Source organism: Gorilla gorilla, chromosome 1, assembly GCF_029281585.2.
Source record: "Gorilla gorilla gorilla isolate KB3781 chromosome 1, NHGRI_mGorGor1-v2.1_pri, whole genome shotgun sequence".
NCBI lineage: Eukaryota > Metazoa > Chordata > Mammalia > Primates > Hominidae > Gorilla > Gorilla gorilla.
This window is the reverse complement of record NC_073224.2, coordinates 90,982,585-91,050,957: the sequence shown is the minus strand read 5'-3', so window position 1 is coordinate 91,050,957 and position 68,373 is coordinate 90,982,585. Positions and strand designations below refer to the sequence as shown.

Below are 68,373 nucleotides of genomic sequence, written 5' to 3'. Positions count from 1 at the left end.
ACCTTGAGAATTTCTTCTTCTTTAGGAGACCTCAGTCTTTGCTTGTGAGGCCTTCAGTTGATTGGATGAGGCCTATACATGTTATGGAATGTAATATGTGTTACTCAAAGTCTGCTGATTGTGTTTATCACGTCTAAAAAATAACAGCACAGCAACATCTGGGCTGGTGTTTGACCAAATAACTAGGTCCCATAGCCTAGCCAAGTTGACACAAAGTTGACCCTCACAGATAACCAAATATTGACAATGGTTACCTTTTGGAATCTGAAGTAAGGGAAGGTGCATGAGGACAGCATAGGGAAGAGAGGCACAGATTTTTGCTTTTCATTTTATACCTTCACAGATATTTGTATTTGTACCAAATGCGTATATTGCTTTCTTTTTTAAAATTGTTATTTTTAATAAGAAAGACAGAACTTTGTGGATTGAACATGTGAGCCTGAAAAGAAAAAAGGCCCCCTTTTTTTTTTCTTTTTTTTGTAACAGAGTCTCACTCTGTTGCTCAGGCTGGAGTGCAGTGGTGCAATCTCAGCTCACTGCAACCTCCGCCTCCTGGGTTCAAGCGATTCTCCTGTCTCAGCCTCCCAAGTAGCTGGGATTACAGGTGCACGCCACCATACCCAGCTGATTTTTATATTTTTAGTAGAGATAGGGTTTCGCCATATTGGCCAGGCTAGTCTCGAACTCCTGACCTCAGGTGATCTACCCGCCTTGGCTTCTCAAAGTGCTGAGATTATAGGCATGAGCCACCACACCCAGCCAAAAAAAGGCTTTTTGAAAAAGAGGATGAGGCAATGGGTAGCTAGGAGCACATCGACCCCGCCTCTTGGTCCTCAGACAAGAGGAGAAGAGAAACAGCAGCGTCTGCTCAAAAGGGTTGTGAATTACCATGGATTATCAGATATATTTGTGTAATTACATTGACATTTCCCTCATAAGAAAGTTAGGTTTTTAGTTCAAGTGGTAGGAGTATTCTATGATAAAATGGAGAATCTAGCAAAGGCTCAGCAAAGAACAGGGGCTGCAGAGGACACATTGAAAATTAAACACAGAGCAAAGGTGAGCCAGGATGGAGGAAGGCCTCGGCAGACTGGAGACATGCGATAAGAAAGACAATGGTCCCAGGAGAAGAGGGACAAGGGGGGTCAAAAGGCATGCCAGAGAGACCCTCCCAGATCTACCTGCTCTCTTTCTCTCCTATTTTTAAGATTTCTCACCTTGTCGAGGGGGAAACAAAGCCTTTTATTGTTTTTTGTTGTTTTGTTTTTACATGGAAGTATACTGAGAAGCTTGAGGAGTGGCAGGAGGGTCCAGGAATAAAAAAATGTAATAATACTTGCTGTGCATTTACCAGGTCTGTGTCTTCATGTTCAACCACAGGGAGCCTCCCGTTGGCCCCGTTAGAGGGCCCATTCTTATTTATTTATTTTTGAGACAGGTTCTCATTCTGTCTACCAGGCTGGAGTGCAGTGGCATGGTCTCAGCTCACTGCAGCCTCGACCTCCCTGGGCTCAGGTGATCCTCCCACCTCAGCCTCCTGAGTAGGTGGAACTATAGGCACCTACCACCATACCCGGCTAATTGTTGTATTTTTTTATAGAGACGGGGTTTCACCATATTGCCCAGGCTGGTCTCAAACTCCTGGGCTCAAGCAATCTGTCCACCTCGGCCTCCCAAAGTTCTAGGATTACAGGTGTGAGCTACCACACTCAGCCCAGGGGACCCATTCTAAAGTTTCCTCAGTGTGTAATCTACTCTACCTGTCTCCCTTCCCCTGAACAGTGGATACAAAACACATCTCCCTAAAAAGCAGGCAGGGCCAATTTTTGTCACTAGGTGGCATGCGCATATAAGCAGTGAGTTGAGTTGCAGAAAAGATGAAGGAAAACTAGAAAAAGCAAACCCATTCAACAACAAAGAAGGAACTTCAAGAATGAGGTAAACATATTTAAATTGCCTTTTTGAAATCGTTATCACCAACTTGCTTTTTTTCGTGCCCCACAACTTCAGGCTGAGTACTTGGTAGTGATAGAAAGAACTATCCCTGAACCAGGTGGCAGCAAAAAGCAAAACATGGACTATGAGAAGCCAACAAGCGAAAGGAACTAAGGGCTTAATCACCCTTTCGGGCAGCCCACTTCTATCTTGAATGGCCTCTCTAAATCATTGTGCATATTCTTTAGTATTTTTATATTATTCAAAAGTTATTCCCCCTGACCCCACAGTTTTTTTTTCTTTTTGAGACAGAGTTTTGCTCTGTCACCCAGGCTGGAGTGCCAGGATCACCTTAAATTATCCAGTGGGATCACCTTAAATTATCCAGTGGGATCACCTTAAATTATCCAGTGAACATGAAGCACAGCCAAGACTAGAGGAAAATGAAATGTGTTCATCCACAAGTCTAGTGCTTAATCAGCAAGATTTTACTTGATAAAGTTAAAGCTTTCAGACAAATGAAAATAATCTTAAGAAAAATAATCTAACTCCAATCTAGAGTCATTATAAATTAATGATTACAGGGGAAAAGAGAAAAACAAATTGTCAAATGATTTCTTAGTGTATATAGAAACAATATGAATCTAAATTTTTTGAACACTTCACTATTCAACTGCTTTTAGTAATGTTCCCTTATAATTTACAAAGGATGTTTACATATATTATTCTTATTTCATTTTTGTAACAATTTTATGAGTATGCAGGCCATTGCAGGAATTATTGTCCTCTTTTGTTAGATAAGGAAACTGACGCTTACAGTAGCTACCAGTTGTAAGATTTCTGAGCAGATTTCTACTCAACTCACCTTTGTGTCCACAATGCCCGTAGCACAGGGTCTTGCACAGAGGTCGTGCTTTAAATGTGCTTGGTGAATGGGTGAACGAATGTATGCAATTATAGCATGATACAGGTTCTTGCACTTTCTGGTCTTCCAGAAAGTATATCTGAGAAAAGAAGTCACACTCTTGGCTAATGTCTTTCTGGAAAATTGGTTGTTCTTGATTATTTTCACCGAGTTATTCATTGCTATAATATAGTCAAAATCTTAGATAAGTCCACCACATCTAATTTAAAGTGGCCTTTAGTGTTCCAAACTTGACTTCACTCAAATTTCCTTATTCTTCAAGTTCCAGAGAGAACTTTATTTATTTTTTTCCAATGGGTTGCTGCCTGATGCAACCCATTAGTGAGTGGTAAAATTAATGGATTATGACCACATTTTTTGAAGAATGAAATAAAATACCAAAGTGCATATAAGAGGTAAGTATTGTTTCATGGGACTTCTATATCTGGGATGCAATAATAAAAATGTGTTTCTTACTGTGGGGTTGTGGTCAAAAAAGTTTGAAGACCACTGCAGTAAAGTATTGCCCCATTTTGATTAAAAATGTAAAATTTTCTCTAGAATGGAACAATCTGTCACCAGATCAAGCTTTCAGACTTTTTCTACTTTCTTGATATGTATGACCTCTGTTTAAGATCCAATTCACTGTTCAGCAAATGGCTGAAATAGCTATAAACCCCAAAATCATTTTTGTATTAACAAAAATTATATTGGCTGGGCGCGGTGGCTCACGCCTGTAATCTCAGCACATTGGGAGGCCAAGGCGGGCGGATCACGAGGTCAGGAGATCAAGACCATCCTGGCTAACACGGTGAAACCCCGTCTCTACTAAAAATACAAAAAATTAGCCAGGTTTTGTGGCAGGCGCCTGTAGTCCCAGCTACTCAGGAGGCTGAGGCAGGAGAATGGCGTGAACCTGGGAAGCGGAGGTTGCAGTGAGCCGAGATCGCGCCACTGCACTCCAGCCTGGGTGACAGAGCGAGACTCCGTCTCAAAAAAAAAAAAAAAGAAGAAGAAAAGAAAAAAAATTATATTGAAGGATTCCTGAGCAGCCAGATGAATTCTGGAGCCAAATATAAGTTTCTGGGTTTTAAAATGTGCTTAGCCTCCATCTGCAGAAGGCCATTTGAAACTTGAAATATCATCTCTTAGTAGGCTTAAGTAGACTTAGGTTTATCCTCTTCCTCACTCATCTGGTGATGGTGGAATAATTTTTAAATTTCTTCGAATATTCAAAAAGTCTTGTTAAAATATACTATTTAGACAATGAGAGTAATGTGGGAAAGCTTTGTAAAAAAGTGGAATAGAGACAGCGATAATCATCTAAATGATACTCTGAAGACCCCAACTTGTCTTATGTAAAGACATTTTGAAGATCTTTTGCATGTAGGGTAACAGGTCCAGATGGGATTCAAGTTAAGCAGTTTTATACTGTAGCCCCAATGGAGACAGCCCTACTGGGTGCTGCAGTAGAAAGAGCATGGACCCTGAAAACTAAGGATCTGGGTTCTTCCTGGTTCTGTTACTTACTCGTGTAGGATCTTGGATAAATCATGATTTGTCACCTGTAAAATGGAAATAATAAAAAGATACCCTATCTCCCTCATGGGATTCCTGTGTTTAAAAAAACAAATGCCTTTAATATGCCAGGCATAGTATCAATTGCTTTACAGAATCCATCAAGAACACTATGAGGTAAAAACCTATTTATCTGATATGACTAGAACCAGTAATTTGTAGGTTAATCTAAAAATTTAATTACAGTTATGAAAAAATACATATATACATACTTTAGACATGTTTAACTTAAAACACACAAATATATACTTGTTCACTTTTTATGTAGGGCCAAGGCCTTTTCCTTGAGTATGAGTCTACTGATTGCAATACCGTTTTTTTTTTTCTGCATAAACCAAACCCATCACCTCTGATTTCCAGTTTTGGTTTCTTTAAAGTGGAGCATGAATTAAAACACTAAGAAATAATTCTGAATCTTTCTAAATTTTTTGTTACTTTTTTAGTCTTTGTTAATTCACCAACAGCAATTATTTTTAGCAACTTTTTTTATTGTTATTCCAAGTCATTCAGTTTAATTTTCACAGAAGTAATCCTTCTTTTGTATTCACATTTCATAATTTAACATATTTAGTCCATGCATTTAATTACAATAACAAGTAAGATAAATTATGTTACACAATTGACTGGCAGGAGTTGTGCACAAGCATGGTTGAGAGCATTCAGCGTGATGTGGATGCTGGTCATCAAGCTTTTCACAGGGAACTGGGAGGATCCATCTGAAGACTCAGGTAAGTGGAAATCAGATAAGGGAGCTTTGACTGAGTTATTAACTCCATTTTCCAGACGAGGCTATTGAAGCTTAGAAAGTTAATTGTCCCTTTTTAAATGAATGACTCATATATGAAAGGCTCTAACAGAAATACAGGAAAGAGAAATCTAACTCAACCATGTAAAAGGTGATGCTAAGTAGGAAAAGTAAGAGAAGAAAAATCAGGCAAATAAGACAAAGAACATTCTAGGCTAAGAAAACAAAGGTAGTAAAGTCCAAAAAGAACAGGAAAGGCTGAGCACTGTAGCTCATGCCTGTAATCCTAGCACTTTGGGAGGCTAAGGTGGGAGGATCACTTGAGCCCAGGAGTTCAAGACCAACCTGGGCAACATAGTGAGACCTCATCTCTAGCTTAATAAAAATAAAAAGAACAAGAAAAATGCAGAATTTGTTTAAGAAATCTGCTTAGCTAGAGGACAAGATATAGTGGGGTAGGTGGGCGTGGTGGCTTACACCTGTAATCCCAGAACTTTGGGAGGCTGAGGCAGGCAGATCATGAGGTCAGGAGATCGAGACCATCCTGGCCATCATGATGAAACCCCGTCTCTACTAAAAATACAAAAATCAGCTGCGCGTGGTGGTGGGCGCCTGTAGTCTCAGCTACTCGGGAGGCTGAGGCAGGAGAATCAGTTGAACCAAGGAGGCGGAAGTTGCAGTGAGCCGAAATCACACCACTGTACTCCAGCCTGGGCGACAGAGCAAGACTCTGTCTCAAAAAAAAAAAAAAAAAAAAAAAAAAGATATGGTGGGATATAGAGATAAGAAAAGGCTGGAGATCCAGGTTGGGATGGTTTTGTGTGCTAACTAGTTTAAATTTACTTAAAAGCTACTGGGAGCCATTGAACAACTTTCCTTTGAGGAGCAACACAATCAGATTTATTATTTTTTTATTTTTGAGATGGAGTTTCGCTCTTGTTGCCCAGGCTGGAGTGCAATGGCATGATTTCGGCTCACTGCAACCTCTCCTGCCCGGGTTCAGGTGATTCTTCTGCCTCAGCCTCTCTAGTAGCTGGGATTACAGGCATGTGCCACCACGCCGAGTTTTTTGTATTTTTGGTAGAGATGGGGTTTCACTATGTTGGCCAGGCTTGTCTTGAACCCCTGACCTCCGGTGATCCACCCACCTCAGCCTCCCAAAGTGCTGGGATTACAGGCGTGAGCCACTGTGCCCGGCTTCACATTTATATTATATTTTACGAAGATCATTGCCAGGCCAGGCGCAGTGGCTCACGCCTGTAATCTCAGCAATTTGGAAGGCCGAGGCAGGTGGATCACCTGTGGTCAGGAGTTTGAGACCAGCCTGGCCAACATGGTGAAACCCTGTATGTACTAAAGACACAAAAATTAGCCAGGCGTGGTGGTGCATGCCTGTAATCCCAGCTACTCGGGAGGCTGAGGCAGGAGAATCACTTGAATCTGGGAGGTGGAGGTTGCAGTGAGTCGAGATAATGCCACTGCACTCCAGCCTGGGCAACAGTGTAGGACTCCATCTCAAAAAAAAAAAAAAAAATCATCCCACAGCAAGATGGAGGGTGAACTGGAGTCAGGGAAACTAGAATAAAGGAAACTACCTGGTAGGCTATTGCAGAAAAATTAAGGGGACAGTGATAAGGATCTGAGTCAGTGTTGGTGACATCCCCACATGGTATTCTCTTCACAATAGGTCTCCTCCCTTTAGTCAACAAGTGTGAAGTGTTAAGGGGGCAATGTCACTGCAGAGAGTGTCCCTGCCAGCCCCACTATTAGGTAAAAATTAAATTGTTTCTGGTAAGAATTTTACCTGCCCATCTTTTCACACATTATGGGGCTTATGAGTGGGCTTAAACCCATAAGAGAAGTATGATAATGGGTACCCATCTCTATGTAGCTTAAATATGCTTTTTTGTGCAAACCCATCAAAACACTATATAAAGTAAAATTAAAGAGAAATCTCTAAAGTTGGAAACAAAATCAAACAAATGTAAATTATATTCTGTTGGCAATAACCTTAAAGAAATAATTCCAGATAACTTGAAATCTCAGTATTTGGACTGTGAACTCATAGTGTGATATACCTTACACAATCCTCCCTGTCCTTTACTCCACAAAAAACAAAACTTGAACTATTTTCATTAACTATATTGTTGGTAATGTTTATGTTAATATCTGAGACTTCTGAGTGTATATTCTTAGCTTGTACTAATGAATAATTATGTAATATTCTAATTATATCAGCCTGCTGCTGCAAATTGGAATTCTTAATATGGTTTGATAAACGAGACACAGACCAAAGAAATTAAGTAAAAATTCTGTAGCCCTGAGTATCAGTATAACTTCATGCTGTATTTTATATTAAAACAACAACAAATAATACCAATGTTAGTCCACAGAAAGGCCTAGAAACCTAAAAACCCAGTCTCACCATTCCTAGTGCTCTGATCGCAATCTCCAAATGCCATTTTCCAGTAAAGAGGAAACAAGCCTCTTTGGAGAAATTGTTGTTTTCAAGTCATGCAGGAAATACACAAGATGAGCCTTAGAACATCTTGTTATATCACTTAGCAAGGATGCTACCAATGACAACGAGGGTCATGCAAATAGACTCAGGAGCCAAATGAAAGAGGCTCTCGCTGGCCAAAAATGGGACAATTTGAGCATTCATGAGAGAAATAGCTTCAGTAGACTGAAATACATCAAATATGTTTAAATGCATGAATTGCTAATGACATACACATTAATTATTCACTATTGGAGGATGTTAATAAACAGCTCATTATTTTGAAGACCAAGGAGTTAGGCATTTATTCTTAACTTTCCCCCAAAAAGTAGATGAGAGGAAGTTCCTATTTAGAGGTATTTTAGATCATAAATGAAGGAATACTAGAATTAGAATACCATCACTTTTAATATCTCATTAATTAATAGATCAAAAGCTGCTCGCATTACAGAGACAACCAATAGTATGAAAAAACCAGCATGCTATCACCAAAATCCAAACTAAGAAAAACTCTACAAGGTAAACAACACAACTTCTTCAACAAATATATTGTAAGAGGGCAGAGAGATGCTGATGAACCAATAGGTGAGTGAACCCCAAACCTGCAGCTTCAGCATCACCTGGGAATTTGTTAGAGATGCAAATTCCCAGACTCCACAGCAGACTTACAGATCAGCAACTCTGGGGTGGGGCCCAGCAGTTTGTGTTTTAACAAGGCTGCCTAGTGATTCTGATACACTCTAGTTTGAGGACCACAACAATTGAAGAAATTTAGGATGCGTATCAGCTAACTGCAATATTCAGTACCTTACTTGGTTCCTGATTCCAAAAAACTGCAAAAATTTTTGACATCTATAGACAGCACATTATATTAAGGAATTGTCCATTTTCTTAGGTGTAAAAATGGTATTCAGATTATACATATTTTTTAAAGTCCTGAAATATTTACAGATAAATGATAAGATTTGCTTCAAAATAATACAGAAAGGGCAAAAGCAGGTGGGGTTACAGATGACACAAATTAGCTAGGAGCTGATAATTGTCGAAGGTGGAGGATGGGTTACCTAGGTGTTCTTTATTCATTCTCTCTTTCTCTCTCTCTCTCTATATATAAAATAGTGTATACACATAATAGTATATTTTTGAGATTTTTTCATTCTAAAATTTTTTAAAAACTCAAACTAGAATAAATTAAAAGACTGACTTAAGCAGAATTAATCTAAAAAAAGAGAAAGTATATAGTACTTTTACTTAAAGGGCAGTACTGAAATACATAAAATAAGTATAAATAGTCTGAAAAAAACCTACTACATCCTAGTTTGTGGCAAAATGCTTTTGTTTTAGAAGAGGGATCTAGAAGCTCTATCAATTGTCTGATGTAATTTTAAGTAACTGGCCCCACTGGAGAGAATGATTTACCTGGGAAGAGAGAGGCCCAGTCTGGTCAAGGGCATATGAATACCTACACACATTTGCTTTCCAATTTCCAAACTAGCTTAGCTTTTAGAATGTAACCTGTTAATAAACTCAGGTTTACTGTCATTTTTAAAAGTTTACTACTTTAGCATATTATGATTGCAACCTGAGTAGACTAATGCAGATATTAGTAATGGCTGTTTTTCTTCCCTAGACAGGAGACAATCCATCTTACATAGGGAAAATAACCAAATTATGTGTTATGAGAGATGTTCAGAGGCCTGTCTTGAAATGTCATCTCCAATGATCCGGTGATGCTGTGGACCTAGAGTGTCATCCAAATAACTAGTCTTGAAATTTCTTCAGGACAAGAAATTTTAAAAAACTAATTGTGAGGCTGCAGTAGCCCTTAATAACTCCTTGAATTTAATTCTTGTGATAGTTTTATTTCCTCTGTAATATATCTTTGTTATTGTGCTTTTAAGAATAGAGTGAATATACATAAGCAGAACATGTTCGGAAAAAAATTTAAAAAAATTTTAATGAATAGGGTGAATAGATGTAAACTCTCCTTTTTAACTTCTCCCTCTTATTTATTCCTTACCATGGAAACATAATTTGTATATGAAAACCTGGTCCATAAGAAGTCTGATTAGAAAGCACCAACTTCAAGGCCTCAGGGTATGAGTGATAGAGTGTGCTATACATTCTCACTTTAAAAAGGTGATGGCAGAATTTTGAGGATGGTTTCATGTTTTATTTTAGCCATTTCATATTTGTCATTATTGTTATCATGAGCATCATTTTCTTCATTATCATTTGAATTATTATTTTGCTTAGAGTGGTCAATGATATGGAGAAAAGACCATTAAAAGTCATTACCATCCATTATCAGACATCCTTCTGATAAAACTAGTCTCAAAATAGGGACTTCTGTTCCCTTTCATCTGCTTTTATTGAGCTCCTGCTGTGTTTCCACCCACGTTGACTACTTTGTAATAAGGAGAACAAAAAAAAGACAAAGTCCAACTTTAGAGAGCTCACACACTCTAGTTGAGGAGATGGGATGAGAAGAGAATCACCACATACCCATGAGGAGGCTGTAATATAGAGCTTGACAGCCTGGACTATTAGGCTTTACACTGGTTGAATTCAAATCCTGACTGCCACTCAATAGCTCTGTAATGCAGAGCAAGTTACTAACCTCCCCTGCCCCAGTTTCCTCATCTGTTAAATGAAGGTAAGAACAGTAATTACCTTGTAGGGTTGTCTTGGGATAATCCTTAAATTAGATAATCCATAAAACACTCAAATTTATCCATATATTCATCCATATATTTTATTTCTCTGTTGACCATTGTTTCTTGTATGCCATACCTTCACCTTGGGCAGATCCTCTTTTTTGTCCTTGGAATATAACCTTTAATAATTCAATTCTCTTAGTTTTGTATGTCTAAACATGTCTTTATTTTGCCTCCAATATTGTACATAAAATTCTAAGTTGATACTTATTTTCCTCAGCACTTTGAAGATACTTTTCTACTGTCTTCTGGACTTTATGGTGCTGATAAGAAAGAAGTTTGCTGTTGGTTTAACAATGATTACCTTGAAAATTATGTGTTTTTTCTCATCACTGGTAGAATACTCACATTTAAGTAGACATTTGATGAATGTGCATATTTATTGATAAGACTCCACACAGGACTCCTAATTCCACAGATTATGGGGGGAGGATCATGGTACAAACATCCTTCTCCCTTATGAAGGGGCGTGGCAGAAAATGAAGGCTATTGTGACTAAAAGGAAGCTCTGCAAGATTAACAACATATAACTATAACCTTGTCTCCAAGGGAGATCTAAGAGTGCCCCCACAAGAATCTGAGAGACTGTCATAGGATATGAAGAGAACAGCTGAGGACCCTCATTTTTATTTATTTATTTATATTTAATTTTTTTTCAGACATCAGTGTTACTTGCCAAGACCCTCATTTTTAAACTCCAACGAGTTATTACGTTCCTTTCCACTCTTGCTTTCCAATTCCTACACCAGGACAACTCTGTATTTTGAGTATATGAGTCAAGTATGGCAAAAAGTACAGTACCTTAAAAACTTTTATTTTAGTCCTTCCTGGCCCATGCTAAAACTTATATCTAAAAATATGGCAAAACAAAATGAAACAGATCTCTCCTTGTACATAAAACAGCTAAAAATTTGGCCTCTTTATTGATCTTATGTCATATATTTGGCTTGAAAAAAAACCAACAACAAAACAAACAGTTACAAGGGTTAAACAAACTACATTTTTCTTCTAAATCTCTAAATGCTCATAGACAGCCAACTTGCAGGGCATACACAGCGCCTTGAGAGTCGGTCCCACAGAAAATACTTATGTAAATGAAACAAGAAGAATGCTATTTGTTTTTCATTACATAAACATTACCTGAACTTAACTAATCAATCCACTTATTTGATAAAAATCGTCTAGGACCAAAAGCACTATCAAGTTTGCTGGCTGCCATTTTCACTCTAATCATACCCAAAAGGCCTAGAAATAATTCAAAACTAGAAAGAGGCCCAAGTAGTAAGGCTACCTATGGCTCTTGCTGCAAAACAGTTGCCAGTCTGATGTGTGTGTGTCTAGAAAGAATGATAGAAAATAAAGAGTTCTTGAGTTCAAGAGAACTTCCCAGAAGGAGGTGGTGGGCCAAGAAATCCACCTGCCTGCTTGGTGGCGGCTCGTGAAGGGGCAAGGCCGAGAATCTTCTGAATGTTCTGTGAAGAAAGCACAGTAAGGATTGGGTTTTAATATCAAATATACAGAAGATGTGTTTTATGTAGCTCTCAGGCAAAGGGAACTCATACTCATATAGAGTAAAGGAACCATTATGACCTGCAATAGGATGATTATCACTTTTTTTTTTTTTTTTTTGAGACGGAGTCTCGCTCTGTCACCCAGGCTGGATTGCAGTGGAGCAATCTTGGCTCACTGCAAGCTCTGCCTCCCAGGTTCACGCCATTCTCCTGCCTCAGCCTCCCGAGTAGCTGGGACTACAGGTGCCCACCACCACACCCGGCTAATTTTCTGTATATTTAGTAGAGACGGGGTTTCATCGTGTTAGCCAGGATGGCCTCGATCTCCTGACCTCATGATCTGCCCACCTCGGCCTCCCAAAGTGCTGGGATTATAGGAGTGAGTCACCGCACCCGGCAATCACTATGTTATTTTTAAAAAGGCCTACAATGTAATGAAAATCATAGAACAGTAAAAGCCTTCCTTACCTGATGAGACCTTGGTCTACTAATGAAAGTGGTTGATTTTTTTTTGAGTAGAGAATCATAAAAGGAGATAATTTTTTTAACAAGAAGCATATGAAGAATATTCATTAGCTATTTCTTATGGGCATCTTGAGTACGGGTCTGCTGGCTGGATTTGTCATTACTGCACTGTCTATAATTTTCAGTTTTGGCTAGGTGTGGTGGCTCACGCCTGTAATCCCAGCACTTTGGGAGGCTGAGGTGGGTAGATCACTTGAGGCTAGGAGTTCAAGACGAGCTTGGACAACATGGTAAAACCCCATCTCTACTTTTTAGTAGAAAAATACAAAAATTAGCTGGGCGTTGTGGCATACACCTGTAGTCCTAGCTACTCGGGAGGGTGAGGCATGAGAGTCCCTTGAACCTAGGAGGCAGAGGCTGCGTGAGCCAAGACTGCACCACTGCATTCCAGCCTGGGCAACAGAGTGAGATTCTCTCTAAAAAAAAAAAAAAAAAAAAAAAATCAGTTTCAATTTCTTTACAGTGTTGAAAGTACTCAGAAACCTGCAAAGCACTCTGAGTTCAGAATTTTCCTAAATTTTCAGCACCCTGTCATCTTTTTCCATTGTTTCACCTACATCTAATGCAATTTTTTAAGAAACTCACTTTTATACTTTTATTCAGTTTTTAAAAACGTACTTTGTTCTCATAATTCTTTTTTTTTTTTTTTTTTTGAGATGGAGTCTCACTCTGTCATCCAAGCTAGAGTGCAGTGGCACGATGTCGGCTCACAGTAACCTCTGCCTCCTGGGTCAAGCGATTCTCCCTGCCTCAGCCTCCTAAGTAGCTGAGATTACAGGTGCCTGCTATCACACCCAGCTAATTTTTGTATTTTTTTTTTAGTAGAGAAGGGGTTTCACCATGTTGGCCAGGCTGGTCTTGAACTCCTGACCTTAGGTGATCCGCCTGCCTCAGCCTCCCAAAGTGCTGAGATTACAGGCATAAGCCACTGCGCCCAGCCAATGTAGCATTTTATAAGAGGAAAAAAACCTTAGAGATCCTGATTATTCTTGCCCAATTTCTTCATTTTATATTTGAAGAAACTAAAACTCAGAAAGGTATGATGGATGGCTTATCCAGAATTACAAAGCTAAATTAAGAGCACAGTTAGAATTTAAACCGGTTGTGTTTTGACCCTTAATCTAATGGATTCTCTTACACAGTAGTTTCTGTGTTAAAGTTCTGCTCTTCAGAACAAACTCCATTCTGTGGTAGGCAGGTTTGCATGCATTAAACTATTCATCCAGTAGTTACTGAGTACCTACTAGATATAAGATACTGTGAGAATATCCATAACCAGGCTTCTCTACAAGCATACACACCCTCAATCCTTCATCTTGAATAATGATGACTACTATGGATAAGAATGTGTATTGAGGTAACACTGTTAGAATACAACAGAATGTTTAAATATGGAGGACATAACTTTAAGGACTCATCTAAATTATATTTACCATAAAATATTTCAGTACATACATTCCACAATACTATAGCTCATTCTTTAAGAAGACATCTGAAATGAGTGAAGAAAAAATCAATCGTTAGTACATTAGGATACTTCTCCTTAGTAAAGATGGAGAATGATCGGACTTTGTATTTCTTTTTCTGAGACGTGGTCTTGCTCTGTCACTGAGGCTGGAGTGCAGTGGTGTGATCACAGCTCACTGCAACCTCCACTTCCCGGGCTCAAGCATTCTTCCCACCTCAGCCTCCCAAGGAGCAGGGACTACAGGCATGCCACCATGCCCAGCTAATTTTTGTATTTTTAATAGAGTTGGGGTTTTGCCATGTTGGCCACGCTGGTCTCAAACTCTTGGGCTCCAGTGATCCGCTCACCTCAGCCTCCCAAAGTGCTGGGATTATAGGGGTGAGCCACTATGCCCGGCCTACTTTGCAATACTTTTTTTTTTTTTTTTTGAGACAGAGTCTTGCTCTGTCGCCAGGCTGGAGTGCGGTGGTGCGATCTTGGCTCACTGCAACCTCCACCTCCCAGGTTCAAGCGATCCTCCTGCCTCAACCTCCCGAGTAGCAGGGAATACAGGGGCGCATCATCATGCCCAGCTAATTTTTTTGTATTTTTAGTAGAGACGGGGTTTCACCATGTTGGCCAGGATGGTCTCGATCTCTTGACTTCGTGATCCGCCTGTCTCGGCCTCCCAAAGTGCTGGAATTACAGGCATGAGCCACCGTACCCGGCCTGCATTACTTTTATAATAAAAATAGCTCCTTAAAGCTCACCTCTAAAAAACCCATTACACAAAGCAGTAAAAAGACCAAATGATGTTACTAGTTTGCAATTTCTTTATTTAATTAATATTTCCTGAGCACCTACAATGTATTTAGCACTAAGCTAGGCATTAAGGGAAATTGCTTTAAAGATAAAATTTGAAACAGTAAGACATACAGAATTAGCTGCTGATAAACATATTTGTCTAGTTAACAAATACAGTAATATAGCCTAGACAAAATACACAAGGGATTCTTGCTCAGTTATTCTGAAGGGTCAAATAGATGAGTCCTTATCATTTTAGAGATTAAAAACCAATGTAAAAATGTTGGATGCCCTTTATAGGTTTACTGTGATTTAAAGAAGATGATTGAAAAAATAAAAAAATAATATTTTGAAGAAACAAGAAACTGAACTGGTAGTCTGTTGAATTTCATTTACTAACTCAAAATATTTAAATGACTACTGAGGGTAAGCCACTGCTCTAGACGGGAATATCTCAAATAGCAATAGCAGCAACAAAAAAGTGTTAAAAATGAGACACTTCAGCAGCCACAGCCAAAGTATATGGAAATCCAGGCAACTCTATACTTTCCTTTACTCTATACTTTCCTTTCCTTGTGGCTCTTGCCACAGACCCGTTTTGGGAACACTAAATTAAATGTATCGGTGTTACATTACACAGGTATTTGTATTTTAACACAAACACTCTGCATTTACTGCATGCAATTTTATCCTTTCGTGAAATTCTAAACTAATCTGTTTAAATCCCTATAGTCTCACAGGTGAAACCTAGGTCTTCTGTTTTTCTCAGGTAGATTTCCCCTGCTTTTCCATCAGTGAAATCTTTTCCCCTAAAACCCATGTAGGAACTAAGTGATGGTCTCAAGATGCAAGAGCCACAGGTAAAAGGACCAGACGTCACTAATATCTCCACAGTAGTAACATCCTACATTTCTACACACTTTAAAGTTTGCAAACAGTTCTAAGGACTAGATAGTAGTCCTTAGTTATTCCTGCTGTTAAGATGAGAAAGTTGATGTAGGGAGAGGTTACAAGTCAGAAAGTGAACTGATATAACTCAAAGTGCAGTTTTCCTTTATTAAGCCACCTCTCTGTAACAGACTGTTATCTTAGGAATAAAAAAATCACATAAAGAAGTAAAAAAAAAAAAAAAAAAAAGGAATAAAAAATCGTGTAACAGGCCTATTTTTTAAAAAAATCACAATTATGCTGTTAAATGAGCAAATGGTTTCTCTCTCTATATATATATATAAACATACACATATAAAATATAGTTGCTATGCAAAAAACCCATAAAATGTACAATGCAAAGAATGGACCCTAACATAAACTATGGATTTGGGGGTAATAATTATATGTCAGTGTAGATTAATCAATTGTAACAAATGTACCACTCTGGTGGAGAAAGTTGATAGAGGGGTGTGCTATGCATATCTGGGGGCAAGGCATATATATGAAATCTCTGTACCTTCCACTCAATTTTGCTGTGAACCTAAAACTGTTCTAAAAAATAAGGTCTATAAAGGGGAATATAAAGTATTTAAGAATATATAGTAAGATAACAGTTGTATTAATAATAGTTGTATACTTTTTCTCATATCTTGCCTTCCCCAACTTTTTGAAATACTGCTAAATGGAATACTTTTAAAATAAAGAAAAATATTCCTGTGGGTGCTATTTTAAAGTGAAGGTCATAGTATGAAGCTAAAAAAAAGAATAACAACAATAATAATGGTTAACAGTTACTGAGTACTTACACTCTGCAAGGCATTGTTCTAAGACCTTTATATGTATGTCCTCATTTAAATCCTCACAACTTAATGAAGTGGACATTATTATCCTTGCATGTAGATAAGAAAAATAAGATACCAATGGTCAGGCTGTAATTCAATAACTACTCACTGAATACCACACTGTACAGCAGGCACTTTTGTATATATTATCTCATTACATCTTTCAACAATCTCATCCATTAAACTTAACCTGACTGCTTTCCTATAATCTCTCAATTTTTCTTTCTTCTTGAGGTCAAGTTTTCAGGCCTTGTTAATTAGCAAGATTTAGTTTAGAAATATGCATTTAGGCCAGGAGTGGTGGCTCACATCTGTAATCCCAGCACTTTGGGAGGCCGAGGTGGGTGGATCATCTGAGGTCAGGAGTTTGAGACCAGCCTGGCCAACATGGTGAAACCCGTCTCTACATGCGCCTGTAATCCTAGCTACTTGGGAGGCTGAGGCAGGAGAATCATTTGAAACCCGGGAGGCAGAGGTTGTAGGAGATTGTGCGGCTGCACTCCAACCTGGGTGACAGAGCAAGACTCCATCTCAAAAAAAACAAAAAAAAAGAAAGAAATATGCATTTAGCTAAAAGACAGGAGTTTTAATATATAATAAAGATGCTATGAAAGAAAATACAAATGCAAAATATAGTAAGATGCAATCAAGTTTTGGAAAAATGTAAAACAATTATTTTGAATTCCTGTCCAGTCCTGTGTAACAGGGTAACAAATGAAGAGTGTATACCCAGAAGAGAAAAACAAAGGAAAAACATTTTCCCATAATTGTGTCTTCTATTGGCAGGAAAACCAGAAAAATACAAACACAGGATTTGTGTTCTTTCCTCTTTACCATGATTAAGAACCAGTGATCAAGAAAAGGAAGTTGTTGGTTGCTAACTGGGTATTTTGGGAAGACCCAGGTCAATGGCGATAAACACATTCTGCTGAATTTTATTCCTTAGTCATTTAGCTAAAATAACACACCTATGGCAATCCTCAGTTCACTCTGTTAGTTTCTCTGACATCTGGCAACCAGTCTTCACTTCTAATTAATCGCAATATCTCATTAATTCCCACAATGTAATCTTTACTCTATCAACAAAGCTGTATATAAAATCTAATCACTTCAAAACGACCCTTTCTAATATTACCAGGGCTCTCACATTATATCTGACTAGACTATTTGGGAAAAATAATGTAGAGGTTAAATATTTACTAAACAAACCTGATAGTACAAGCTTGATATCGCTGAAATATTATTGGGTTAGCAATCAGAAAACTTGGGTTACAGTGCTGACAAACTAGACAATAAAACAGTAGGAGTATCTTTTCATTTTACCAAATCTCAATGTCCTTACTGTTAGAAAAAAGAGGGTTGACTAGATCAATCATTTTCAGACCCTTAAAGCCTTTAATAACTCTTTTATTTTTTAATTTTTAAAATAAATTTCTATTCTTTTTTATTATTTTTTTTTTGAGACGGAGTCTTACTCTGTCGTCCAGGCTGGGGTGCAGTGGTGTGATCTCAGCTCACTGCAACCTCCACCACCTCCCGAGTTCAAGCAATTCTCTTCCTTAGCCTCCCAAGTAGCTGGGATTACAGGCACCTGCCACCATGCCCGGCTAATTTTGTATTTTTAGTAGAGACAGGGTTTCACCATCTTGGCCAGGCTGGTCTTGAACTTCTGACCTCGTGATCCACCTGCCTTGGCCTTCCAAAGTGCTAGGATTACAGGTGTGAGCCACCGCGCTCGGCCCATAGTTTTTTGTTTTGTTTTGTTTTGTTTTGTTTTGTTTTGTTTTTTGCACACAATTCACAGAGATTAACAGAAGCCTTTTGAAAAATAAAATGTGACGTATAAAAGCCCAATACAGAAAACAAATAAAATAGGGTAGAAAACTGAAGCTCCCTTCTGGGACCTTCTTAACACATATCTTATAAAGTGGAAATAAAAATTCTGAAAGATAAGCACATCAAATCTGCACTAGAGTAATGCCACTTCCTTTGTAATGATGAATGAATATTTTCTGTCTCAGGTTGATCAAAGGCCCTCTTTGTAATAAAGGTCTTTTCTGCTGGGGTCAGGAGATTAAGTGACAATCTCTTTCCCTCTCACTTCCTCCTTCCTTTCCTCTTTCTCCCGTATCTTTCCAATGAAAATGTCCCTAGATCTCTTTTAGCTCCTTCTTTGAGGATCAGTCAAGGAGAATATTCTGAATTTTAGCTTAGTGCAGAAAGACAAAATGTTTTATTTTTTGAAAATCTCATAATGGAGGGCATAACCCCAGTCGGCATTGTGAAGAGTGTCTAAAACTCAGAATAAACTACAATCTTACTGGTTTGAAGAACCAAAAAGCTACTGGAAAACCACAGCTACTGAAAATACAGAAAGAATCCTGGAAAACAGAGAGACAACAAAAAAGGAGCCTCAAATTTTGCATATAAACTCTGCCTGCAAATCTCTGCTTAATTTTTTTTTTGGAGACAGAATCTTGCCCTGTCACCCAGGCTGGAGTGCGGTGGTGCAGTCTCAGCTCACTGCAACCTCTGCCTCCCAGGTTCAAGCGATTCTCATGCCTCAGCCTCCTGAGTATGTGGGATTACAGACGTGCACCACCATGCCTGGCTAATTTTTGTATTTTTAGTAGAGACGGGGTTTCAACATGTTGGCAAGGTTGGTCTCGAACTCCTGACCTCAAGTGATCTACCCGCCCTGGCCTCCCAAAATGCTAGGATTACAGGCATGAGCCACCGCGCCTGGGTCTGCTTAATTCTTAAACTATGTACAAGGCAGCCTATAAGCAGCCCAGTTAAGACTAAAATAACTGACCTGAGACTTCAGCTGCCATCTACCACAAAGGAGAGTTTGGAGTTTGAGTGCTGCTATGGTCTGAATGTTTGTGTCCCTTACAAATTCATACGTTGAATCCAAACTACCAAGGTGTTAGAAGGTGGGAACTTTGGGAGGTGATTAGGTCATGAGGGCTCTGCCCTGTTTAATGGGATTGTCCTTTCAAAAAAAAGGTCCCGAAGAGCTGCCCTGTGCCTTCCACCATGTGAGGATGCAGACAGAAGGCACTCTCTATGAACCAGGCAGGAAACAGGACCTCACCAGACACTGAATTTGCCTAGATTTTGGACTTCTCAGCCTCTAGAAGAGTAAGAAATAAATTTCTATTGTATATGGTATTTTGTTATAGTAGCCCTAATGGACTAAGACAAATGCCAGGTTAACTGCCTGCCTAAACAAAAATATCAACACTTCTTCCAAAGAATAAAAGAATCCAGAATATCTTCAACCTATCGTTTACATTATCCAGGATATGATCCAAAATTACTAGATATATCAAGAAACTGGAAAATATACTGTTACTTAAGAGAACAGGCCAGGCGCAGGGGCTCACGCCTGTAATCCCAACACTTTGGGAGGCTGAGGCAGGTGGATCACCCGAGGTCAGGTGTTTGAGACTAGCCAGCCTGACCAACATGGTGAAACCCGGTCTCTCCTAAAAATACAAAATTAGCCGGGCATGGTAGCGGGCGCCTGTAATCTCAGCTACTCAGGAGGCTGAGACAGGAGAATCACTTGAACTGGGAGGTGGAGGTTGCAGTGAACCGAGATCATGCCACTGCACTACAGCTTGGGCAATAAGAGCAAGACTCCATCTCAAAAAAAAAAAACAAAAAATAAAAAAAGAGAACAGGGAATGGAGTCCAAATTCCAAATGTTGAAATTAGCACACAAGGTTTTTTTGTTTTGTTTTTGAGACAGAGTCTCGCTCTGCCGCCCAGGCATGAATGCAAAGGCATGATCACAGCTTACCACAAACCCGACCTCCAGGGCTCAAGCAATCCTCCCACTTAAGCCCCCATAACCCAGCAGCTGGGATTACAGGTACATGCCACTGTGCCCGGCTAATTTTTGTATTTTTTGTAGAGATGAGATTTTGCTCTGTTATCCAGGCTGGTCTTGAACTCTTGGGCTGTTGGTCTTGAACTCCTGCCTCAGCTTCCTAAATGCTGAACAGGCATGAGCCACCACATCAGCCCAGCAGACAAGGTTTTTAAAGCAGCTAAATAATTATGGACATAAAATACGGCTCATAATATATTAACAAACAAGAAATCTCAGGAAGGATGCCAAATAAAGCAAAAATTCTGAAACTGAAAAATATAATACCTAAAATTCAAAAATCACTGGGTAGGCTTAGGGTTAACACAGATTAGAGGAGTCTGTGAACTTGAAGACAGATCAACAGAAATTATCCCATCTGAAGAACAGAAAAAAAAAAAGATTTAAAAAAATTCAACATAGCTTCAGTGTCCTGGTGGACAATACCCAAAACGACTAATATATAAGCAACTGGTGTTCCAGAAGAAGAAGAGAGAGAGAATGAGGCAGAAAACAGTTAAAGAAATAATGATTGAAATTTCCCTACATTTAATGAAAACCATAAGTCCTAGCAGGAAAAACTTTAAAAAAAAAATACACTAGGCACATCACAGTCAAATTTCTGAGAACCAATCTCAAAGAGAAAATCTGAAAGTAGCTAGAGAAAAGTGACATTACTTACGAGGACACAAAGACATGAAGAACTTTTCAGAAACAATGGAGGCCAGAAAACAGTGGAAAGGCATTTAAAATGCTTAAAGGTTAAAACAAACAAAAAAGCCAAACCAGAATTCTATGTCCAATGAAAATATCCTTCAAGAATGAAGATAAAATAAAGATATTTTCAGATAAATGAAGATTAAGAGAATTTGTCACCAGCAGACTTGCACTATAAGAAGCACAAGAAAGAAAAATGAAATTCCTTAATGCTATACCGTGAGGTGAAGATTCAGGCAATCCTTCTCAGTGACAAGCTTCACTTCCTGTTACAGCCCACGAACAGCTCTAGATTCAGTAGTCCCTATATCCATTACAAACGTTCATGCCTCCATGTTTCCTATGCCAAGAACACTTAAGATTGGAAAGCTGCCAGGCGTTCAGCACTTTGGGAGGCCACGGCAGGCAGATCACTTGAGGCCAGGAGTTTGAGACAAGCCTGGCCGACATGGTGAAACCCTGTCTCTACTAAAAATACAAAAATTAGCTGGGTGTGGTGGCATGCACCTGTAATCCCAGCTACTCAGGAAACTGAGGTGGGAGAATTGCTTGAACCTGGGAGGTGAAGGTTGCAGTGAGCTGTGATTGCGTCACTGCACTCTAGCCGGAGCAACAGAATGAGACTCTGTCTCCAAAACAAACAAACAACAACAAAACAACCGGAAAACCAGGCCTATTTCTTTGCCAATGGCATTCATGGGAAAATCATGGTACAGTCTACAATTTGAGTTTCTGAAAGTCTCATATTCTGACTATTCATTTTGCAGGCAACCATAGAGTCAATTCTTATGTAACCTAAGATCTTAAAAAGCAAATAAAACAACAACATGTAACCTAAGATCTTAAAAAGCAAATAAAACAACATGTGGAAATAGCAGGCTAATAAGGATTTTAGTTCAAAGGAAGAAGCATATATTCCATGGTAACACTTCAAATGCTGTTAAGGCATTTCAGACTGGATATATTAATATGTTCATAATTCTCTTGTGCATAAGCTAACAGTGAGTAATAGGTAGAGAAACAATTTACAATTAATAAAACAAAAAGTATAAAGGTAGGTGACTTCTGTGATTTTTCCAAGCTTTAAGTATTTCAGACTATTTTTGTTTTTAGAATTTAAGTAATAAAATTATCTGCAAGATGACTATCACTGAGGATGCTGCAATAAGTAGTTAGAATTCAACTGGGATCTTGGGGAAGACAACTATATGCCAAAAGAACAGATCCTTCAAATACAACAGTTTTACATTAGCTATGCAATACTATAGTCCTTATAGACTTTTTTTCTCATGCGTATCATGCAGAGAGAAGGCACTCTCTATGAACCAGGCAGGAAACAGGCCCTTACTAGACACTGAATTTGCATAGACCTGGACAAGTGGAAATAAAAAGTGTTAGTATATATCCTCCTTAACTGAAAACAAACATATGAAAATTTTTTCTGTTTTTTGCTGCCCACCTCCCCCTCTTTTTTGTATTCAACAAGCATGTTTCAGTAGGCTGTACCAGTCTAGGATCTGCAGATTTTCTTATTTTAACTTCATAGCATATACCGTACACTTCAGTTCTCCACAAAGCCTAAAATACTTGCTATCTAGACCTTTACAGAAACAGTTTGCCGATCTGCACTGAAAATGAGCTTTGCATTCCTGATAAAATCAACTGATACACAACTCATCACATTTTTAGAAATAATTAAAAGGAGTGTAAAGACCAGCTTGAGTTGAACTTCCTAAATGATTTTTTTTTTTTTTTGAGACAGGGTCTGGCTCTGTTGCCCAGGCTGGAGTGCAGTGATGCAATCTCGGCTCACTGCAACCTCCACCTCCCGGGCTCAAGCAATCTTCCCACCTCAGACTCCCAAGTAGCTGAGACTAGAGGCATGCACCACTATACCCAGTTAAATTTTTGCATTTTTTGTAGAGATGGGGTTTCACCATGTTTCCCAGGCTGGTCTTGAACTCCTGTGCTCAAGCTATCTGCTCGCCTTGGCCTCCCAAAGTGCTGGGATTACAGGTGTGAGCCACTGTGCCTGGCTCTAAATGATAATTCTTAACAACATTTATTTCATTTTGAAAACTCTACAGTTTTAGATGGTGACTTTTCGGTGCATCTAAGATTACTATTGATCCATCACAAGTAAAGTAACAAAATCTGCCTGAAATTAAAACAGAATGGGGCCGGGCACGGTGGCTCATGCCTGTAATCCCAGAAATTTGGGAGGCCCAGGTGGGTGGATCACCTGAGGTCAGGAATTCGAGACCAGCCTGGCCAACATGGCGAAACCCTGTCTCTATTAAAAATATAAAAGGTTAGCCAGGCATGGTGGTGGGTGCCTGTAATCCCAGCTTCTTGGGAGGCTGAGGCAGGAGAATCACTTGAACCCGGGAGGCGGAGGTTGCACTGAGCCGAGATCGAGCTATTGCACTCCAGCCTGGGTGACAGAGTGAGATTCTGTCTCAAAATAATAACAACAACAACAAACTCAGAATTGCTCTTTGTTGCTTAAAGTGAAATATATACATCGTGGTTTTTATGTTTTACTTATTTATTTATTTTTTTGAGACAGAGTCTCGCTCTGTTGCCCAGGCTGGAGTGCAGTGGCGTGATCTTGGCTCCCTGCAATCTCCGCCTCCAGGTTCATGCCATTCTCCTGCCTCAGTCGCCCGAGTAGCTGGGACTACAGGTGCCCACCACCACGCCCAGCTAATTTTTTTTGTATTTTTTTTAGTAGAGATGGAGTTTCACTGTGTTAGCCAGGATGGTCTCGATCTCCTGACCTCATGATCTGCCCGCCTCGACCTCCCAAAGTGCTGGGATTACAGGCGTGAGCCACCACGCCTGGCCCGTTATGTTGTGTTTTATTAAGATGTCAACCCAAGCCACAATTTTAAAATAATTAAAGACCAATATTCCACAGAGATCAAAGGATCTGTGCTAAACCAAAAGAGATCTGTGTTGTCATTACCTTAGCTTTCACAATAAACTCCTGCTATGGTTTGAATGTGTCCCCGAAAAGTTCATGTGGTGGAAATGTAATCCCTCTGCCCTCATGAATAGATTAATGTCATTATCACGGGAGTGGGTTCCTTATCACGAGTGGCTTTGCTATAAAAGTGAGTTCTCTCTGGTTCTCGCTCTTGCCCTCTCACCATGTGATGTCCTTCACCATGTTATGATGTAGCAGGAAGGCCCTCAGTAGATGCCAGCACCATGCTCTTGGCCTTCCTGCAGAACTGTGAGCTAAATTGTCTTTATAAATTAGCCAGGCTGTGGTATACTGTTACAGCAACAGAAAATGGGCTAGGGCAGCTCTATTACAGAGACCATTTCAAAAATTTAAGTATATACCTCAGCTAAGCAAAAGTACAACTTATTGGTGGACATAATCATTTAGCTATTCAACAAACACCTCAAACTCAGCGTGTCTTCTAACCAACATACTCTTCTTTCTTCTATTCCCAGCATCTTAGTGAAAGTAGTCCCCATTTGGTCACCAAAATAAAAAACCTGAAAGTCCTCTTAGTTTTTCCTTTCTCCTTCACATTAAATCAATAACTAAGTTCAGCTGGTTTCCCCTTCTATTTATTTCTCAATCTTGTCCCATTCTTTTCATCCCTCTTTTCACTGTTATAGTTTATAACATAATGATTTTTTGCTACACTATTATAATAGTCTTTTGATATTTCTGTATTTTAGTCATGCTCCTCTTATAGCTAACCTTCACAATGCAGTAAGTGCCAGAAAATATGTGCCAGAAAAGGAAGCCTTAAAACTTGATTGCGTTTAAAAGGAAGAAGAGGGAGGCATTCAGAAATAAGGAAAAACAGAAGCAAAAAGTACATCTGAGTGAGTGTAACATGAAAACTATTAAGCAAGCCAGAATGGGCAAAGTGCTGTATTTGTGGGGATGTGATGGGATATGAATTGGGAAAAAATATTAAGCAATACAATGACAAAGATCTTGGTGAGTCATGAACTATAATTTGATTTCCCATTGATTCTCACATTCCAGGGTGATAATGGTTTGAATCTGTGTCCCCATCCAAATCTCATGTCAAATTGTGTGGTTTAGCACCATCCCCCTTGGTACTGTTCTTGTCATAGTGAGTGAGTTCTCACGAGATCTGGTTGTTTAAAAGTGTGTAATACCTCCCACCTCTCTCTCTTGTTCCTACTCTGGCCCTGTGACATGCCTGCTTCCCTTCTGCATTCCGCCATGATTCTAAGTTTCCTGAGGACTTCCCAGAAGTTGAGCAGATGCTAGCATCATGCTTCCTGTACAATCTACAGAGCCATAAGCCAATTAAACCTCTTTTCTTTATAAATTACCCAGTCTCAGGTATTTCTTTATAGCAATGCAAGAACAAACTAATACACAGGGCAACCAAAAATCTTCTGCCACAGACAGTATTCAGAAGGAGGGGAGAAAAAGAGAATCACTTGTGTAACAAATACTGAAAATTTTATGTTCCTATTTACTGCATGTGCAAACCTTTCCACTACAAAGCCTGCCGAACGGCAGTATGTTCAGAAACTGAATAATGCCCTAAAATAAAGAATTGTTCAGCCAGAGACCTTAATGATCCCCCCAACTTTTTTTTTTTTTTGAGTCAGGGTCCCACTCTGCTGCCCAGGCTAAAGTCCAGTGATGTAATCAAGTCTCACTTCAAGCTCAAATTCCCAGGCTTTTGTGACCTTCCCACCTCGGCCTCTAGGGTAGCTGGGACTACAAGCACATGCCACCATACCCAGCTAATTTTTAAATTTTTTGTAGAGATGGAATCTCACAATGTTGCCTAGGCTGGTCTCAAATTCCCGAGCTCAGGTGATCCTGACGCCTCAGCCTACCAAATTGCTGGAATTACAGGCATGAGCCACGGCACCTGGCCACCTTTTCACTTCCATAGTCCCATCTCGAAAGCCACTTCATTCTCTAAACCTTTCTGCCTGAACCTTTCCCCACTAATCGAATGTTATAGCTCTCTTCCGGGCCTTCATAACCCTTTTACTCCTTAGTTCTCACTCTTTTTCACTGCGAATGTCAAATCACCAAGTTGGCCACATGTAAATTCTATAACCTAAACTTTATCTCAACTGTGAATAACCTAAAATTACCACATTGTTAAACTTACTTGTGCTCCTGAGCCGCTAAATGGTGCTGGTATACAATGAAGAAATGGTACTGGGAAGACCAAACCCACTCTCTACTTTTGCAGCTTTAGGCAGTTGTAATAAAGAAGGAGCCTGAGAGCTCTAAGAATGGGATGTGGAATCCATGTTTGGTTTTATCACTACTTCTCATCCCTAAGGATCAGTCATCTAGACCTACAGCCATTTAAAATGGCTTTTGGAAGATACACTGAAATTCTAAAATGAGCAACTGAAAGAACTCAGGAACAATGGGTAAACATTTCTAGTATTATAAAAGTAAAAGCTAATTGGTATGACAGCAAGGAAAAATATACATATTAAATGGTAGATGTGATCACTCACCTGTCGAATCGACATAGTACAGAGAATATACAGGAAAATGAAGGAACAGTCTGTGGTGTCATCTCCCAGCAGATTTCGATGAGACAGTCCTTGGATGTAAGAAAGAGGGGTAAAAGGAAGCTTTGCCACCACTCTACCATCAAATCTAAAAGAAAAAAAAAAAAACAAAGAATTGTTATCTTTGGAAGACTGACAACTTTCTTACTTCCAAAGAAGAATCTGGGACAGAAATAGAGCTTTAAGTCTCTGATCTCTGAAAAACAAAGAGAGGGTGACATGCTAAAAATACACATGAACCTGATGTACCATGATGTAAAGAAGAGCCTAGATTATTCTCATCAATCTTTTCCTAAATTAGTCGTTCTCAATTCTTTTGGTATCAAGACCCCTTTATATACTGACAAATTATTTAGGACCCTAAAAACTTTGTGTTTCTGTAGCTTATAGTTATTAATATTTACTGTATTCGAAATTAAAAATGAGAAATGTTTAATATTTATTTTTTTTGAGACGGAGTCTTGCTGTGTCGGCCAGGCTGGAGTGCAGTGGCACAATCTCGGCTCATTGCAACCTTCGCCTCCCGGGTTCAAGCGATATAAAATCTTTTATATCTTTATATATAAGTTATTTAATTATATGAAGTTGAACATGCATGAGACTTTAAACCAGCAACAAATCTGAAAAATCTTCTGATAATTCCTTTTTCTTTTTTTTTGAGATGGAATCTTGCTCTGTCACCCAGGCCAGAGTGCAGTGTCGCCGTCTCAGCTCACTGCAACCTCCGCCTCCTGCTTCAAGCGATTCTCCTGCCTCAGCCTCCTGAGTAGCTGGGATTACAGGTGTGCACCACCACACCCAGCTAATTTTTGTATTTTTAGTAGAGACAGGGTTTCACGATGTTGGCCTTGATGGTCTCGATCTCTTGACCTCATGATCCTCCTGCCTCAGCCTCCCAAAGTCCTACAGGAATAGAAGCTTTTATAAGGAACAGAAATTGGTGTCTAGTACAATAAAGAAAAAAGTTGGGAAGAGAAGAAGGAAGGTGCAAAGAGAGAGATGATTTACAATAGGTGGATTATTTCTTCAAGTGCACTTACTCTGTGACTCCAGAGGGCAGGACCACTGCTCACAAGTACAGATATAGGGAGGCATATTTTGGCTCAGTAAAAGGAATTATTTTCAAACTCTAAAAACTACTCAATAAAAGTACTAGTTATCTCAGAAACCACTAAGCTCCTCATTGTTGGAAATAAAGGATGACAAATTATCTGTTAGAGACATTAGTGATGAGCTTTCTGTATTAGGAGAGAAGTTATGTGTTAAATGACTTTTAAGATCTCTTTCAGGCTGGGTGCGTGGCTCACACCTGTAATTCCAGCACTTTGGGAGGCCAAAGCAGGCGGATCACCTGAGGTTGGGAGTTCGAGACCAGCTGACCAACATGGAGAAACCCTGTCTCTACTAAAAATACAAAATTAGCCGGGCATGGTGGCGCATGCCTGTAATCCCAGCTACTCAGGAGGCTGAGGCAGGAGAATCACTTGAACCCACGAGGCAGAGGTTGTGCGGAGCCGAGATCATGCCATTGCATTCTATCCTGGGCAACAAGAGCAAAACTCCATCTCAAAAAAAAAAAAAAAAAAAAAAAATCTTTCAATTATAAAATCCTGTTATTTCAACTTTATGTAAATGATTCAGGAAGAGACGCCAAAAAGAACAAAGAGAAATAAGTAGCTATATCTAGTCCTTTTTCTGGCATTCTGGGAGTTCAAGTCTTTCCCTTCTTAGTCTAACCTTAGATTTTTTTCCTTAAAGCATCTGCCAGCTGTTAACAAATTTTAAGAGTGTAAGGGATATTATTTTTGTTTGTTTCACACAGGGTCTTGCTCTGTCATTCAGGCTGGAATGCAGTGGTGCAATCATGGCTCACTGCAGCCTTGACCTCCTGGGCTCAAAGAATCGTCCTGCCTCAGCCTCCCAGGAAGGTGAGATTACAGAGGTATAGCACCATGCCTGGCTAATTTTTTTTTTTTTTTTTTTTTGTAGAGCTGTGGTCTTCCTATGTTGCTCAGGCTGGTCTCAAACTCCTGGCTTCAAGTGATCCTCCTGCCTCAGCCTCCCAAATTGATGGGATTATAGGAATGAGCCACCACTCTTGGCTTACATAATCTTTTAGTATCCCTTATAGTCTTGGCCAGGCGTGGTGGCTCATGTCTCATAATCCCAGCACTTCGAGAGGCCGAGGCGGGACGATCACTTGAAGCCATGAGTTCGAGACCAGCCTGGGCAACATGGCGAAACCCTAGCTCTACCAAAAAAAAAAAAAAAATTAGCCAGGTGTCGTGGTGCATGTCTGTAGTCCCAGCTACTCAGGAGGCTGAGGTAGGGGGATCACTTGAGCCCAGCAGGTTGAGGCTGCAGTGAATAATGATCACACCACTGCACTCCAGCCTGGGTGACAGAGCAAGATCTGGTCTCAAAAACAGATGATCAAAGTTAAACCTGGAGAAATTATGTTAAAGACTGAATAACTTTTGTCCAATATAATCAAAACATGTATTAGACTTTTAATTTCATATGCCAGTTTATAAAAATAGATATACAGCCTTTAACTTCTAGGTGCTGACAATCTAAGACACAATATTTTTTTAAATGTACAGGGTACAAAGACCAGAACGAAAACATGAATACAGCACTAATATTGGTAAAATATATTATGCGAACCTCCACTAGTTTGGGAAAACAAAACAAGCAAATAAAAAGCTATTGTTTGCCAGTGTTCTGAATAAGAAAGTTGCTGAAAATAATATACATAAAAACAAAAAAATTAGGCCGGGAGTGGTGGCTCACGCCTGTAATCCCAGCACTTTGGGAGGCTGAGGCGGGTGGATCACGAGGTCAGGAGTTTGAGACCAGCCTGGCCAATATGGTGGAACCCCCTCTGTACTAACAATACAAAACAGAGTAGGTAGTAGGCAATGATAAGAAAATTGGCCAGGCGTGGTGGTGCATGCCTGTAGTCCCAGCTACTTGGGAGGCTGAGGCAGAAGAATTGCTTGAATGCAGGAGGCGGAGGTCGTAGTGAGCCGAGATTGTGCCACTGTGCTCCAGCCTGGGCGACAGAGCTAGACTCCAGCTCAGAAAAAAAAAAAAAAAAAAAAAAAAATAGCCTTCTTTCCTGCCAACATATCCTTTTATAAGAAACCTGATTATAATGAAGCTTTCATATAATTTTCCTCCTTGAAGATACTCTACTTGACTTCTTTGACTTCTATAGCTTGGAAGACCTATATCACACACACACACACAAACACACAGCATCTAGTATTTTATATTGATGAACTGCAAAAATAATCTGGCATTTCAATACTGGTCCAAGGTCTAATAACTTAATCACCAAATATTTGATAAGTGCTTATTATATTATTAACTCTATTAAGGATAACGTATCACATATGCTTGCATATAGCTTTGAAAACCTCCATTCTTTAAAAATTTCATAAATATCATAGCAGTGATATGGGCATTCTCTTCATCTTGTTCTCATCTTTACTGCAGTATCGTTGGTATTTTATCTTCCAGTATTTAACCCTCTTCTGGTTGTTCTAATTCATTGCACAATGGAACTAGAGAACAGTGATGGAGAGAAAGGAAGGGATGGAGGGAAAAGAGAATTTGGAAAGATGACAATATTATTTGTCTGATCATATGATTATCTATGTAGAAAACTAGAGAATCAAATTAAAAGCTAGGAGAGTTCAAGAAGATGTCCAATTAGAAAATAAAATCACAAAAATTGATAACCTGCTGGGCATGGTGGCTCACGCCTGTAATCCCAGCATTTTGGGAGGCTGAGGCAGGTGGATCACTTGAGGTCAGGAGCTCAAGACTAGCCTGGCCAACATGGTGAAACCCCATCTCTACTAAAAATACAAAAATAAGCCAGGCGTAGTGATGCCTGCCTGTAATCCCAACTATTCGGGAGGATGAGGCAGGAGAATCACTTGAACCCGGGAGGTAGAGGCTGCAATGAGCCAAGATCGTGCCACTGCACTCTAGCCTGGGCAGCAGAGAACAGTGTGAGGCTCTGTCTCAAAAAAAAAAAAAAAAAAAAAAAATTGATAACCTACTTATATACAGTAGTAGCAAACTAGAAAATATGAAATATTACTTATACTTATTTGGAAAGAAACTACAGAAAGTATATAAAATAGACTTGGCAGAAATACCATGTTTCTGGATGGGAATACTAAAAATTATAAAGGTATTTAATACCTCAAAATTAATGTACAAATTTAATAAAATTTCAGACAAAACTCAGAAGGGATTATTTTAGAGGAAGCTGACACTTGATTGATTCTAAAATTCATTTGAAAGAATAAGTGCCCCAGGAACAGTGAACAATACAGTTAAAACAGAGTACGTAGTAGGCAATGATAAGAAAATAGTTTGAAAAACAGGCTGGGGCCAAAGCATGGAATGTCATGAGAGCCAGGGTAAGGAGTCTGACTAAAATCAATAGTCAGGGTTGCATGGTGATAAGTGTGGACTTTAGAGTCTGAGAGACAGGGTTAAACCCCAGCTCAACATTTACTAGCTTGGAGACCTTGAGCAAGTTAAGTGACTTAGAGTCTCATGTCCTCATCTGTAAAATAAAGATTAGAATTCTTATCTTAGAAGACTGTTAAAAGTAAAAGGGAAGGCAGGGCGCGGTGGCTCACACCTGTAATACCAGCAATCTGGGAGGCCGAGGCAGGCAGATCACCTGAGGTCAGGAATTCAAGACCAGCCTTGTCAACATGGTGAAACCCCATGTCTACTAAAAATACTAAAATTAGCTTGGTGTGGGGGCGAGTCCCTGTAATCTCAGCTACTCAAGAAGCTGAGGCAGGAGAATCGCTTGAACCCAGGAGGTGGAGGTTACGGTGAGCCCAGATCACGCCACTGCACTTCAGCCTGGGTGACACAGCAAGACTCCATTTCAAAAAAAAAAAAAAAAAAAAAAACACCAGTAAAAGGGTAACATATATAAAAAGTTCACTACAGTCCCCAACATGGGTTACTATTTAATCAGTAGCAGATAATGTTATTAGGCAATGAGTAACAGGCTACTGAGGATGGCTAACTTAACAATGTTGGATAGAGAGGAGACACCTGAGGGAGCGAAAGCAGGCTATTGTGATACCAAGCAAAAAGTAATAGCAAAGGAGAAAAAAGGAAATAATCATTGAAACTAGGATGGGAGCTGGTGCTAGGATGAATGAGAAGAGAGGGAGGGATGAATGAATGACTACACAGACAGAAAACAGGGGCTGTTAACTGAGAGGAAGAGAAAGTTGAAAGGGTCAGATTTAATCCAGGACATATCATTAAATTTGGGACAGGACAGATATGGAGTAATGTCTAGTGAAAAGAAGAGGGAGAGGAAGGGAAACAAAAAAGGTTTGAATTCCTGGTGATTAGAATTGAGTACCACTAAAACATATGGATGAGAATGCTGCTTTCACAGGGAACACAATTGGTTCCAAGTGAGTTTCAAAGTCCATGGTTGACATTAGGGTTCATTCTTGGTGTTGTACATTCTATGGGTTTGGACAAATATATAATAACATGTTATCCACCATTATAGTATAATAAAGAATAATCTCATTGCCCTAAAGAATCCTCTGTGCTCTGCCTAGTCATCCTTCCCTTCCTCCTAACTCCTGACAACCATTGATCTTTTTACTGTCTCCATAGTTTTGCCTTTTTCATACAGCAGGAATCGTACAGTGTATAGCCTTTTTGGAAGAGCTTATTCACTTAAAATTATGCATTTAAGATTTCTCCATGTCTTTTCATTGCTTACTAGCTCACTTCTTTTTAGCACTGAATAATATTTCATTGTCTAGTTGTACCACAGTTTGTTTATCCTTTCACCTACCGAAAGACATCTTGATTCCTTCCAACTTCTGGCAATTATGAATAAACCTGCTATAAACATCTGTGTACAGGTTTTTGTGTGGATCTAAGTTTTCAATCTATTTGGTTCACTTTCACTTTTTATTCTATATAAGTGTTTGAATTTTTTAGAAATAAGTTTTATATATTACTCATATAAGAAAATTATTTTATAAAACTCCATATATGATTTTTTCCCCCGTATATGATTCTGATGCACACTCCTGGTTAAGATCCACTGCCTAAGTTTTGGGAAGCTACTGATACGTAATAAACAAGTCATTTCAAATCATCAGGGAAAAGATGATTTATTCAACTACGTGATATTGACAATGGTTAAAAACTTAGTAAAGTTGGAAACCAAATACCAAAATAAATTGTAGACGAAACAAATATTTAAATATAACAAGTAGGCTAGGTGCAGTGGCTCATGCCTGTAACCCCAACACTCTGGGAGGCCAGAGGTAGGGATCACTGGGGCCCAGGAGTTCAAGGATGCAGTGGGCAATGACTGCACCACTGCACTCCGGCCTGGGTAATGGAGTGAAAACCTGTCTTTAAATAAATAAAGAAGAAAATAGAAAAAAACAGGAAAAAAATTTTTCTATAATCTGATATGACGAATGGCATTACTTACATAATGGAAAAGAGTAACAGCTTTAACAACAAAAAATATTTTCCAAAAAAAGAGTTTAATAGCCTCTATATGTAAAAAACTCTTGTAAATAAAAACATAAAAATAAACGTCAAAAAAAAGAAGGCAGGGAGCAAGTGGAGGGAATGAACTAGGAACTTAAAACTGGAAAAACATAGTAAGTATATGAAAAGATGTTAAATCTCACACAAGTTATCAAAAAAATGAAAAAATTTGAAAGAAATATTATTTTTCAACTATTCAATTGGCAAATTTTAAGCAGATATATCATAATTTCCAGTGATGATAAGTATAAGCAGAAAGATCCATTCACGAGTACTGATGGCAATAATCTAAAGATATAAATTAATAAAATCTTTCTAAGGAACTATATATACCAAAGTTTAACTCACGAAATACTAGGATATACCCTAAGGGAATAATAAGTATACATTGGTATACATACTATCTAAAAATTATTTATGATGATTAATAAAAAATTAGTTAAACAGAGTACATCCTGGCCAGGCGCAATGGCTCACACCTGTAATCCCAGCACTTTGGGAGGCCGAGGTGAGCAAATCACCTGAGGTAATGAGTTCGAGACCAGCCTGGCCAACATGGTGAAAACCCGTCTCTACTAAAAATACAAAAAATTAGCTGGGTGTTGTGGTTCGCACCTGTAATCCCAGCTACTCGGGAGGCTGAGGCAGGAGAATGGCTTCAACCCAAGAGGCGGAGATAGCAGTGTGTTGAGACTGGGCCATTGCACTCCAGCCTAGGCATAAAGAGCAAAACTCCGTCTCAAAAAAAAAAAAAAAAAAGTACATCCATTCAATGGAACATTATAAAGACATTTCAAAAAAGAGTAAGTTACAGAAATTAATACATATATCATGTTTTAAAAATTGCCCACAGATTTTTGTGTGGACAAAAATTATAGCAGGTTACAAAACAACCATTCTTCTGTATTAAAGTTTATATTCAGCCTGGGCAACACAGTGAGATCTCGTCTCTACAAAAAACTTTTTAAAAATTAGCCTGGGCCAGGCGTGGTGGCTCACGCCTGTAATCCCAGCACTTTGGGAGGCCTGGGTGGGAGGATCACTTGAGGTCAGGAATTTGAGACCAGCCTGGCCAACATGGTGAAACCCCGTCTCTACCAAAAATACAAAAAGTAGCCAGGTATGGTGGCACACACCTGTAGTCCCAGCTACTCGGGAGGCTGAGGCAGGAGAATCGCTTGAACCCAGGAGGCAGAAGTTGCAGTGAGCTGAGATCGCGCCACTGCACTCCAGCCTGGTGACAGAGCGAGACTCTGTCCCGAACAACAACAACAAAAAGATAATAAATTACTATCATCGTTGGATATTTTCTGTCAAACTCAGTTCCATAATTACTCTGGTCTGCTATATGCTGGTTTAGACAACAGTAATTTACCTTATCATTAAACAAGATTATAGTTATTAAGACTCTATTTTAAGAGGCAAAAGATCTTTTTATGACTACCTTCATTTTGAAGCAGCATGTTAGCAAGCAACTGAAAAAGAGGGAACATATTAAATTCTCTATAGAGAATCCATAATGCCTACGCCTTATGTCTTATACATAAAACACCCTCAATATTAAAAGGGTAAAAAAGTTATTGTGTAATTGTATTTTATAAAAATTAAATTCTGGCTGGGCGTGGTGGCTCACGCTTGTAATCCCAGCACTTTGGGAGGCCGAGGCAGGTGAATCACCTGAGGTTAGGAGTTTGAGACCAGCCTGACCAACATGGCAAAACCCCGTCTCTACTAAAAATACAAAAATTAGCTGGGCATGGTGGTGCATGCCTGTAGTACCAGCTACTCAGGAGGCTGAGATAGGAGAATCGCTTGAACGCAGGAAGACAGAGGTTGCAGTGAGCCAAGATTGCGCCACTGCACCCCAGCCTGGGTGACAGAGCAAGACTCCGTCTCAAAAAAAAAAAAAGACCCAAAAAACAAAAATTGCCTTGATTTTGATAATTGTTTTGAAGTTATATAAGAAAATGTCCTTAGGAAATATATAGAGAAGTAGTTATGGGAAACGGGGCATACAGCCTACAACATACTCTCAAATGATTAAGAAAAATACATAAATAATGTATGGATGAGCACATAATAATAGAGAAAGAAAAGAGAGAAAAAGAAAAAAAAAGAAGTGAAGCAAAACATTAACAACTGTGAATGTAGGTAATGGATATACCATTCTTGCAACTTTTCTTTAAGTTTGAAATTACGTCGAAATAAAATATTACCCAAAAAGTTCATGCTAACATACATACAAATATAGAGTAATAGTTATTAGTCAAAAGCATATAAAAGGACACTCACATGGAATTGAACATTCCCATTAGGGCAGTAAAACAAAAGCCAATAGCAAACATGGATTTCATTCGAACCTGTAATGAGACGAACAAATTGTCATTTTACACTAAAAAAAACACATCTAAAGCATATCTGAAAAGTTTTGGTTTCATGTCATTTTTTTTTTTTTTTTTTTGAGGCAGAGCCTTGCTCTGTCTCCCAGGCTGGAGTACAGTGGCGCAATCTCGGCTCACTGCAAGCTGTCCCCCGGGTTCACGCCATTCCCTTGCCTCAGCCTCCCAAGTAGCTGGGACTACAGGGGCCCACCACCATGCCTGGCTGATTTTTTGTATTTTTAGTAGACATGGAGTTTCACCGTGTTAGCCAGGATGGTCTCAATCCCCTGACCTTGTGACCCGCCCGCCTCGGCCTCCCAAAGTGCTGGGATTACAGGCGTGAGCCACTGCGCCCAGCCTCATGTCATTTTTTTTTTTAATCTCCTTAGCAGTTCAAGACCAGCCTGGCCAACATGGTGAAACCCCATCTCTACTAAAAATACAAAAAATTAGCCAGGCGTACTGGCGGGTGCCTGTAATCCCAGCTACTCGGGAGGCTGAGGCAGGAGAATCACTTGAACCTGAGAGGCGGAGGTTGCAGTGAGCCGAGATTGTGCCATTGCACTCCTGCCCCAGGCGACAGAGTGAGACTCCGTCTCAAAAAAAAAAAAAAAAAAAAAAAGAGTACTCCTTAGCAAAAAGCTATAGCTGTATGTTGGGTAACCCACCCTTCACCTCCAGTTCCTCTTCTTGCCACCCGGTGAGGAAGAATATTGGGGTGACTTTGTGGCCCAATTCTGGCCAATGAGTTAATAAGTACTGGCAAAAGGTCTCTCAGTAAGTAAAAGAGAACTATTGCACAGTTCAGGTGTCCTGTGTTAAATATATAGAAGTTAAGTGAAAAATTAATCAAGCTATATAATTAGCCTATCTATGCTTTAGGAAGATATGCTCAAATAAAGCCTACTCTTAATAAATAATGAGGAAATTGGTAGTGAAATCACTTTTCCTTATACTTCATGGTATGCCAGATACTGAGAACAAAAGGTCTCTTAAAGAACAAAAAGAGCCAAAAAGAGCCAGCACTTTGGGAGGCCGAGGCAGGTGGATGGCTTGAGCTCAGGAGTTCAAGACCAGCCTGGGCAACATAGCAAGACCCTGTCTCTACAAAAAATACAAAAATAAGCCAGGCATGGTGGCACACGCCTGTAATCCCAGCTACTTGGGAGGCTGAGGTAGGAGGAGCGCACAAGCCCAGGTGGCAGAGGTTGCAGTCAGTCGAGATAGAGCCACTGCACTCCAACCTTGGTAATAGAGCAAGACTGTCTCAAAAAAAAAAAACTTGGCAGGGTGCAGTGGCTCACGCCTATAATCCCAACACTCTGGGTGGCTGGGGCTGGAGGATCCATCACTTGAGCCCAGGAATTCAAGATCAGTGTGGGCAAGATAGCAAGACCTCATCTCTACAAAAAAAAAAAATGAAAAATTAGCCGGGCGTGGTGTACTCCTGTAGTCCCAGCTACTTGGGAGGCTGAGACAGGAGGGTCCCTAGAGCCCAAGAATTCACAGTGGCAGTGAGCTCTGATCGTGCTACTGCATTCCAGCATGGTTGACAAAGCAAGATCCTGTCTCTAAAAAAGAAAAAAGAAAAAAGAACACAAGACAGTAATAAAAGCCATTTATAATGTTCCAACTCCTATACTGGGATTACACACATCACCATAAAACCAAACATTCAGCATTAACATAAAGAAGAAAAAGAAAATAAACTACTTCATTTGAAAACATAAGAGGGAACTAAGAACTGTGTGAAGAGGACAAATTATGACCTCTGAGACAGTCTAAAAAAGCTATTTATAGTATTAAAATGAAGTTTAAGAGCAGGAGCATATTTTCACTTCCATTTGGTCCAGGAACACCCATGATATTATTTATAGCCTTCACAGGTGATAAATTTCTGAAAAGGTGAGTGCAATGCACTTGATGTAAATCAGTCTTTTGCTAAAAATATTATGTGGTTAACCATGAAGTTATAGTTAGGTCTCTTACCATTGATAGATCTCTGTTGTTATTCTTCAGTTTCTCTTCTTGTCTCTCTGCAAAGAATTAATGAGATGGTTAATACATACAATGCTGAGCACAAAGCAGCTGTTAAATAAACTGTCACTGATTGGTGATTACAAAAGCACTCTATCTCAATATCATTTAATAAGATGATGAAAACACCTGGGATAGTATACATTTTGTACTCAGAAGATTCAAATGCAGCAGAGCACCAAAATATTTCAATTTAAATAAATAAATCTTTAGTGTTTTTTTGAAATTACCTCTGGTATTAAATGTCTTAACTCTGTACATTAATATATATGCTTATGTTACACCAAAAGGAATTGCCAATCAGTTAATTTGTAAGTATAACATAATGATTGTACTTAGATGTCTCAAATTAGTTATCCTTCTGTTAAATTTTCTCTTTTTTCAATTTCTCTAAAATGGCATATAGTCTAAAATTATAAGCCAGTTGATAGGATGAACTTAAAATTCAGGTTCTAGCTGGGCAATCTCAGCTCTTTGGGAGGCTGAGGTGAGAAGATCACTTGAGGCCAGGAGTTCAAGACCATCCTGGGCAACATAGCAAGACCCTGTCTCTGCAAAAAATTTACAAATTAGCCAACCGCGATGGTGTGCCCCTGTAGTCCCAGCTACTTGGGAGGCTACAGTGGGAGGATTACTTGAGCCCAGGAGTTTGAAGCTACAGTGGGCCATGAACGCGTCACTGTGCTCCAGCCTGGGCGACAGGGTGAGACTCTGTCTGAAAACAAAAACAAAAACAAAAACAAAAAACTACGCATTCTCTAAGTAGTGAACCTTTAGAATTCAACATCTATGAAATTTGACAAAATTTCATGGAGAGAATAATCTGGAAATATGCAGAAGATACATTTATATTTAGAATGATTTCTTTTCCAAGGTGACTAGCAAAAGGGAAAATTAAAATTCAGAAAAGGAATACTCCAAAAATGGAGGCTACATTTCTTGTGGCTATTGGAATAAACTAGTAGCAATGATGACATCCATTCTGACCACAGAATCAGTAGACCTTCAGCCAATCCAAATAACATAGAAAAAGGCCTAGAATGAGTGTATAAATTCAGGGCCCCAAATATATTACATTTCAAAAATTTCCTCTCATATTTAAATCCAAGTCATGAAGAAAAGAGGCCAGGTGTGGTAGCCCACACCTGTAATCCCAGCTCTTTGGGAGGCTGAGGTAGGAGGATTGCTTGAGTCCAGGAGTTCAAGGGCAACACAGAGAGACCCCATCTCTACAAAAAACTTAAAATTAGCCAGGCATGGTGGTATATGCCTGTAGTCTGAGCTATTCAAGGAGGCTGAGGCAAGAGGAGTTGGGGTCGTGGTGAGCCATGAACATGCCACTATACTTCAGCCTGGGCTGACAGAGGGTAACCTTGCCTCAAAAACAAAAACAAAAACAAAACAAAACAAAAAAAGAAAAGAGATACTTATCCCACTCAGACAAGCTTCAGAATGTCTGCTCTCCCTTTCCCATCCACCTTCTGGGGACATCTGCCTGGCACCATACCTTGTTGAAGGGTTAGCCTCATGAAGATTTATAACACCCTCTGTCCTACTACTGCTGACCCAAGAGGCAGCCAAACCATAGGCTCTCCCATGACCTATGACATAAAAAGATCAGCTGGGCCAATTAGATTCCTCTCTCAGGAATTTATGCTAGAAAATTTTGGGAAAATAAATCAATTAACTATGGGAACAGAAATAGAAAAGTTATAATATGGTACTGGCTCTGAAACTTTAATTTGCCTAAGAATTATATGGGCAGCTTGTTTTAAAAAAAAAAGAAAAAAGTAGACTCCTGGGTCCCACATCCAGAGATCCTGATTCAGTAAAGTCTGGGAGTAATACTTGGAACCCTTCATTTTTCACAAGTATCTCAAGCAATATTGATGTAGGTAATCTATGGATCACATTATGAAAATACTGAGATAGAACCCAAGGACACAAGCATCTGGAGCAGATATTCCTAAGGGGTTGGGAGTGGGGAAGGACACAGGGAAGGTTAGGTGAAGGCAAAAGCTGAATGCCAAAAAAATTAGTGAAGTCTTACAGTGAAGATCCCTGTCCAGCTTTTTCTCAAGACTTGCTCTGCTTGCAGGACTTGCTTTACCACGGTTCCTGCCTTCCTGTAACCACTTAGTTCAGCTTTGCCTGAGTTTCTCATTACGTATATCCTTCAAATAAACCCCTTATGACTTCTTTATTTGGAATACAACAAAACAAACTATATAAAATTCATATACCAAAAGTAAATTCATTTTTCTTGTTATAAGAGGGAAATGCAAAATAGTCAAAACATTTGCTCCTGAAATTAAGAATTGGGAACATCAACTCTTCAGTTAAAAAGCAAAGGACGCTTCCACTGCAGATTAATGGTTCTCTCAAGGATTGTTATCAAAGAGCTTCACCTAGTGAAATCAATGACATTTTGCTTCTCCGGAACACTGAATATTGCTGGCTGCTTCCCTCTTACTGAAAACTCCCTTCTTTCAGTGCAGTGGCTTTACTCTTTATACTCCCTTTTCCCCAGATACTATATATATATTTACAAATATATACTATATATACAAATATATAGTATATATTTGTAAATAAGCTCAAGTGAGGAATCTGGGCTAAGAAAAAGTAAGGGTTAGATAATAATAAAACTATATAGGATCAGTACATAAAAATACATTTAATTGGTCCTATAAAGTTGCTGGAGATGAACACCAAATGAGCAAATCTCATGATTTTCTTGCATGAGAATGAGCAAGTCTCATTCCAGGCTTATCAGCAGCCGATTCAAAGGAAAACAAAAATCAGTTCGAGCACAGTGTCCGTAAGATAAAATAAATCAATTACTTATGAGAACTGCTACTTTTCCTGATATTAAAAACTAATAGAAACAGTTTCCACAATTTCTTATCAAAAGACTATTGTGTAATGTTGTGGATGTTTTTGAATATATTCCATAGTAGTACTAAAACAAATTGTATTATACCTGGCTGAATTTTTCATAATAAGCCTAACAATGCAAATGCCAAGGCGAAATACAGTAAAAGCATTTTATGAAGTCCAAAATAATCCAGTTTAGGTTTACAGATTTCTGATAGTCTGGCTTAATCTAAGATTAAAATGTACAAATCTAGAGAATGGATAGATCATCTTTCAAGCAATTCTTCATAAATATTACATCTCATAATTTCTAATAAGATTTTGATAAGCAGCTCTTCATAAATACTACTTCCTTTTTTGCAACAAAGTTTTGCTCTTGTTGCCCAGTCTGGAGTACAATGGCGCGATCTCGGCGCACTACAACCTCCACCTCCCAGATTCAAGTGGATTCTCCTGCCTCAGCCTCCCAAGTAGCTGGGATTATAGGCATACACCACCACGCCTGGTTAATTTTTGTATTTTTAGTAGAGATGGGGTTTCGCCATGTTGGTCAGGCTAGTCTTGAACTCCTGACCTCAGGTGACCCACCCGTCTTGGTTTCCTAAAGTGCTGGGATTACAAGCGTGAGCCACCATGCCTGGCAATAAATATTATTTCTTATAACTTCTGATGAGTTTTTCTGGGGTAAGCAAACAATTCAGGGTTACACTCCATGTTAAGATCATTTGAATTCAGATACACTGTGTTGCCAATTTAAGGACAGAGGATAATCTGCCTTCCATTTTTATATCCTTCCTATTCTTTATAGCAAAGGTACTTGAAAGAGTTGTCCATGTTGAACATCTTCATTTTCTCACTGTCTGCATTCTCAATGTCTGCATTCTCTTCTTCATCTATATGATCTGGCTTCTGTCCCCCATCATGCCACTGAAACCATTTTTGCTAAAAGCACTAATAACCTCCATTTCTTAGACATTTACCATCATCATCAGGCCCTTCCTCCTCCCTGACACTCTCCTCTCAACTTCTGTGACACTACTACTTTCCAACTTATCTGGCAATACTTTTTCAGGACTTTACTTCTTCTGTTGTTCCTTAAATTTCTGTTCCTCAAGACTCTTGGCTGGCATAATGGCTCATGTCTACAAGCCCAGCACTTGGAGAGGTTGAGGCGGCGGATCACCTGAGGTCAGGAGTTCGAGACCAGCCTGGCTAACATGGCGAAATCCTGTCTCTACTAAAAATACAAAAATTAGCCAGGTGTGGTGGTGCATGCCTATAGTCCCACCTACTCGTGAGGCTGAGGCAGGAAAATCGCTTGAACCCAGGAGGCAGAGGTTGCAGTGAGCCGAGATCACACCACTGCACTACAGTCTAGGAAACAAGAGTGAAACTCTGTCTCAAAAAAAACAAAAACAAAAACAGAAACAAAACAAGCAAACAAACAAAAAAGTACTTATCATCCTGCATAGTAATCATTTATTTTCTGGTCTATTTTCCCTCTCTAAATAGAGCTCATAAAAATAGAATCTTTTTCTACTTTGTTTCTCCAATGCTGTTAGGAGTAACTGACACATACAGCGTAAATGTTCAATAGCATTTTCTCATAGAATTAAGTGAACAGACCACTTAAAAAACATCCGGGATCGCTATACTAACTGAAAAACTTTAATCAGAACAGGAATTGACATAGTCTAATCGCATGGAATTCTCCCCTGGGCTGTAACAGCAGTGACCTAGGCATACAGACACAGTTTCTAAAACAAATACACAATCTCATAATAATTTTTTTCCTAATTTCAGAATCAAGAAATGTCATAATGTATAAAAACAAATCATATACAATCCTTTACGAATTGTCTTTTGGAAACAGAATTACTTAAATTCTAAGTTATACTAAAAAACTAAAAACACATGATATGGTCATTATTTCTCCAAGTATATCAAAATTACTTAGAAAATTTCCTACCCCTTGGTGGATTTCCATCACTAGTCAATACTCAGTAAGGAAGCCATGGAAACAATGAATACAAGTAAGACTTAAGTGGAAATAATCATCTCAGATATAAAAAACAACATGCTTTTACAAACTATGCCAAAAACCCTCAGCCAAGTTCAAAAGCCACAACTGCCATTTTACAAAACTCAAATTCCAAAGCTAAGAGCAAAAATAGAGGAACTGCTTAAATTTGTCCTGTACACCTCACAAAATGGGTAAGAATCAAGTGAGATAAAGTATGCATGTGCTTTATAAACCATAAAATCATAGAAATGTGAGTTATCAGTATTAATAATTTTATATTTTCATTATCTAAGAATTAATTTTTCTAAGAAAACCCAAATTTCATTTTGACTAGTATCTCATCTTACCTATTTTCTTTTTCTGTTGTCGACCAGCTGACTCTGTTATTGTTTCCTTCTTCTTTTCCACTGTAAACAACATAGTAACACAGTAAAAATTAACTGGATTATACTAAAGAAACAAAGGATGCTTTATCACAGCTGAACCAATGAAAGAAGCTTGCAGGAAAGTTACACACTGACTGATTATGGTCATGATTAAGTTAACTGGTCCGCTCTCATAGCTACTGATGGTAAAAGGTAGATACAATATTCTAAGAATGAAACAACAATTATAAGCATCATTAATCAAATACCCATAAAGAATTGTATTGATATAATCATAATGAAAACAGACCATCAGCTGAGGATGATTACCTTAGCTAGTTTCAAAGCACAATTTTCAAATTTCTGTTCTCTCAGATAACTAGGGTTAATTGTAATTCCATTCTCTTATGACAGAAGGTAGAAATTTATTCACTCAGTTATTGGCTGCCTAAATAACTCTAAGCAGATGAAAAAAAATATGATCCCTACCTTCTAAAGAATAATCTAGTCAGGGGAAATAATCAAATGACAATTACAGTAATGTGACAAGATAGTTATATGCACACTGCAGGAAAATCAGAAGAGCCAAAAAAGCTAAGACCAGCCAGACGCAGTGGCTCACACCTATAACCCCAGCACTTTGGGAGGCCTAGGCGGGCAGATCACCTGAGGTCAGGAGTTTGAGACCAGCCTGGCCAACATATAGTGAAACCCCATCTCTACTAAAAAAAATACAAAAATTAGCTGGGCATAGTGGCATATGCCTATAATTCCAGCTACTTGGGAAGCTGAGGCAGGAGAATCACTTGAATCCAGGAGGTGGAGGTTGCAGTGAGTTTAGATCACACCACTCTACTCCAGTCTGGGCAATAGAGCAAGACTCTGTCTCTCAAAAAAAAAAAAAAATTACCAATTTGTCTGATGCATTTCAATTACTATCATGATTACATAACAATAAGCTTTTGAAAAAGAAATAGTGGGCCGGGTGCGGCGGCTCACACCTGTAATTCCAGCACTTTGGAAGGCCGAGGCGGGCAGATCATGAGGTCAAGAGATTGAGACCATCCTGGCCAACATGGTGAAAACCCATCTCTACTAAAAATACAAAATTTAGCTGGGCGTGGTGGCGCGTGCCTGTAGTCCCAGCTACTTGGGAGGCAGAGGCAAGAGAATCGCTTGAACCCGGAAGGCAGAAGTTGCAGTGAGCCAAGATCTCGCCACTACACTCCAGCCTGGCGACAGAGCGAGACCCCATCTCAAAAAATAAAAAAAAGAAAGAAAAAGAAATAGTGTAATGTATTTATATTATATTTACCATCTTTAATCACCTGTAAATGGACTAGGGATATGTCAAAAATTACCTTTACTTAGTTTATTTATATTATCTGTTACCCATATTATCTTAGTATACTAATAGCAAACAGTACGGTATAGGTATCATTTCTAAAACCTACATTAAAGAGAATTAGCAGGTAGAACCCTTTCCCTTAGTACATGAACTTTGTCCCTGGATTCTAAAAGCAAAATTGGTATCACTGCTTTATCCAAGAATTGTAAAATTCAATTTGACTCCAATATTGCAAATGAAATTTAAAAGGCTGGCCAAAATAAAATATGTGTTTGTGTGTGTGTGTGTGTGTGTGTGTGTGTGTGTGTTCTGGAAGACTAAGTAACAGATACTGTTCTAGGTAAATAGAAAGGTAAGATACAGGCCAGGCATGGTGGCTCAAACCTGTAATCCCAGCACTCTGGGAGGCTGAAGTGGGAAGACTGCTTGAGCCCAGGAGTTTGGGATCAGCTTGGGCAACACGGCAAGACTCTGTCTCTATAAAAAAATTGAAAAATTAGCCGAGTCTGGTGGCACATGCCTATAGTCCCAGCTACTCAGGAGGCTGAGGCAGGAGGAGCTCCTGAGCCTAGGAGCTTGAGGCTGCAGTGAGCTGTGTTCACTTCACTGCACTCCAGCCTATGCGAGAGCGAGACCCTGTCGCCAAAATAAAATAAAACAAAACACCATGTACATGGAAAGAGAGAGAGAAAGATTTTGAATGAACATACTAGTGAGAGATCATAAAAGAAAAATGTCAAATTTCACATTTTAAAATGTTATAAAAATAACATTTTATGTCGGGTGCAGTGGCTCAGTTCTGTAAGCCCAGCACTTTGAGAGGCCAAGATGGGAAGATCATTTCAGTTCAGGAGTTCGAGATCAGCATGGGCAACACGGTGAAACCTCATCTCTACCAAAACTACAAAAATCAGCCGGCCATGGTGGTGCACTCCTGTGGTCCCAGCTACTCAGGAGGCTGAGATGAGAGGATCATGGAAGCCCAGGAAGTCAAGACTGCAGTGAGCCACGATTGGGCCACTGCACTCCAACCTGGGTGACAGAGTGAAACCCTGTCTCAAAAAAAATAATAATAATAATAAACATTTTTATTAAAATGTTATAAGGATAACATTTTAAAAGACAAAACAGACAGAAAACACTTAATGTTTTGTTCTTTATCATTGTTATTAAACAAAGAAACAAAAATATTTCTTTCCCACCCCAGAAGGACTATAACACAACTGCTTGGCATTTAACCATGACTGCATAGAAAACAGGGCAATAAAAAGACAGAAGGCTAGAGAATAGAAACATAAGACAATTCCATAAACATTAGTCTGGTCTTCTAGCAGACCAGATTGAGACTAGATAAATTGTTGTTAGGGATAAATTAATCTAATGTTTTTCAAACTTCATGAGGTTGTGATGAAACCTTGGTGTGTGGATATTTATTCATCAGAATCTCACCTGACAACAAGAAGTAGAAATGTCAGAGTTGACAAAAATAAAAGATGTCTACTATGAAACACATTTCTGTCCATGATCTGTATTCCTGCATTCTAAATTCCAGAGTTCTGCCAAACAGTTTATAAATTATTCTAAAAGATTTATCCTATTTTACCGTAAACAACAGAAATACCTCATACTTCACAGCAATTTATACTTAGTAAGTGCTCTCAAATAAACAACTGTGTTACAAGAATCAACTTATATATACTGTATTTTAATCTTTTTCATTTATTGAAGTATCCTTTCATTAGTATATATTATAATAGTAACACAATAAAAGAAGACCTACTGATATTTAGAATACATCTATAAGCCCAGTGACCACCTGAGTCAACCAACTCACTACCTTTAAGAAAGCATTTTCTTTTGTTAAAAGCAGCTCAGTAGGACTGCTTTTTGGACACCAGTATTCTTCTAAAAATGCCAAGGACCAGATCAGCACAAGCAAAGTAACCTACATCAAATTCTGATTCAAACCTCTTTATATTTTTGATATTCTTCAAAAACCCTACAAACTTCCCTTGCTTAAATTCATACTACGTTCTGAATACAAAGTATCTGAAGGAATTCTGTATTTGCAGTTAAGACATTTGTTCAAAGAGGAAATTTACCTTATATTTTTCCTTTTTAATATTCCTCATGCTAAATATAATAGCTGTGCATTTGATTATACATTCCAGAAGACAGAATTTGTGGCCGCTCATTTCATATTGTACTTACTACGGTAAAATAAACACATAGTAAGCAATCAAATATGTCGATTGATCATATAAATAAAAATAATACATGCTTACTGAGTTTTGGTAGATTATCCAGAGTAGAGGACCTACGACCACAAGAAATGCCATGAGTCATTCCAATCATCAACCTACCTCATACTTACCTTCAAAGGAAGCATATGAAGAAATTATAGTAAAATTGAAACTATAGATGTGTAAACTGGCAAATGTATTACTTTGTTTCGTTTTTGTTAGAGATTGGGTCTCACTGTCACCTAGGCTGGAATGCAGTGGCCCAATCTCCTCTCTCTGCTCACTGCAAACCCCGCCTCCTGAGCTCAAGCAATCCTCCCACCTCATCCTCCCAAGTAGTTGGGACCACACACACATGCCACCATGTCAGGCTAATGTTTTGTACGTTTTGTAGAGATGGGGTTTTGCCATGTTGCCCAGGCTGGTCTTGAACTCCTGAGCTCAAGCAATCTACCTGCCTCAGCCTCCCAAAGTGTTGGGATTACAGGCGTAAGCCACTGCGCCTGGCCTCAACTGTATTACTTTGAATTGCAGTGTACAGTGAAGGAGACTTTTCATTTATTTCTATAAAGTAAATAATTAAAGACAAGGCAATATTGTAGATACCAGTGAAGCTCAAAATCTATAGAGCAAATCCGTATTATATAAATATTTAAGGTATAAGAATATTCAAACAAATTTGAAGCTAAATTTGTTTTGTATTTCATAAAACTACTCAATGATATAAATGACATGAAGAAATGTATACAGGGATGCCATTGCATGCTGCCAACTAGCATAGGATCATAGTAGAACAATTTTTCACAAAGAATATATGTGATGTTATGCTACACAGATAATTTATTAAATACACATTTATCAAGTATCTAATATGTGCCAGGCACTGCATTAGGTACTGTGGATACAATGGCCTTTGTCCTCATAGCAATTACAGTTTTGTTGAGGAGAGAGACATTACCCTGATGACCATAATCATATATAGGTAAAACTGCAATTGTGACAACCCCTCTAAGGAGAGATATGTGGATAAATCATAAACTATGATAGGAAGATTTGGCCCTGTCTGGGAGACTGGATAAGGCTTTGAGATCTGAAGAATGAGTAGGAGTTTACTAAACAAAATTAGAAGGGAAACTTATCGCAGGTAGGAGGAACAACAGATACAAAGTGCCTGTAGTAGGAAACCATAAGACTAGCCCAGAGGACAGAAAAAAGGCATGAATGAATAGAGAATAGGGAGCAAGAGAGAATATGATACAAGATGTAGCCAGGAGAAGGGAGGGTGGTACTGTGCTGTGCTGGACCTTACAGGCCACATGTTTTTCCAAAGCAATGTGAAGAAAATGAAAGGTTTTAAGAAAGACAAGTAACATAATCAGATTTGTGTTTTAAAAAATTACCCTAGATGCATTATAGGGGGCAAATTTGAGTGGCTGCAGATGGACCAGAGAGGAGGTTACTGCAGCAGATTAAATGAAATATAATAGAAGTTTAGACTAGGTGGTGATGGGAGAAATGGAGAGATGTGAAATGATCTGAAAACTATTCAGGAAAACAACAATAGGGCTTGGTAACGGACTGCATATATGGGGCAAAAGAAGAAAGCATTCAAGTCAACAAATGTTTATTAAACATTTACTATGTGCCAGTCAGTGTTCTAGGTAAACAGGATACATAGGTAAACAACAACAAAGAACTGTGCCCTAGTGGAGTTTTCATTCTAGCAGGTAGAAATACACAATAAACAATAACATGATAAATAAGTAAATCATATAGTATATTAGAAAGTAATAAAAGCAACAGAAAAAAACAGAACAGGGTAAGGAATATTAGGAGTAGGGGAGATGGGCAGGTTGCAGTTTTATTTTATTTTATTTTTATTTTTTTTGAGACAAGAGTCTTGCACTGTTGGCCAAGCTGGAGTGCAGTGATGCAATCTCGGCTCACTGCAACCTCCGCCTCCCAGGTTGAAGCAATTATCCTGCCTCAGCCTCCCAGGTAGCTGGGATTACAGGCATGTGCCACCACGCCCAGCTAATTTTTGTATTTTTAGTAGAGACGGGGTTTCACTATGTTGGTCAGGCTGGTCTCGAAGGCCTGACCTCGTGATCCACCCACCTCAGCCTCCCAAAGTGCTGGGATTACAGGCATGAGCCACCGCGCCGGCCTTGCAGTTTTAAATAGAGTGGTCAACTTAAGAGTCAGAGGTGATGTTGGAACAAAGATTTGAAGAAGGTAATAGGATTAGCCCAGCACATATTGTAGGGAAGAACATTTCTAAGCAGAAGGAATCACCACTAGAAAGGTCCCAGCACAAGAGTATGGCTAGTATGTGTAAAGAACAGCAAGCTGGACAGTGTGGGTGAAGCTGGGTAAGTGAGAAGAAAGAATATCAGAATGGTAAAAAGGAAGCATCTGTAGGTTGCTGGCTTTTCTGCTGAGTGAAAGGGACATGATCAAATAGGCTTTTAAAAAGATTATTCTGGCTGTCATCTTGAGAACAGACTTCAGGGAGACAGGAACACTTGTTGGAGACTACTGCAATAATCCATGCAAAAGGTCATGGTGCTTAGACCACAGTGGTTAACACTGGAGCTAATGAAAAGTGGTCAGATTCTGGATATCGGAAGCTTTCTGAACCTTTACTGGTTTGGGGTGTTTCTTCAAAAAGGAAACCCAACAGTATCTGCAGACAGACTAGATGTGGGTTGTAAGAAGAGTAAAAGATAACTACACAAGAATTATGGCCTGAGCAAGTGGAAGGACAGAAATGCCATTGACCAAGATAAAGAAGGCTACAAATGACACAGGCTTAGACATGAGGAACAAGTATTCAATTTGGGACGTGTTGGGATTGAGCTGTCCACCAAACATTCTAGCTGAGATAACAAATTGATGCGTGGATATATGAATCTTGTATTAAGAAGAGAGGGCCACAGACATAAATTTGGGAGTCACTGGCCAATACAGCCAAAAGATAAGTTCACCAAGGAAGTGAATGTAGAGAAAAAAACTAAATTTTGTGTCACTCCCAACAACAGGAGGTCAAGAAATGAAACCAACAAGTAAACTGCAGAAGAATGATCAGTAAGGGCTGGGCACTGTGGTTCATGCCTGTAATCCCAGCACTTTGGGAGGCCTAGCCAGGAGGATCGCTTGAGCCCACGAGTTTGAGATCAGCCCTGGCAACAGAACAAGACCTCATCTCTCCAAAATATTAGCCAGTCATGGTGGTGTGCATCTGTAGTCCCAGCTACTCAGAAGTCTGAGGCAGGAGGATCACTTAAGCCTGGGAGGTCCAGGCTGCAATGAGCTCTAAGGGGTGACAGAGTGAGACCCTGTCTCAAAAAATAAATAAATAAATAAATAAGTAAAAAATAAAAAAAGGATGACTAGTAAGATGGAGAGCAGCAAAACCGAAAGTATGGTGTCCTGGAGCCAAATTAATAAAGCATATCAAGGTTTCTGGCTTACACTACTGGAAGCATGGAGGTACCCATCACCAAGATAGGGAAATCCTGGAAGAATATCATGTTTGTGAAGGTAAAGATAATGAGTTTGGCCCAGATATGCTGAGGTACATAATCAACACTGAGTAAATTAAGGAACAGTAAGCTGTAATTTTAAAAGCCTGAGTCTGGTCTCTAATTCTTTGTTTGCTCTGTGACGTAAGTTGTCATTATCATCCTGAGGCTCAATTTTCTTTCCTATGACATGGAGGTAATATTTATACGAGTAACCACAAATGGTTGCTGTGTAGATCAAATGTGGTAATTTAAGAAAAAAAACTTCAAACCCCTATGAAGATATAAGAAAAAGTCACAGAATACAGAAAGTTGTAGGAATTCTAAGAAACAAAAGTTATATTTAATCCTTATAAGGAAAAAAAGAAGAGAGAAAACTAAATCAGGCCTATAAGGAACCATTCACCCTGTACCTTTAGCTGAGTCCTGTGGAATTCCTGCTTTATTTCAAAGGTAACAAACCCTTCTTGTTTTTAATCTTTTCCTTAAACACCTCTTCAACTTTCTAACCCAAATGAAACTCGGCTTATCTCTGAAGACACCACTTACCTTGACACCAGTCATAATGACATATCATCCTCCAAACATGCCTTAAATGTTAAGATTTCCATATTTTTGCTCATATGTTATTTCTTTACCTGGAATTTCCTTTCCCCATTTCATTCTCTATCCAAATTCTAACTATCCACAAGCAACTGCAAGGCCATCAGCATTATGAAGGCTACCATGGTTCCTCACAACTGAATGAAGCCTCTTCTTTTTTTTTAAAGACAAGTCTCACTCTATTGCCCAGGAGGCAGTGTAGTGACACCATCGTGGCCCACTGTAGCCTCAACCTCCTGGGCTCAAGGGATCCTCATGCCTCAGTCTCCCAAATAGCTGGGACTATAGGTGTGTACCACCATACCCAGCTAATTTTTTCTGTAGGGACGAGGTCTCCCTATGTTGCCCAGGCTGGTCTCAAACCCCTAAGTTCAGTCCTGCCTCAGCCTTCCAAAGTACTGGGATTAACAGGAGTAAGCCACTGTGCCAAGCTGAACCTCTTCTTTAGAACCACCACAGCACATAACATGTATCTGCTACGCCCCTCACTTCCCTCTAGTTGGTATTACACATTTTGCATAAAAGTCTTCTATTTCTAAATAGGCTTCAAGTCAGGTTCATCTTTGTATCAGTTGGTGCTCCTAAAATATTTATTGTGAACATGGACTTAATGAGCTTGACGTGTTGAAATTATTCCTAATGTGTTGCCATACTCACATTTTTTACTCTGTTTTTCCACTTCTGCCTTCAGTCTCTTGTACTTGTCTGTCCTGTAAACCAGGACCCAGGTTATGCCTAAAACATTAAAAGCAACATATTAATAGAGAAATGACTGGAATGATCACAACAAACAAAGTGGTTACTGTTGGAGAAGGAGGGATTCCAACTTTTCGCTTTGTATTTACCCATAGTTAACTTTTTTCAAAGGCTAATACAACTGACTCTTCAGCCAAAACAACAGTAACATGATGTGAAGGTGTCTCCACAAATACGCAAGTGAAATCTACCTGAGACCAAAGAAAACTCGGCAATCGACTCCATACTCCCCTCCTGCTCCTGTTCACGAGTTGCCCAGAGATTCCCTGAAGTAGAGTAGATGAGCCTCTCAAGCAAGTAAGGCTCGCGATCTTTCCCCTGGTGGCACAAGGGACCCCGGGGCCCTTCCTCCCGGGGACTGATCAAACGTCTGAGAAATACCCGCTCTCACCCTCTGCGAGCAGAGCCGTGCACACAGAGATAAAAACGATGAGGAGAGTGTCTGCGAACATAGTGCTCATCTCGCACCTTCGTCTCTGCACTCCCACCCGCCAGGGGGAAAGCGCTCTAAAGCCAGGAAAAGTGAAGCGAAAACGGCTTCCGTAGACTCCGCCACCACCGAGTAACAGACCAACTCTGACAGCCCGAAGATCGCACTTCCGCTTCCGGGGCATAGCACCGGAAAGGCTCGTATCGGAGAACGGTGTGGCCACGAGAATCTAGAGGAAACCAACCCGCAAGTCACTGGAGCTGAAGGGCTGGTAGTCAGCCGAATCTCGCGAGAATTGGAACTATTTCAGAGCCAGAGCAGGATAGTGGCGGCGGCGAACTTTGCCCGGTAGTTTTTACTGATTGGGGTGCTGGCGCGCGCCTTTTTCTCGGCCAGAATCCAGTTATTGGGATAGTCTTGGCTTCTACCTCAGCCCCACTTCTGTGGTCGTAATATTAGTTTAGCTTGGGTTTGCCGTGAAGTAAGAAGACTGACTTCCGCAAACGTACTCAACGACTGGGTGTAGGTGCCAGGGCATGGACGTGAAGCTGGAGCCGCGAAATGAGTTAGTTGTGGGCCGCTGGCCTCAAGGAGCGAACGTCAGCGCGAAGAGGAGAAGCTTGTGCATACGCTCTGATAAGGGTTTTAATAGAGGTATTACCACAGTGCTGCGTGACACGGTTGAGAGGGTGGTCAGAAGAAGCTAATGAAAGAAATTGAAGCAGTGCCTTAGGGGAGTAGGAGTGCTTTTGGAGATAGCAAAGGACTTTCTAGGCAAAGTGGAAGTCAAAGCACGGATGCCTGAAAATTCATAGTGTGATAGTGCAGTAATGTATCTAGAGAAGGGGTTTTAAACCCAGATGCCTAGACTGGCGAGAGAATATAAATTATCTTATGCAAGCTGAGCCTAAACAAATGGTGGAAGGTACTACGATGGATAAGTGAGCATTAAGTTCATCTGAAAGGAGAATTTGATACCCAAATCCAACCCATTTCTCTAGGAGAATGAGCACCCAGTTTCTGAGATGTCTTCGTTTCTCAGGAAAATCCAGAAAATCTGGGTTTTATGTGAAACTTAATTTATAAGTGTTGCTAACTAATTAAAATTCAAAAATGCCTCAGCAGCGTGGTTTCAGCCATTGTAGACGGTTTCAGCTTTTTCACACTGGGGTGTGTGTGTGTATGTGTGAAAACCTGGAAGCTGGCTGAGCTGTATCCTCTTGTACTTCCTATCATTGGTGTTTTTTTGTTTGTTTGAGATGGAGTTTCACTCTTGTTGCCCAGGTGGAGTGCAATGGCACAATCTCAGCTCACTGCAACCTCTGCCTCCGGGTTCAAGCCATTCTCCTGCCTCAGCCTCCCGAGTAGCTGGGACTACAGGTGCCCGTCCCCACGCCCAGCTAATTTTTTGTATTTTTAGTAGAGACGGGGTTTTGCCATGTTGGCCAGGCTGGTCTTGAACTCCTGACCTCAGATCCACCCACTTCGGCCTCCCAAAGTGCTGGGAATACAGGCGTGAGCCACTGTGGCCAGCCCTCATTGGTTCTTTTAAACTCTACTGCACTTAAATATATAATTCTCCTAAACACTACTTTTGACCTTTTTTTAGCTTTATGTGCATTTCTTGTCTCCTAGACTTAGCAACAGAGACCCTGTCTCCTTTTTAAGAAACATTATTGAGCTTCTACTATATGTCAAGAACTGTGGTAGGCACTGTAGGGTCAAAAGGATGGTTAAGAGAATATTCCTGACTTCTAAGGGCCCAGGGAGATTATATAATATAATAAGATTATAGGTATTATAGAGGTATTCTTAAAATGTTGAGGGGGTACAGATGAAAACAAGATGTATTCTTCCTGGGGAGTTGGAAAGGTTTCAAAAAGATCATATTTGAGCTAGACCTTTATTTGAGCAGTTCAGACAAGGATAGGTTTTTATTCACCTTTGTATCACCCAAGGTAAGTGCTGAGATAACAATAAGAGCATGATCTTGGAAATCAGACCTGATTTTAAATTCTCGCTCTGCCACTTACTTGACAGCAGTCCTAGAACCTATTGTTTAGCATCTTTGAGCCTTCAAAATGGTGGTAACATCAGCTGTGAAGACTGGATGAGGAAAAGTATATTATAAAGCATTTCTAGCAGTGCTTGGCACACACAATTCATCAGATTCAACATGCTATTCATTGTAAGATGCATCATTATTTCATCTACTACTAAAGAGGAAAAAATAACTAATTAAACCATGACACGCCGTTGATTGTAAGAAGAATCCCATTCAGAGATGTTAAAATATGAAAAAATAAGAAAATATGAAATATATTAATAAGCAGTTAAGTTATTCCTGTGTAAATGTTTACAACCATGGACTGCTAGGATACACTTCCTTTTCTAGGGTAATGCTGTCATGATACTGTGCCCCTTGTTTAAGAACAGTGCTAGAAGTCGGGCGTGGTGGCTCACGCCTGTAATCCCAGCACTTTGGGAGGCTGAGGCGGGCAGATCACGAGGTCAGGAGATCGAGACCATCCTGGTTAACACGGTGAAACCCCGTCTCTACTAAAAATACAAAAAAATTAGCTGGTCGTGGTGGCGGGCGCCTGTAGTCCCAGCTACTCGGGAGGCTGAGGCAGGAGAATGGCGCGAACCTGGGAGGCGGAGCTTGCAGTGAGCCGAGATCGCGCCACTGCACTCCAGCCTGGGCGACAGAGCAAGACTCCGTCTCAAAAAAAAAAAAAAAAAAAAGGAACAGTGCTAGAGACAAGTTCAGATAACATCTTTTCTAGATTCTACTAGTTTTCTTTGTTATATTCCCAAATTCTCTAAGCTCTTAGTTGTACTATCTAATTTTTAGATTTCAAAGCTTTCCCCATGAGGACTGCTCTCCCAAAGCTCACTGACCTCCTCCAATCTCTAGTACAGTAGCAAGACTTTTGTCCTGGGACTTAATTTTACTATTCTCTTGAAACCACATTTTTGTTTCTAGTTTATACTTGATGTTGTGGTACATCTTCAAGTAACTTTCTGTGAAAGGTGAATGGGAGCTAAGCCTGTTCTTACATTATTAGTAGAATTAGTAATAATAATACTGTTGTTGCTTTGGGGTTGTGTTTTGTTTTGTAGAGACAGGGTCTCACTTTGTTGCCCAGGCTGGGTCTCGAACTCCAGGGCTCAAAGCAGTCCCCCTGCTTCAGCCTCCCAAAGTGTTGGGATTACAGGCATGAGCCACCATGCTCAGCCAATACTGTGCTTCATTTTTATTTATTTATTTATTTAATTTATTTTTGAGATGGAATCTCACTCTGTCGCCCACGCTGGAGTGCAGTGGCACAATTTTAGTTCACTGCAACCTCTGCCTCCTGGGTTCAAGTGATTCTCCTGCCTTAGCCTCCAGAGTACCTAGGTTTACAGGCATGCACCACCATGCCCAGCTAATTTTTGTATTTTTAGTAGAGACAGCGTTTCACCTTTTTGGCCGGGCTGGTCTTGATCTCCTGACCTCAAGTGATCCACCCACCTCGGTCTCCCAAAGTGCTGGGATTACAGGCGTGAGCCACCGCGCCCAGCCCAATACTGTTCTTTAAATACACATTTAATACTAAGCTAGGAATTGTAAAAGGATATGAGAATTATAAATACCTGCTTACACTCTGAGATTTGAAACAATATGAACTTTACGTTTCAATTTTAGCCCCACTGCATGTAAGCTACCTTATTTTAGCAAGTTACTTAATTTATCTGAGCCTCATTGTTTTAAATCTGTAAAGTATAAGTAAAAATATCTACCTTCAGGAATTACCGTGAGGTTTGTATAGGGTTGGGAACAAAGTTCTGGAGTCAGACTACTTGTATTCAAATCCTCGCTTCTCCATTTAACCAGATGTGCAGTTTTAGGCAAATTACTTCACCATACCATGCCTTGGTTTTTCTGGAATGTAAAATGTCATAATAGTATGTAAATTTAAAGGATTTTATTTTTTAAAAAATATGTAAGGAAAGTGTTTAGAAGGTACATGGTCTGTCTGTGGATATACCAGAATCAATCCATTGTGTTCTTTTCCCCAAACTCCAATATTCCCTTGTTCTCTTAATGAGTAGCACCACCATCTAACTGGTTTTCAAGCCAAAAATAAGGGAACTATCTTCAGTAACTCCCTCTTTATCTTGCGTTTACTTTGCAAGTTCCATGGATTTCCCCCTTTTCATATCTTTTTACACATCTTTCAGTCCCCTCTACTACACTTCAATTCAGTTCATCATTATCTCCACTCGTATTACAGCTTTCTAACTGGTCTCCAATTGTATACCCAATTCTGTCCCCTTCAGGCCATTCTTCTCATTTAGGCAGTAGTGATCTTTGTCAAATACAAAGATGACTGGGTGTGGAAGATTGGGAAGAAGAAGGAATTGGGGGGCAGCTCGCAGATTTTTTTCTTAGATACCTGAATAAATTCATATCAGAGAAAACAGGAGAGGAATCAGGTTTTTAGGAGAAGATTTTTTTTTTTCCTACTGGGCTAGCAGGACTAGATGAAGACCTTCAGAAACCCTGGGCACTGAGAAGATCATAAGGTCTCTTCCCAAATATAATTAAAAATAAAATACTAAGGTGAAATATATTTTAATTATTATTTTTGAAAACTTATTTTTTCCAAATGTTTTCCCTCAAGTCTGTGCATGTGTGCCCTAAATACATGTTTCGTTGGCTAGTTGGATAATCCTGTACTGTTGTGTTTTCTTTTAGAGACAGAATCTCGCTGTGTCACCCAGGCTGGAATGCAGTGACTCGATCATAACTCACTATGACCTCGAACTCCCAGGCTAAAGCAGTCCTCAAGCAATCCTTCCACCTCAGCCTTCTGAGTAGCTGGGAGTAGCTGATTAACTAATGTGTGCCACCACGCCCAGCTAATTTGTGTATGTGTGCATGTGTGTGCACGCGTGTAGAGCTAGGGGTCTTGCTATGTTGCTCAGGCTAGTCTTGAACTCCCGGCCTCAAGCAGTCTTCTTGCCTTGACCTCTCAAACCAGTGGGACTGTAGGTGTGAGCCATTGCTCCTGGCTGAGCACTGTTTTTTTTAGGACAGACTGTATTCATTGTTGCAATCTTCAGCTTTTGGAACATCGTCTAGGACAGAGAAGCTGCACAATATGTATTTATCGAATGAGTGAATGATACTTTTGGGAAAGAAGACAGTGGGTTGGAGAAATATCTTGGAAGAATTGGAAACTTTAGGTGGACCTTGAAGAAAGGGTAAAATTCAATTAGGACACAAGCAGTGATCAAAAGCATTGAGTTGGGAACAAAGTGGTAGGATGTGGGAGTTAGTATGTAGTAAAAACAACTAAAATATAGAAAGAGATTATGTGTTTAATAGAAATAGGATTGACTAAAGTGAATCCACATTGTATCTGTAAGAGGTCCATCGTTGAACTTTATTTTTTTTTTTGTTTTGTTTTTGAGACAGGGTCTCACTCTGTTATCTAGGCTGGAGTGCGGTGGCACAATCTCAGCTCACTGCAGCCTCAGCCTCCCAGGTTCAAGTGATTCTCCTGCTTCAGCCTCCCATGTAGGGATTACAGGCCTGCACCACCACACCTGGCTAATTTTTGTATTTTTAGTACACACGGGATTTCACCATGTTGGCCAGGCTGGTCTCGAACTCCTGACTTCAAGTGATCCACCCGCCTCGGCCTTCCAGAGTGCTGGGATTACAGGCCTGAGCCACTGCACCCAGCCACCTGTATTTATTTTTGAGACAGGGTCTTGTTCTGTCGCCTTGGCTGGAGTGCAGTGGTGCAATCATGGCTCACTGCAGCCTTGACTTCCCAGGCTCAATGAATAGCTGGGACTACAGGTGTGCACCACCATACCCGGCTAATTTTTGTATTTTTTGTAGAGATGGTGTTTCGCCATCTTGCCCAAGCTGGTCTCAAACTCCTGGCCTCAAGTGATCCACCCGTCTAGGCCTCCTACAGTGCTGGGATTACAGGGTTGAGCCACCACACCCAGCCTCATGGTTGAACTTTAGGAGAGCCATACATCTCCTCCTGATAATACATGCAAAACTTCATGTGTCCATTTTTTTCTGAGTTGAAGTTTCATAGTTTTCATCCAATTCTCAAAGGTGTTTATAAACCAATAAAGGTTAAGAATCATGTGCATTTGAAAGACTAATAGAAAGGCTTAAGCTTAATGCTGTAGCAAATTAGTCTTCAAAAGTTTTCTACCATAGCATTCATTAGGAACAGAAGAGGGGGAATGAGACCCTAAGATTTAGAGATGAAGTCTGAAACTTAGGACTTTATATTTATCTGAACATCATATGTAAATACTATTATGGGACTGGTATTAATGCTTCCTTATAAAAATATATTTAGCCTCATCAGTGATCAGGGAACCATATTTGGGACCAGTCTGTTCAGCTGGCAAAAATTAAAAAGTTAGGCCATCATATCAGAAAGGAGAAGGTAAGATGATTTGTTTACAGACAACGTGATCTTTTATGTACAAAACCCTAAAGATTCCACCCAAAAAACCCTGTTAGAACTAAAAAACAAAGTTGCAGGATGCAAAACCACACAAAATTTAGTTGCATTTCGATGTAAAATTTAAAAAGGAAATCTTAAAAATTCCATTTACAACAGCATCAGAACTAAAATACTTGTGAATAAATTTAACCAAAGAGGCAAGACTTGTACACTGACAACTACGAACATTGCTGAAGGAAATTAAAGAATACACAAATAAGTGGAATGATGCACTGTGTTCATAGATTGAAACAGTTAAGATGTTGATACTACTCAAAGTGATCTACAGATTCATTATGTAATCCCTTTCAAAATCCCAGTGACATTTTTTCAGAAATAGAAAAATTCATCCTAAAATGTATATGAAAACTCAGAGTACCCCAAATAGCCAAACAATTTTGCAAGAGAACAAAGTTGAAGGTCTCATGCTTCCTGATTTCAAAATTTAACTAGAAAGCTACAGTAATCAAAACACTGTAGTCCTAGCATAAAGACAGACATATAGAATAAAGAACCCAGAACTAAACCCTCACATATATGGTCAATTGATTTTTGACAAGGTTGTCAAGACCAGTCAATCAATGGAGAAAGGATATCCAGTTTTCTCCATTTTTACATGTGGATATCCAGTTTTCCCAACACCATGTATTTAAAAGATAACCTAAATGATAAATCTAAATGTCTAAAAAAAAAATAATCTAAAAATATCCAGTTTTTTGGGGTCAGGTGCAGTGGCTTACGCCTGTAATCGCAACACTTTGGGAGGCTGAGGTGGGCAGATCATTTGAGGTCAGGAGTTCGAGACTAGCCTGGCCAACATGGTGAAACCCCATCTCTACTATAAATGCAAAAATTATCTGGGTGTGGTAGTGGGCACCTGTAATCCCAGCTACTCAAGAGCCAGAGGCTCGAGAATCGCTTGAACCCGAGAGGCTGAGGTTGCAGTGAGCCAAGATCGTGCCACTGCATTCCAGTTGGGGTGACAGAGTGAGACTGACTCAAAAAAAAAAAAAATACAGTTTTCCCAACAGCATTTATCTTTTCAATAAATGGTGTATTTTGCATGTGGATAATCCAGTTTTCCCAACACGATTTATCTTTAAGATAGCCACATGCAAAATTAACTCAAAATGGATCAAAGACTTAAATGAAAATGCTAAAACTCTTAGATGAAAACAGGAAAATCTTCATGACATTGGATTTGGCAATGATTTATTGAATATAACACCAGAAGCAAAGGCAACAAAAAATAAATTGGACTTTATCAAAATTAAAAATGTTTATTCATCAAAGGACACAACAGAGTGAAAAGGAAACTCATGGAATGGGAGAAATATTTACAAAGCATATATCTGATAAGGGATTAAAATCCATTATAAATATATTTTAAAATCCTTCAACTCACCAAATAAAATCCCAATTCAAAAATGGGCAAAGGACTTTGTAAACAAAGGTTTCTCCAAAGAAGATAAACAAATGGCTGATAAGCCCATGAAAAGATGGTCAACATAACTAATTAGGGAATTGCAAAACAAACCACTTCACACTCATTAGGATGGCAGTTATTTAAAAAAAACAAAACAGGGCCAGGCGCAGTGGCTCATGCCTGTAATCCCAGCACTTTGGGAGGCCGAGGCGGGTGTATCACGAGGTTGGGAGTTCAAGACCAGCATGACCAACATGGTGAAACCCTGTCTGTACTAAAAATACAAAAATTAGACAGGTGTGGTGGTGTATGCCTGTAATCCCAGCTTCTCAGGAAGCTGAGGCAGGAGAATCACTTGAACACAGGAGGTGGAGGTTGCAGTGAGCCGAGATCACGCCACTGCACTCTAGCCTGGGCGGCAGACTGAGACTCCATCTCAAAAAAAAAAAAAAAAAAAAAGTATTAGGGAGGAAGTGAAGAAAGTCAACCCCTTGTGCATTGCTGGGATGAATATAAAATGATACAGTCAGGATGGGAAATCAGTACGGTTGTTCCTCAAAAAATTAAACCTAAGGTTGGGCACAGTGGCTCACGCTTGTAATCCCTGCACTTTGGGAGGCTGAGGCAGGTGGATCTTGTGAGCCCAAAAGTTTGAGATCATCCTGGGCAACATGGCAAAACCCTGTCTCTAGAAAAAGTACAAAAATTAGCCAGGTGTAATATTACATGCCTGTAGTTCCAGCTACTCAGGAGGCTGAGGTGGGAGGATCACCTGTGCCCAGGAGGTTGAGGCTGCAGTGAGCCATGAGCATGCCACTGCACTAAATAAAGAATTACCATAGGATCCAGCAATTCCACTTCTAGTATCTACCAAAAGAATTGAAAGCAGGGACTTCAACAGATATTTATATATCCATGTTCACGGCAGCATTATTCACAGTAGCCAAAATGTGGAAGTATCCCAAGGGTCCATCAATGGATGAATGGATAAAATAATATGGTATATACATACAATGGGATATCATTCTGCCTTGAGAAATTCTGACATGTGTTATAACATGGATGAACTTTGAAGATACACTAAGTGAGATAAGCTAGCCACAAAAGAACAAATAGTGTATGATTTCTCTAATACCAGATGTAAACCAAAAGTATCCAAGACAGGTCTCAATCCATTTAGGAAGTTTATTTTGACAGGGTTAAGGATGTACCTGTAATACAGCCTCAAGTGGTCCCAAGGTGGTCGGGGTACAGCTTGCTTTTATACATTTTAGAGAGTCATGAGACATCAATCAGTACATGTAAGATGTACATTGCTTTAATCTGGAAAGGCGGGAACACTTGAAACTGGGGCTTCCAGGTCATAGGTAGATTAAAAAATTTTTTTTTATTATACTTTTAGGGTACATGTGCACAACATGCAGGTTTGTTACATATGTATACATGTGCCATGTTGGTGTGCTGCATCCATTAACTCGTCATTTAACATTACATATATCTCCCAGTGCTATCCCTCCCCCTCCCCCCACCCCACAACAGGCCCCAGTGTGTGATGTTCCCCTTCCTCTGTCCATGTGTTCTCATTGTTCAATTCCCACCTATGAGTGAGAACATGCGGTGTTTGGTTTTTTATCCTTGGGATAGTTTGCTGAGAATGATGGTTTCCAGCTTCATCCATGTCCCTACAAAGGACATGAAGTCATCATTTTTTATGGCTGCATAGTATTCCATGGTGTATATGTGCCACATTTTCTTAATCCAGTCTATCATTGTTGGACATTTGGGTTGGTTCCAAGTCTTTGCTATTGTGAATAGTGCCACAATAAACATACGTGTGCACGTGTCTTTATAGCAGCATGTTTTATAATCCTTTGGGTATATACCCAGTAATGGGATGGCTGGGTCAAATGGTATTTCTAGTTCTAGATCCCTGAAGAATCACCACACTGACTTCCACAATGGTTGAACTAGAGTCCCACCAACATGTAAAAGTGTTCCTATTTCTCCACATCCTCTCCAGCACCTGTTGTTTCCTGACTTTTTAATGATCACCATTCTAACTGGTGTGAGATGGTATCTCATTGTGGGTTTGATTTGCATTTCTCTGATGGCCAGTGATGATGAGCATTTTTTCATGTGTCTATTGGTTGCATAAATGTCTTCTTTTGAGAAGTGTCTGTTCATATCCTTCTCCCACTTTTTGATGGGGTTGTTTTTTTCTTGTAAACTTGTTGGAGTTCATTGTAGATTCTGGATATTAGCCCTTTGTCAGATGAGTAGATTGCAAAAATCTTCTCCCATTCTGTAGGTTGCCTGTTCACTCTGATGGTAGTTTCTTTTGGTGTGCAGAAGCTCTTTAGTTTAATTAGATCCCATTTGTCAGTTTTGGCTTTTGTTGCCATTGCTTTTGGTGTTTTAGACATGAAGTCCTTGCCCATGCCTATGTCCTGAATGGTATTGCCTAGGTTTTCTTCTAGGGTTTTTATGGTTTCAGGTCTAACATTTAAGTCTTTAGTCCACCTTGAATTAATTTTTGTATAAGGTGTAAGGAAGGGATACAGTTTCAGCTTTCTACATATGGCTAGCCAGTTTTCCCAGCACCATTTATAAAATAGGGAATCCTTTCCCCATTTCTTGTTTTTGTCAGGTTTGTCAAAGATCAGATGGTTGTAGATGTGTGGCATTATTTCTGAGGGCTCTGTTCTGTTCCATTGGTCTACATCTCTGTTTTGGTACCAGTACCATGCTGTTTTGGTTACTGTAGCCTTGTAGTATAGTTTGAAGTCAGGTAGTGTGATGCCTCTGGCTTTGTTCTTTTGGCTTAGGATTGACTTGGCAATGCAGGCTCTTTTTTGGCTGCATATGAACTTTAAAGTAGTTTTTTCCAATTCTGTGAAGAAAGTCATTGGTAGCTTGATGGGGATGGCATTGAATCTATAAATTACCTTGGGCAGTATGGCCATTTTCACGATATTGATTCTTCCTACCCATGAGCATGGAATGTTCTTCATTTGTTTGTATCCTCTTTTATTTCATTGAGCAGTGATTTGTAGTTCTCCTTGAAGAGGTCCTTCACATCCCTTGTAAGTTGGATTCCTGGGTATTTTATTCTCTTTGAAGCAATTGTGAATGGGAGTGCACTCATGATTTGGCTCTCTGTTTGTCTGTTATTGGTGTATAAGAATGCTTGTGATTTTTGCACATTGATTTTGTATCCTGAGACTTTGCTGAAGTTGCCTATCAGCTTAAGGAGATTTTGGGCTGAGACAATGGGGTTTTCTAGATATACAATCATGTCATCTGCAAACAGGGACAATTTGACTTCCTCTTTTCCTAATTGAATACCCTTTATTTCCTTCTCCTACCTGATTGCCCTGGCCAGAACTTCCAACACTATGTTGAATAGGAGTGGTGAGAGAGGGCATCCCTGTCTTGTGCCAGTTTTCAAAGGGAATGCTTCCAGTTTTTGCCCATTCAGTATGATATTGGCTGTGGGTTTGTCATAGATAGCTCTTATTATTTTGAGATATGTCCCATCAATACCTAATTTATTGAGAGTTTTTAGCACGAAGAGTTGTTGAATTTTGTCAAAGGCCTTTTCTGCATCTATTGAGATAATCATGTGGTTTTTGTCTTTGGTTCTGTTTATATTATGGATTACGTTTATTGATTTGCATACATTGAACCAGTCTTGCATCCCAGGGATGAAGCCCACTTGATCATGGTGGATAAGCTTTTTGATGTGCTGCTGGATTCGGTTTGCCAGTATTTTACTGAGGACTTTTGCATCGATGTTCATCAAGGATATTGGTCTAAAATTCTCTTTTTTCATTGTGTCTCTGCCAGGCTTGGTATCAGGATGATGCTGGCATCATAAAATGAGTTAGGGAGGTTTCCCTCTTTTTCTATTGATTGGAATAGTTTCAGAAGGAATGGTACCAGCTCCTCCTTGTACCTCTGGTAGAATTCGGCTGTGAATCCATCTGGTCCTGGACTTTTTTTGGTTGGTAAGCTATTAATTATTGCCTCAATTTCAGAGCCTGTTATTGGTGTATTCAGAGATTCAACTTCTTCCTGGTTTAGTCTTGGGAGGGTGTATATGTCGAGGAATTTATCCATTTCTTCTAGATTTTCTAGTTGATTTGTGTAGAGGTGTTTATAGTATTCTCTGATGGTAGTTTGTATTTCTGTGGGATCGGTGGTGATATCCCCTTTATCATTTTTTATTGCGTCTATTTGATTCTTCTCTCTTTTCTTCTTTATTAGTCTTGCTAGTAGTCTATCAATTTTGTTGATCTTTTCAAAAAACCAGCTCCTGGATTCATTGATTTTTTTGAAGGGTTTTTTGTGTCTCTATTTCCTTCAGTTCTGCTCTGATCTTAGTTATTTCTTGCCTTCTGCTAGCTTTTGAATGTGTTTGCTCTTGCTTCTCTAGTTCTTTTAATTGTGATGTTAGGGTGTCAATTTTAGCTCTTTCCTGCTTTCTCTTGTGGGCATTTAGTGCAATACATTTCCCTCTACACACTGCTTTGAATGTGTCCCAGAGATTCTGGTATGTTGTGTCTTTGTTCTTGTTGGTTTCAAATAACATCTTTATTTCTGCCTTCATTTCGTTATGTACCCAGTAGTCATTCAGGAGCAGGTTGTTCAGTTTCCATGTAGTTGAGTGGTTTTGAGTGAGTTTCTTAATCCTGAGTTCTAGTATGATTGCATTGTGGTCTGAGAGACAGTTTGTTATAATTTCTGTTCTTTTACATTTGCTGAGGAGTGCTTTACTTCCAACTATGTGGTCAATTTTGGAATAAATACGGTGTGATGCTGAAAATAATGTATATTCTGTTGATTTGGGGTGGAGAGTTCTGTAGATGTCTATTAGGTCCGCTTGGTGCAGAGCTGAGTTCAATTGCTGGATATCCTTGTTAACTTTCTGTCTTGTTGATCTGTCTAATGTTGACAGTGGGGTGTTAAAGTCTCCCATTATTATTGTGTGGGAGTCTAAGTCTCTTTGTAGGTCTCTAAGGACTTGCTTTATGAATCTGGGTGCTCCTGTATTGGTCGCATATATATTTAGGATAGTTAGCTCTTCTTGTTGAATTGATCCCTTTACCATTATGTAATGGCCTTCTTTGTCTCTTTTGATCTTTTTTGGTTTAAAGTCTGTTTTATCAGAGACTAGGATTGCAACCACTGCCTTTTTTTGTTTTCTATTTGCTTGGTAGATCTTCCTTCATCCCTTTATTTTGAGCCTATGTGTGTCTCTGCAGATGAGATGGGTTTCCTGAATGCAGCACACTGATGGGTCTTGACTCTTTATCCAATTTGCCAGTCTGTGTTTTTTAATTGGAGCATTTAGCCCATTTACATTTAAGGTTAATATTGTTATGTGTGAATTTGATCCTGTCATGATGATGTTAGCTGGTTATTTTGCTCATTAGTTGATGCAGTTTCTTCCTAGCCTCGATGGTCTTTACAATTTGACATGATTTTGCAGTGGCTGGTACTGGTTGTTCCTTTCCATGTTTAGTGCTTCCTTCAGGAGCTCTTTTAGGGCAGGCCTTGTGGTGACAAAATCTCTCAGCATTTGCTTGTCTGTAAAGGATTTTATTTCTCCTTCACTTATGAAGCTTAGTTTGGCTGGATATGAAATTCTGGGTTGAAAATTCTTTTCTTTAAGAATGTTGAATATTGGCCCCTACTCCCTTCTGGCTTGTAGAGTTTCTGCCAAGAGATCACTTATTAGTCTGATGGGCTTCCCTTTGTGGGTAACCCGACCTTTCTCTCTGGCTGCCCTTAACATTTTTTCCTTCATTTCAACTTTGGTGAATCTGACAATTATGTGTCTGGGAGTTGCTCTTCTCGAGGAGTATCTTTGTGGCGTTCTCTGTATTTCCTGAATCTGAATGTTGGCCTGCCTTGCTAGATTGGGGAAGTTCTCCTGGATAATATCCTGCAGTGTTTTCCAACTTGGTTACATTCTCCCTGTCACTTTCAGGTACACCAATCAGATGTAGATTTGGTCTTTTCACATGGTCCCATATTTCTTGGAGGCTTTGTTCGTTTCTTTTTATTCTTTTTTCTCTAAACTTCCCTTCTCGCTTCATTTCATTCATTTCACCTTCCATCACTGATACCCTTTCTTCCAGATGATCGAATCGGCTACTGAGGCTTGTACATTCGTCACGTAGTTTTCGTGCCTTGGTTTTCATCTCCATCAGGTTCTTTAAGGACTTCTCTGCATTGGTTATTCTAGTTAGCCATTCGTCTAATTTTTTTTCAAGGTTTTTAACTTCTTTGCCATGGGTTCGAACTTCCTCCTTTAGCTCAGAGTAGTTCAATTGTCTGAAGCCTTCTTCTCTCAACTCGTCAAAGTCATTCTCTGTCCAGCTTAGTTCCGTTGCTGGTGAGGAGCTGCATTCCTTTGGAGGAGGAGAGGCGCTCTGATTTTTAGAGTTTCCAGTTTTTCTGCTGTTTTTTCCCCTCTTTGTGGTTTTATCGAGCTTTGGTCTTTGATGATGGTCACGTACAGATGGGGTTTTGGTGTGGATGTCCTTTCTGTTTGTTAGTTTTCCTTCTAAAAGTCAGGACCCTCAGCTGCAGGTATGTTGGAGTTTGCTGGAGGTCCATTCCAGACCCTGTTTGCCTGGGTATCAGTAGCAGGGGCTGCAGAACAGTAGATATTGGTGAACAGCAAATGTTGCTGCCTGATCGTTCCTCTGGAAGTTTTGTCTCAGAGGAGTACCCGGCCACGTGAGGTGTCAGTCTGCCTCTACTGGGGGATGCCTCCCAGTTAGGCTACTCGGCGGTCAGGGACTCACTTGAGGAGTCAGTCTGTCCGTTCTCAGATCTTCAGCTGCATGCTGGGAGAACCACGACTCTCTTCAAAGCTGTCAGACAGGGACATTTAAGTCTGCAGAGGATTCTGCTGCCTTTTGTTTGGCTATGCCCTGCCTCCAGAGGTGGAGTCTACAGATGCAGGCAAGCCTCCTTGAGCTGTGGTGGGCTCCACCCAGTTAGAGCTTCCTGGCCACTTTATTTACCTACTCAAGCCTCGGCAATGGCAGGCACCCCTCCCCCAGCCTCGCTGCTGCCTTGCAGTTTGATCTTAGACTGCTGTGCTAGCAATGAGCAAGGCTCCACGGGCGTAGGACCCTCCGAGCAAGGCACGGGATATAATCTCCTGGTGTGCCGTTTGCTAAGACCATTGGAAAAGTGCAGTATTAGGGTGGGAGTGACCTGATTTTCCAGGTGCCGTCTATCATCCCTTTCTTTGACTAGGAAAGGGAATTCCCTGACCCCTTGCGCTTCCTGGGTGAGGTGATGCCTTGCCCTGCTTTGGCTCACGCTCGGTGCGCTGCACCCACTGTCCTGCACCCACTGTCTGACACTCCCCAGTGAGAGGAACCCGGTACCTCAGTTGGAAATGCAGAAATCACCCATCTTCTGCATTGCTCACGCTGGGAACTGTAGACTGGAGCTGTTCCTATTTGGCCATCTTGGCTTCTCCTCATTTTAAAATTTTCTGATTAGCAGTTGGTTGAAAGAGTTATCAATGAGTGTCTGGGTTACAGTAAGAAGTTGTAGAGACCAAGGTTTTATCATGCAGATGAAGCCTCCAGGTGGCAGGCTTCACAGAGAATAGACTGTAAATATTTCTTATTAGACTTTAAGAGTCTGTTCTGTCAGTAATTCCAAAAGACAGAAGGGTATAATTAGGCATATCCAGCTCCCTGCTTCCATAATGACCTGAGCTAGTTTTTCAAGTTCACTTTGGAATGCCCTTGGCTGAGAGAAGGCTTCCATTCTGATAGTGCGGGTGGGGGGGAAGAGGGGATGGTGCTTATAATTTTATTTTTGGTTTAAACAGGTATCTAGAGTAGTCACATCCATCAGGACAAAAAATAGAATGATGGTTTCCTTAGGCTGGAGGAGGGGAGAATTGAGAGATATTTTTAGATACAGATTTATTTTATATATTTTATTTTATTTTCTTTATTTTATTTTATATTTTATTTTATTTTATTTATTATTTTATTTTATTTTATTTTACTTTATTTTATTTTATTTTATTTTTTTGAGATGGTATCTCACTCTGTTGCCCAGGCTGGAGTGCAGTGGTGTAATCTCAGCTCACTGCAACCTCCACTTCCTAGGTTCAAACTATTGTCCCACCTCAGCTTCCTGAGTAGCTGGGATTACAGGCATGCGCCACCACATCCAGCTAGTTTTTGTATTTTTAGTGGAGATGGGGTTTCACCATGTTGGCCAGGCTGGTCATGAACTGCCAACCTCTGATGATCTGCCTGCCTCGGCCTCCCAAAATGTTGGGATTACACGTGTGAGCCACTGCGCCCAGCCTAGATACAGAATTTCAGTTGAAGAAGATAAGTTCTGGAGATGGATGGTGGTAATGGTTGTACAGCAGTGTGCATGTACTGAATGTCTCTGAACTATATACTTAAAAATGTTTAAAATGGTAAACCTGATATATATATATATGTTAAAGAAATGTTTAAAGTTGGCCCATATCTGGAGGATACAGATCATCAGAATATCTTAATCATTGCTGGTGGGAGTGTAAATTGGTATAGCCCTTTTGGAACAATTTGGCGTTATCCTGTAAAGATAAACATTTCCATGCCCTTTGACCTGCCATTTTGCTCCTA

The 68,373-nt window shown here is 39.7% G+C and overlaps 1 protein-coding gene across 2 annotated transcripts; it reads right to left on the bottom strand.

Moving 5' to 3' along the window:
• Positions 1-10,740: 10,740 nt before the first annotated feature.
• TMCO1 (transmembrane and coiled-coil domains 1) lies at positions 10,741-54,046 on the bottom strand. Of its 2 annotated transcripts, none has more exons than XM_004027829.5 (7): positions 51,716-54,046; positions 51,226-51,303; positions 42,833-42,892; positions 37,538-37,584; positions 35,460-35,527; positions 26,529-26,673; positions 10,741-11,851 (listed from the first exon to the last, which is right to left on the bottom strand). In XM_004027829.5, exons 1-7 carry the CDS (start codon positions 51,936-51,938, stop codon positions 11,753-11,755), a joined length of 720 nt encoding a protein of 239 aa, XP_004027878.1. In that variant the 5' UTR covers positions 51,939-54,046; the 3' UTR covers positions 10,741-11,752. The 2 variants fall into 2 exon arrangements, with proteins under 2 accessions (XP_004027878.1, XP_055220844.1); XM_055364869.2 differs by having other exon boundaries at positions 51,516-51,919.
• Positions 54,047-68,373: the final 14,327 nt, after the last annotated feature.

Coding starts and splice junctions, on each gene's coding strand:
- TMCO1 (XM_004027829.5), bottom strand. CDS start 51,938: ATGCCCCGGAAGCGGAAGTGCGATCTTCGGGCTGTCAGAGTTGGTCTG. Junction 35,528..37,537: donor ACAACAGAGATCTATCAATG/GTAAGAGACCTA, acceptor GTCTCATTACAG/GTTCGAATGAAATCCATGTT. Junction 11,852..26,528: donor GTACTATGTCGATTCGACAG/GTGAGTGATCAC, acceptor CTTTCTTCACAG/AACATTCAGAAGATTCTCGG.